At 41.2% G+C, this 72,089-nt stretch overlaps 2 protein-coding genes across 11 annotated transcripts in view; both read left to right on the top strand.

The window, feature by feature from the left end:
• CUNH10orf95 (chromosome unknown C10orf95 homolog) overlaps nt 1–1,490 on the top strand; it is a 25,913-nt gene extending 24,423 nt beyond the window's left edge. Inside the window, exon 2 of the mRNA XM_044437606.1 lies at nt 661–1,490. Within this exon, the coding sequence (XP_044293541.1) occupies nt 725–1,384 (660 nt within the window). The 5' untranslated portion in view covers nt 661–724 and the 3' untranslated portion in view covers nt 1,385–1,490. The remainder of the gene's footprint in view (nt 1–660) is intronic.
• Nucleotides 1,491–21,875: 20,385 nt separating this feature from the next.
• Nucleotides 21,876–61,525, top strand: SLF2 (SMC5-SMC6 complex localization factor 2). 10 transcript variants are annotated; one of them, XM_044437473.1, is made up of 21 exons: nt 21,879–22,120; nt 25,244–25,331; nt 29,334–29,618; nt 33,614–34,227; nt 35,127–35,184; nt 35,873–36,864; nt 38,281–38,336; nt 39,510–39,614; nt 40,525–40,692; nt 41,115–41,217; nt 41,797–41,872; nt 42,823–42,964; nt 43,570–43,675; nt 44,344–44,520; nt 44,954–45,051; nt 45,152–45,236; nt 46,555–46,626; nt 49,135–49,212; nt 50,383–50,469; nt 57,988–58,056; nt 59,628–61,525. In XM_044437473.1, exons 4-21 carry the CDS (start codon nt 33,799–33,801, stop codon nt 59,661–59,663), a joined length of 2,937 nt encoding a protein of 978 aa, XP_044293408.1. In that variant the 5' UTR covers nt 21,879–22,120; nt 25,244–25,331; nt 29,334–29,618; nt 33,614–33,798; the 3' UTR covers nt 59,664–61,525. The 10 variants fall into 10 exon arrangements, 9 of the variants coding, with proteins under 9 accessions (XP_044293347.1, XP_044293338.1, XP_044293408.1 ...); XM_044437455.1 differs by having other exon boundaries at nt 25,244–26,081; XM_044437435.1 differs by lacking the exon at nt 21,879–22,120 and having other exon boundaries at nt 22,129–26,081; nt 29,334–29,377; nt 29,522–29,618.
• Nucleotides 61,526–72,089: the final 10,564 nt, after the last annotated feature.

Genomic DNA, 72,089 nt, shown 5'->3' with positions numbered 1-72,089 from the left:
TTAGCTTTTTGTGAAACCTTTGGTGCAGCCTCTTGGTTTCATACCCTACTGAAACAAAACCTAAACTTGCACAAGTGAAACAAATATTGTTCCCTGCCTCCCTTTTCTTCCCTGGTTTCTGTCTCCTCTCTAAAGCACCATGCACACTGATGGTGCTTATAAAAATTGCAGCTTAAGATCTAAAACTTTCTGCATTTTTTATATGTTGCCTACACATATCCCTTTGCAGCAATAAATTCATTTAGAATTTTGCATTTGAACTAACCTTGATTTCACTGTTGGCATTTTAAAGTTGCTTTAGAAAAATGTATATATGTCTTAATCCAGGTTTTCTCAGTCTTTCAGTGACCTAGGCTTCTGTGTATAGAACTGGGTGTTTTTTTGGATAAATCCTATGCTACTTATTTGGATATGTGAGATGCATTCCTTGGTTTTAAAACTATTGGCACTAGACTTTCATCTGTACTGAGGATGGAGAACATATGGCCCCCCCCATATGTTGCTGGACTCCCATTGTCGCTTACTATGGCTATGTTAACTAAGGAGAATGGAAGCTGTAGTGCAACATAGAGGGCCACATTTTCCCCAACCCTGATCTATATGAACAGGTTTGTGGACTATCCTTGCCTTAGTTCAGCATCTCTTACTTTACCTTCACAGCCTGGTAGAAGCCTAGATGGGATGCTACATGAGGAAATGACACTTGCTTGAGAAGAAACCGTATATGCTCTCTAATACTATGGCTCAATATTATCCAGCCATGATGCAGACATCTCCTTATGCATACCTGTCCCTTGGGTCAAGTCCTATGCCTGAAATGCCACATGCCACCATGTTCCATCCTATCCACTTACACAACTTCTACAGCAGGCCTCTTGCTGTGATTATGGACCACAGCAATGGTTACAATGACAATCCAGCAAATCAAGTGGAGTACCATCACATCCATGGTGCAAGTCCCTACTTCTGTCCTTATCCCTTCTGGCACTTCCCCCAGGTGAGCCCTCTTCCCCTGTACAACCCTTATGCAAACCATCAACTTTATGCAGCATACCAGAGACCAAGCTTTGACGCATGGCCTGAAGGGTTCACCTTGAGAGGAGAGCTTCGTTGGGGTAAGCTTGAGAGGGTTGTGGGACCTAGGAGGGACTTGCCAGAGTTTGTGAAAGATGATCTCAGAAGGGTGTATGGCACCTACCCAAGGACTGATGTTAACATAACCTACAACAATGGGGAATTTATTGTGAAAGGGGACCCACGAATAGGAGAACAAGAATACAGGATAGAGAAGAGAATAATCAGAAAGCAACCCACCCCAACTTCTAGTGAAGCTGAGGACAACAGTGAAAACCGCCGCAAGAAGAAAAAGAAATCAAAGAAATGATGGAGTTGGTTCAAACCATACTGACTGAACAATACTCATGTGTTTACATCCAAGAGAGCCAGCATTAGTGATGCTGCAAACGGCACTATAAGCACAAAACAGAAAATGGGAGGATATTTTTATAACTAGTGGCTGCAGGTTATTGGGGCTTGTGTATTAACTGGTACTGGGGGGAGGGGTGCTTTAAGAAATGTTGCTCATTCTGCCAGCATATAGAACTTTTAGTGATTCTGTGATAGTGGTAGTAGTAGTGTATTTATATCTATATGACTGTAACTGGAATGGTGGCACCCTTTCTTACAATTTAACATTATGTGAATTCTCTCTAATCCCTTTCAATCAGAGATCTCTTTTGACCACCCCAATCCCATGTGTGTGAACAATGGCTTCTTAACTAAATAACCATGGTGTGATTACTGTGAAATCATTTAGAAACTCAAGGAGATTACACAAGGTGTAGACTGAAGATGTTTTCATACATTGTGATTTCAGGTACACACAAGGCTCTCATGGGAAGAGTAGTTTTTAAAAATCAGCAGAAATTAAATTTACTGTGAATCTCACCTTCTGTAATTTAATCTATGTCACTGGTGATTCTTTCCTAAACTGTGGCTAAGACCAGCATTGTAGAGACTCTGTAGGTTGTGCTTGGCCATCAGCTTGTAACCTAATATATACACAAATGATGGGGAATTTTAAATAAAGGAAAACCAGCATATTTTACTGTGTGAATATTTCTTCTTGAGATGCACAGTTCTTGTACATAGAATGGAAATAATTACTTATTCCAGTTCATATTGCATGTGGGACTACATGCTTAGGAGATGGTATTAATTTGCTAGTAATATGTGTTTTCCAGAAGACATAGTATACCAAATGATAGGCATATCTGTTCTGCTGATTGTAAAACTTTCAACAAAACCAGGTAATTCATAAATGGACAAGAAAGCAGAGCCATAATTACAAAGGAGACAAACCACCATTTCATGGTACCTGAGGCAAATCAAAAGATTTGTGTAATGTTTGTTCCCTTGATATTGCTGTGCTTATCTTGATGTTTATGAGTTGTAGGTAGGAACATTCAGACTATACACCTCTGGGGAAAGAGAGATGGGCATCATATATAATTGTTCCTGGTACAAAATGTAGGTAATGATCCCTAAAGCATGAACTCTACTATGGATACCATGATCTATAAAGCTACATGCTTTTCAAGAGATGTTGGCTCGGATTTGGAGTTGCCAGTGTTGATTCTTCTATAGACCCTATACAAGTTAAGCCACTTAAGTGACAATCCTGTTACTTGAGAAAAATTCTCATTAAACTCTGGGACTTAAGGCCTGAATAACTGCACATAGGAATAGGATGTACATCTAAGTTATCATTGCATTTTAGTATCTTGTTTCACTGAACAATGGCAGCTGCCTAGTTCTTGGTTTCCCAGCCTTCCCCAAAATGATGCTCTCCTGATGTTTTGGACTAGAACTCCCAGAATTCCTGTTCATCAGGCGTACAGCCTGGAATTAGTTGTAATCCCAAATGTCTTGTGAGTACTGCTTTACCTATGTGCATACAGACACTATTCTGTGATTACTTACCCAGACCTTCCTGTGTGTATTAACAGGTAGGGTAACTTGTGGGTGAATGGTGATTCAGCACAAATAGGGATGATTTGCTAAAAGCTGCGCTAAAGCAGGATATGCTTTTCCTATAACAGTAACCAAGGTGGTTTACAATCACAGTTATATTCAAAGCAACCATTTTAGTGGTTGGATTAAACAGAGAGAATGAATGAAAAAGAGTTTTATGGCTGGTTCTACATTGAAAGCTGGGTCTGGCCATCCTGTATCCAACTGCCATTCTTTTCACCACACCATGGTAGCTTTCATTTGTTGATTTTTAGAAGCAGAAAATTGGTGAGTGATAAATACATTTCAATGCTTTTGCAACAGCAGCTTCTCAGGTGTTGTGCCTCTTGGGTCCAAGGGCCAAGTTCAATTTGGAGAAGCACATGGGGGGGGCTGCATTCTAATAGTGGGTGGGATCAAAGGCAGAATACCAGGCTATTTAAACTTAAAGTGTGTAGTGCCAGTAACAAGCTTTACTTAGAAGAGGCAGTGCAACCTATTGGAATGGGAGGACAAGCAAAATAATGAAACCACAATATTAGCACTTGGGGGAGAAGAGGGCACCAGGGAAACCTCTGTAGTTTGGGGAACTGAGCTGCTTTTGGCTTATGGTAGAGATACTTAAAATAGAGCCACTGTGGCTGTTGAAGAGCAATCAGTACTCGGCTGCAAGAGCCAGTTGGTAGCAAATGTTCAGCTGGGTGGGTCTGTATAGCAATCAGTCTTGACAGAGGCCCTTGGCAACCCAAGGGAATATGTGTGAGGCTGGACTTTGCAGCTTCCCTGAAGTCTAGTTGCTGTCTAGCTGTAGAACTGAATCCACGGGGCGTTTCAATTGTTCAAAAGCCTATGGAATTCAGTTCTCAGAGCCAAGCAGCCATGTAGGGGTCCTGCTGGTTGGAGTTGCCATCTGTCAGAGAAAGCAAAATACCATTATTACTAGAGAAGCCATGGTTTTAACAGATTGTTAAGTGAGGTATGAGGATAGTAAAGACTTTTTTGTTCAGAGTATAAGAAATATACCCTTGAATATCATTGATTTCTGTAAAACAAACTAGACTCTTCAGTACTTTTAAGAGTATAAGGAAGACCTTCAGCAAACTGTCGCAGCCTATTAGAGGCAGGTTCCCATCCAGAGATCCAGCGACCTTGAAGCAGGAGCCTTCTTGCTTCCCCCTCAGCTAGGGGACAAAAAGGGGGGCTTCTCTTATTTCCCTGCCCCTGGAGGCCTTCCTGCATCATTAAATTGGAGAGCTGGTTGCCTTGGTCTGAGCATCTTATTGTTATATAGTGAAATAGGGCTCTGTAGACTGGGCAGATATTCCCATCCACCCTCTTTTATTTTCCTGCACCATCCATACAAAGAGATGAGAATCTTAATCTTAGAATACACATTTTCTCCTCTGTTATACTTACTGTATAAACTGTTAGAATCTGTCTGCTTCTGTGTTCTATTTTCCTTTCCCTCTTCTCCACTCTGAACAGACATTGTCAACATTCTGTGTTTCATCTGCTCTTAGCCATACTGAAGACTTGCATGGTTTGTTTGTCTTCTGTTCCTTTAGACCCTTTCCCCCCTCTACTAGGACAGAAGTGAGAGCTGCACAAAGGAAACAGTGAAAATCCAGGTTTTAGTATAACTGTAATTTGGGCAACTGTGTTTACTACTATTCCAATAAAATCCAATAAATAAAATACTACTCTTATTTACAAATTAATATATCTTTATGTACCAGGGTTATCACCAGCTATATCAAAACTACTACCTTATTTTTGGATAGCCTCAGTTTGCTAACAGGCACTCAACTTGTTGAATTTATTATTAGTAGAAAGATTAAATGTTGGATTAATTAAATTTAATTCCTGCTTTTGTCTAAAGTACCAGTACTAACCTTTAAAGCCCTGCACAATTTAGGAACAGAGTATCTTTGGGCCTGTTTACTCCATATACATCCATCCCAGAATTAACATCAAAGGCTTCTGTGCCATCGTGAGAGATTCAGTGAGTGATTATGAGGTGCAGGATCTGTATGCACAGTGGTGCCACAGCTCCAGAATGTTTCCCCAGGTGAAATTTGTCAGACCTTCTCTTTTTTCTTTTCTCCAAAATTGAAGGAGTGTTCATTTTGATGGCCTTTTGATCTGTGTAACCTAGTTCTATTGCTGTCAGGTTTAGTCTACAATGTATTTCACTCTTGTTGCTATGTTTGGTAATCCTTCTGATCTTTCCTGATGCAAATTTTTAATACTGCTATAATGGGAAATACATATGCTAAATTGAGATATATACATTTTTCAATGCAATGTTGAATAAAGAGAATAGTATGTTTTGGTAGTGCTGGGGAGCAATGGGACAGTTGCTTATTTTCTTCCCCATGTGAAAACCCAATTGATTTCATAAGAAAATTCAGTACAGCTATTCTGTCCTTCCCTTAACTGAGGTTTTGGGTTAGAAGGTGGAAAAAGTGGTCAGAAAATACAAGAGGGTTACAAGCAGAAGATGACATTTGGAGCCCCTCTAAAATTTCATGAATGAGGCAGGATGATTGCATGATGAGTCTCATCTGGAAGCACCCTAGATTAACCAACATTTTCCCTCGTGGGCTTCACATATTGATCTTCCTTGTTGGGCTGGAGCAATTTTGTTTGATCTCATTTTACTGGAGCCCAGGAAAATAGAATTGGCATAATGCAAAAGAAATCTTTCTTTTTACAACAATAACATAATTCAGATTTTTTTGTCTAATTGATACCCATAAAGATTAGAATAAAATGAATCTAGATGTTTAAAATAGTATCATTCTCTATCCATGTCATAGTTAGACAATACTGCAATAGTTCTATTTGAATAAATATCTAACCCTTATGAAAAGGCTGTACATGCCCTAAACACACACTTACTCTCTCTCCTTGTTGGGAGGCAGTTATTTATACAACTTCCTCAAAGTTCATAATCTTTATTTCATTAAGTCCCCTTGACTCAAATATTGTATCCTTACTTTACAGATAGGTATCCAAGTTTGAAATATTGCCAGTTCCTCTGTGAGTGTGGATTTGAACTCTAATCCAAGTCCAGCTGTTACTTCTCACTGAGTTTTATTTTCATTTCACAATGAGGGAGGATTATATTTAAATCATCCTTAACTGAAGCTTTACAAACTACTTAAAGTTTAATTTTGTCATTCATTTCACCATTCAGCCATTCTTACAGCCATGAAACTTGGCTTTTTCCCCAATTAACCTAACATTTCTGTCTTCCTGAAACTAAAACACAGTTCACCTCTTGTCCTTCCTTTAACTATTCACTGAGAACAATGGACTTCTAATACCCAAACACACCCTTAGTTACCAGTGAAAGAAATCAGGAAAAAGCACACCAAAAATATTAGTAGTTTAAAACAATAATTTGTTGTGCCTGCTTCAGCAGTTCCCCACCGATTATCCTTCTGGGCTCAAGTATGACTTTTGTGAGAGCAAAATAGCAATCTACCCAAATTATGCGCGCTGCTTCAGATCGAGGAATGACTGGCTCCAAAGCAATAACCTGCCAAGTTTTAATTTAAAACATACTATCTGATTCTAAGCGTTCAACATCGAGTCCAAACAAGGACGGCTCTGGAAGGCAGAGCTGTTTACCCTCCACCCCAAGGAGGCATCTCCCATGTTCCAGAGATGGTCTGAAACAGATAATTACTAGCACTGGTATGAAAACAGCACTAACCTGTTAACTCTTGTCTGCAGTAGCTCCAGCTGTTTCTTTCCAGACTGCACAGGAGAGACAGCCAGAGGCGCTTAAATATGACAGGCTACTTACTCACTTCTCTTCCTGGACTGCTGAGGCATGCACATGGTCTGAGCAACTTCCACTGCCCCCCTCCTTTCAACCTTTTGGTTTCCAGGCTTTTCTGAGAAATGAGGAAAGCGTGGGAGGCTAAGTCAAGCATCCCACAGAAGAGTCTGCCAGGATCCAGTTCTCAAGAAACTCCCTGGATCTGTCATTGCAGCTGCCTGTTGTTCTCAAGCAGGGAAGGCAGGCTGAAAGAAAGGTGAGCAGAAGGGCAAGGAGCCACTTCTTCTAGGGATTGCGCTTTCACTTTCCATGGTTGACTGGAACTGAAGGTTCAAGCAAGACTTGCTGGTGGATTCTACAATCTCAGGTTTCTTTCCCCAAACCCTCCCCACAACTTTCAGAGTTTTGCAGCTGGTACAGAACTTTATGGCTGTTAATGCTCTTGTGTTGCCAGGTACGTATTGTAAACATCGACTTCTTGCTAAGCATCCCTTGGGTCCTTCAAACCCTGTTTAGATATCCAAGAAAGGAAAAATCAGAATAGCTCATATCAGGTGTTGCTACTTCTGGTAAATGGCTGAGGTAGGTAAACTCATACATGGTATTACCTATGGCCATGTTAAATCCAGATAGTTTTTTTAAAAAAATATTAGTATTATTTGCATTGCTACATCTACCTGGACTGACAAAACCAGGCCTGACACCAGCACCTCAGAGTAGCTGCCAAAGCTCCAAAACCCCGACAGTCCCCCCTGGTCATTATGCAAAGTGTGGCAGATGGAAGTGTCTGCCTGCTAGCAGTGAGATTGCTCTATGCAGCTGGGCTCTCTTCATTAACTAATTTTCTGCGGAGAGAAATAAGGTGGAAGAAGCAATGTGGGAACAGGGGAGAGGCTACAAGAAGTTGTCGTTGTTTAAACCCCCTGTAAAATTCTGTGAACGGGGCAGCACAATTTGCAATAAAAGCCACATTTGGTTGGACCTGGAGAGTTGCCATCTTAAATTTCGAACAATGTCCCAGTGTGGTGTGGCAGGGCATTGTGATAAATTAAGTGGTTGCCCACCATTACTTGATAAACCCATAGGAGACTTAAAGCTGGAAATGCCCCTAAATAATCCCACACAATAGTTGTGCAATCTGGTCCCTGTACTCCAGACCACTTCACACATTCACATTTTAAAGGATGCATTTGTAAAATTGCATACTTGTTGTAGTATCATCAATGTCCCTGGAATTTTACTGAATTTCAGGATCCTTCCAAAAACTTTGCAAATGTTTGTATTATGTCAAGGTATTCATCACATTCTTAAACTTTTCTACTATTTTCTCTTCTAATTATAATTTTTGACTTATATTTTGACTAAATTATTTGACTTATTTGTATGTTTGTAAGTTAGATGTACAGTATTCAAAGTCTTCCAATCCACTGCTGTTTCACCTGTTCAAAGCTACTCAAGGAGTCCCCTTGTAACGTGATATAAGCCTATGTCTGCCATTGCTAATGTTCATCTGCTACACAAAGTTGCCAGCAGCCTCCATGTTTATCCTCAAAAGTATTTCATTAGACAAGAGTCAGCTTCAGAACTGCTGAGTTGTAGGCTAATCACTTTCTTAACTTTTCCATCTGGACACATGAGGAAGATGCAAATAATTCTACATGAGTAACACTTCTTGAATAGCCTTCCTCAGAAAGTGCAGCAGCTATTGTACAGCAGCTAAAAGGAAAACCAGCCATTTCTTGGAATCTATTTCAGAGGAACCCACAGAAATACCTGAATGGAGGCAGGAGAATTCAATACTGAATAAGCAGATGAACTGGACAAGATAAATGGTTTAGAGATGGAAGTTGTCACTTAATTTCTATTTTGTAATTTTACTGTATTATCTATTTCTGGAAACTGCCTTGTGATATTGATAGAGATCTTACCCAGAGAGCCATTTTGGTTAATGGGTGGGATAGAAATAAATGAATCAAATAAATAAATAATAGTGTATAAAAGTGTGTTAATTACCCTGTCTTTTACTTCTGCTTTATTGATTATGCTCTTTTGCCTTTTACTACAGCTTTTAAACCTATTTAACACAGGTGAAACTTAATAAGGAAAGAAGAGATTGAAAAAGCTTTACCTGCTACATTTTTGCATGTCAGACTATTGTTAAGGGCACAGGCTGCAATCCTAGGCATATTGAATTCTGTTGATATCAATATTTTTGAATAAATATAGTTCAAAGAATGCTATATGCAAGCTAACTATGTTTTAAAGCCCTGAGTATCAAACTGTTGCATAGCCATTGCTGGTGACCACTTACACTGTCACAGCTTTATACTAGGAAGCTGTACTTTGTATTGTAGCAGCTATTAATGAAATTAATATCAATTAAAGGCACATTTATAAAAGTTAGACAGAAAAAATCCCTACAGCTCCCAGCATGCTGACTGGGGCATACTCTTGTGACTTGTTTTGAGGGATTCACACTGCTGCTACGATAGTTACCTTTTGCGAAAAAGGAAATATTCTTGACCCTTGATGAGAGAGGAAGCTGCTCACACGACTTGGTCTTACCGCAACTATTTTGCATTGTACTGGACTGAAGGGGAGGAAAAGGGGTTTTCCACCTCACTTTCTGATGTTACAGTTCTGCACATATTTGGTTTTGGTTTTTAAAAGCAGAAGTATCTTTTCATAAAAACAGCAAATTGTCTTGTAGTAGGATCTTAGACCATGTTATTCTAACATAAGCTTTCTTGAACTTAGAATCATAGAATAGTAGAGTTGGAAGGGGCAGGTCACCAAGCTAAACCATCCTGCTCAGATGGCTGTCCGGTTGCAATGTGAATGAATGCTGCTAGGGTGAGAGAGCCCACAACCTCCTGGAGTAATTGGCTCCATTGCTGAGCTGTTCTAACAGTCAGGAAATTTTTCATGTTATCTAAGTAGAATCTGGCTTCCTTGATCAAATGCGTAGCTACTACTCTGGAAGCTATGTTTTTATATGACAGTGGCCTTTTACCTCAGTTCACAAAGAGATGCTTGATAATTCCCCGATATTCTGAATAACAAAGCTTAACATTTGATCAATCAACAACCAAGCAAGGGTACTGCACTCATAATATCTTGTGGAATAGCACAAGGATTAATACTTTAAGTGCACCCTGCTTGTAAGGGAAAGCCCTACTGATTGTGCTAGCAACCCCCAAACTAGGAAGCTTCTGAGTTGCAGGACATGAGAAACAAGGATAAAGCAGACAGGATGGGAGGAACAGAAAGGACAATCTTTTCCTCCTCATCCTCTAAGATGGACTTTTCATGCTTGTCTCCGAAGGATACTGATGGGGTGGGGGAAGGTTTTCTCCTCCTAATCCCTTGGAATGCCCCTTTTCTTCTTCCTCTTTCCAAGGGTGCTTTTCTCACTTCTGAGAGGCATTGTATTCTGTTCTATCCATGCTGGCCAAGAGAGGGAGGATGGTGGGGTCAGATCTCTCCCTCCCTTCTGACCTTGGTGTTCTCTGAACTTTTTCCATGCTGTCCTATGGCTGCTGGGATACATAAGTCCTAGACCAGCCCTATTTTTTAAAAAAATCTCTTTTGAATTTTGTGCCTTATTTGCTACTTACAAATTAGCTCTTAGCCTGCATCTACCATAGAGTTTGGTATGACTTTCTAAAATGAAAAACAGTCACTGGAGACTGCAACCAGGAATAGCAAAAAGGTTGGTAAGGAGCTGCTTAACCCTCTCCTCTCAGGATGGTTTCCTTTCCATCCTTTTCCCCAGATGTGGTGCTTCTTCACCCACCACAGCAGAAAAGTTACAAGTACCCCTATTTTTTCCCCAAGCTGCTTTTCTTCTTGTGAAAGAGTGATCTGAGGAGCAAAAAGTCCAGTTGTAGGGAGGATTAAGTGCCTCCTTATCTACAGATTTCAGCTTCCAGATGTTGTTTTTCATTATTTAAAAAAGCCAGAGTGGGGGAGTTATACAGAATAATATGTAAGTTGTAGACTTGGCCCAAGATCAAGTTTCCTAAGGCTGAGCTTCTAAAGTAGCAGATGCCTATTATGTATTCCCTCTAGTTAAAAAAGAAAATAGCAGGCTGATAATCCTTAAAGAGCTGATCATCCTGAAATGTATGAACCCCAGTCTAGTGCAAAGGAAGCCACAAGACTGAATAACACATTCCAAGTTATTGTTCTGGCAGGAATTACAAGTAAACTCTTCCACAAGAGTTGTGATGGGGAAAGCAGCACAAGTCATGGCAAAGGTCTCTGGTAGGGTATGGTACTTTGGCCTTAATCCCCATTCCCCCGAATAACAGCCACTTACAGTACAAGGCTGGAGCTTGTCACTGGATGCACAACACAATGGTGCATTCCTTTCAGTGACAATCTGCCCTTTAAAGCAGAACCAAAAATGATTGCAATATAAACATACCTTTGCAACACAGTGATTGATCCCATTTACCAACAGTGTTAGGAGGCTGGAATCTTTACAAGGGGAAGCAAGTTGCAACATGACAGCATACTCTCACCGCCAACTGACTAAATCATCCACCATTTTATCATCATACCCTTTTTATTACTATTGGTTTTCTGAAAAGAACTTGCTTCAGTTGGTGGCAAGTTATCTAGGAAGATCTGATGGTTCAATGCATGGTGCCATGGTTGCTTTTATAGCAAACATTCTCCATTAATACTATGTGTATTTTGTTCTGACAATCATGCAGGCAGGGATATTTCTTCAGCACTGAGATTAATATCGTGTGAATTGGTCTTCCTAAACCTGATCCTAAAACTGGAGAAAGATTTTCTGTGACTTGATGATAACATCATCTCTGCCTATCAGTCCCAGCCAGCATAGGCAATGGTCAAGAATGTTATGAGTGGGTGTCCAAAATATCTGGAGGATACAAGACTGAGGAAGGCTACTTTAGGGTACACTCTCTCCAACCTTTAGTTATTACTAGCATTGGTTTCTATTCTCTCTCTCTCTCTCTCACACACACACACACACACACAGAGAGAGAGAGAGAGAGAGAGAGAGAGAGAGAGAGAGAGAGAGAGAATGCCACCTAAAATTAATCTCCAGCTTTACTAATGTAAAAGCTGTCACATTTCTCTTTATTTCTGCTTTCTACATATAACAAGAGAGGTGATGTTTCACTTATGGTGAGAAAGATATGGATAATACCCGGATTTGATCTTTCTCCCTCCCACATGTCCTATCCCATTTTCCTTTATGCCCAGTGTGAGGAGGCATTTTGGAGATTATGAAAGCTTGCTGCTCACTGCTGTTTAGTCATTTGGATTGGTCCCAATAAAACTATTGGCTTACGTAAGCATTTTAGATTTTTTTTTTCTTATGGGCCCACATGGATATCTTCTCTTTCTCTCTGTAGCATTGAGGTGTCATTGGTAGGTTTTGAGTCAGGCTATTCATGCCCTCTGTAAGGAGCTTGGCTGACGCCCTAATCCTTGTGCTGTTGAATCAGTCTAGAAAGCCTCTGGATCCCAGCTTTAGTCTGTGCCTTGCTGCAACCCAACACAGTCACACTATGATTGGCACCTGTACTTTTCTGCCTTTTTCCAGTTTTGCTGAAGCATCAACTGCAACCCTTCCTGGCAAAGCTGGACCTCACCAGTTATTCATATCCTAATTACCTCCAGGTTAGACTATAATTTGGACTACTAGGGTGGTATATAAATGCAAATAATAAACAATAATAAATAACGTGCTGTCTGTGGCAGTGCCCTTAAAAAGCATTGAGTAATCAAGTGAGGTAAAGAGTTGCTGCCGGGGTAGTACTGCCTGGGTCAGGCATTCAGAACATATGATACTCATCATGTTCAGTTTGCACTGGCTTTTTTATGTCTGTTCTCAGGTAAAAGCATTGGTTTTGATTTTTTAATCCCTCAATGGCCTGAGTCCTCGTAGTGACTTGGCTTTTGTAGGTACTCTAGTTATGTACAGAAGGCTTGGGGCAGTTGCCACCACTGACAGGAAAGCAGCTTAGTCCCCTCAATTTCCAAACACTTTCAGTCCCTTGGGAATAGTAAGTATCAAAGATTCTACAGGGGCTCGCGTGTCAGGCTTTTGTGCTGCCCTCTCCTGTCCTTAGGGAAGCACAGTTTAGGTTATTTATTTTGCATGCAACCTGCTGCCCTCTCCTGTCCTTAGGGAAGCACAGTTTAGGTTACTTATTTTGCATGCAACCTGCTTGTTAAGCCATTTTTGCATGACCAATTAAATAGCACACCCCTAGTGAGTTTCCCCTTTCATTCCCCAAAGCACTCCGTTTGGGTTTGAGCCAAAACATGCTAAAATAATGTTAGTTAAAATCCTTTTATTAATACTACTACCTGCCAAAGATGTTCAAGTATAGCACAATAAACACAAACAAAATAAAAAGAATTTAAGTGATTTATTGGAAGTCAGAAGTGATAGAGTCTTTCTCTATTTCCTTGGAAATGAGTTGCCTTATTGTTAGGGCCTTATCCTTGGTATCCATCAAATTACTTCTTTCTGGAAACAGAAGCTTCAGGTGATATTAGTGCTGAGGTGAATTCCTACAAGTGCAGGTAGTCCTTTAATAACAAAGTCCCAAACTGCTTAGAGCTTAAAATTCAGACACACTTTGAATTGGACCAGAAAATGAATAGGCTACTGATGTAACATCCTCTCATATTACCTAAACCCACATAAATAGCACATTCCAAGTAATCCTCCAAAGAAGAACTCAAATTAATTCTTTCTCTAGTTTTTTTTCCTGAGTTTAAGTAATAATTCACTCTATATTCTCATGTCCCTAGGACAAGCATTCCATCATCATTATAAGCCTTCCTGAAATGCTGCTAAATTTCTCCATTTTGTAGGTGTCAGATGTGCAGAATTCTTGTCATAAACAGATGGCACCATGGTAACATTTGGCCTCATGACCATTTTAGTAAGAAAACTTCAAATTTCAAACCATAGAGTTGGTCCACATACCATGATGATGAATACATACTGGAAACCCCTTGAAAATGTACATCAGGCAGATTATACATTTCAAGAACTGTGATGGCAATGGAGCTAACTGCCTAGGAAGGTTGTGGGCTCTCCCAGTTGGGCAGCCATCTGACAGGGATGCTTTAACTTGGGGTCCTGCATTGAGCAGGAAGTTGGACTCAATGGCCTTATAGGCTCCTTCTAGTATGATTCTATGATCCTGATTCAAAGGCCAAGGAAGAATCTGGAAAAGAAAGTGACTATTTGGTCACTTTCTTTTCCAGCTGTGACAGTAGCAGCATGTCCATGTTCAGACTTACAGCCTGACTAGCATCTTTAGGAATATGTATTCTTCAGTCTAGGATTCCTTTCCTCATAGACTCATAGGTAGTTGTACAACAATATGGTTTCCTTTTGTCATTAGACGAATTGCTCAGTCATTTATGGTCAAGCAAAGTACTTTCTAGCCATCCCTGAAACCCTGCTAAGGTTTTGGAGCCATTATAAGCTGATACAGGTAAGTCTTCTCAAAGTATTGTATTTGTATTTCCACAAAGAACCATTTGAATTCAATGGAGCTTCTTAGTAGAAATAGAAAACCATGCACAGTTGGACAAAAGCTTTAATATCTACTTCTGACTTGCAGGTGCTTATTCCCATTGTGGCATACTCCCTCAGGCATATGCTGCTGGTGGTGTGAATCTCATTCTTATTAGAATCACAATGGTATTATATCCAAATAGCTTAATCAATAGTCTACTTTCAATTCATTTGTAGATTGCAAACTAAGAAACTGAGATATTTCCTTATTTTGTCTAAGTCACTTTGTACACTTTAATAAAGACTTATGGCTGTTGCTTTTGCCGTTACACATACAGCTACTTCTCTGGAACTCATAAACTTTAGAACAGAGTGAGAAGGCTGTATCACAGGGTTTCTATTGAAAACGTACTGACTGGTACGCATACCTACATGCCTGTACTATCCACCCAGGATGCACCAAAAATCCATTGTCTACAGCCAAGCCCTACAATACAACTATATCTGTTCAGACTTGTTAAACAAAGACTCACAGCTTCAGGATTTAAGGTAAGCATTTCATACAGACAGCTACCTGACTTAAAATAGCTAGTCCCTAATACCAGCAAATTATGTAACAGATTCAGAAACCAGGTCTTGAAGCAGCCCCAGATGCCATCTTTGTTCCTATGTCTGCTCTGATAGCATTAGAAAGTTTTTCCCTGATCTACTAGTATTATAGATCTGATAATGCCATCCACAGCATCAACAGCTGATACATCTCATCTTTCAATGTGATATATCCCATCATTTGCCTTATTGCATTCTACACAGAATAGGTCCATTTCTCTGTGAAAGAATGAGGAACATTAGCAACAGCAGTATCTACTGCAAACCCAGTGGAGAACACATTGCATCTGATCATTCTCAATCTGGCCATTTTTGATTGAAGGAACTTCAAAGGCAGATTCTAACTCAAAACCACTGAACTACAATTAATTGAGAGATCCAGCCATGACGCTACAGCTGCATAGTGAATAGCCAGTGTTAATAAGGTAATTATAGCCATCTGTACTTTGTGCATTTTATTTCTCTCTGAATGAAAGATGTTCATTTTCCCCATCGATGATGTATGTGTACCTACTTGCAATTCAAGAAGACATTTCATGTATTTAATGAAGCAAGTTCATTAACTTTTAATGTAACACACAACTCTGTCTAGACTTCAGTGCAGCCACATGAAATACATTTTCCATATATTTGGAAGAACAACATACGGAAAAACAGGCTGCTAGATAAACAAGATGGATTCCACCATATTTGTAGAGAGTTCATGGACCTTTCAATTGTCCAAGGTTTTGTACACAAAAGAAAGAAACTCCAGATGAACAAAGCAAGCCTTACAAAATTTAGTAACAGATTATTTGCTTTCATTCATTACAACATTAATCTGTGTGCCAAGACACACTACTGAACCAAATGCTGACATTAGCTAGGAGTTCTTGCCTTGGTTTTTCTTCGAAAAATGTAGTAATTTAAACCACTGCATAACTGAAGGGCAGTTTTAAGGTGGGGGGAGTTGCCCATCAGACATCTGTCAGCCACTAGTACTACATTGTTGAATCACACAGGAAATCCTGGTTCATGATTCAGAGAGACAATTTATGACCATGGAATTTTGCCTTTATTGCCAAAATAGCCCCTGAGATCCTATTTAACTTCAGCAATTATCAAATAATTTTTATTCTAGCTGAAGTCCTTAGGGACAAAACAGGCAAGATATTTGTCATGTGTTTTGGTCTTGTATGTCTGCATCTTTGTTTTAACAAGTAGCCAGCACAGACCTCCCAAACTGGATTGGAACTATTGCCCCATCAGAGTCCCAGTCTGGCTCCCCTCCCTTTCCTGACGACTATATCAGCTATTTGTTAAAACCAAACAGCCACACAAAACCAAATTATATGTCCAGCTTGGCTCTTAAATTATTTAAAGCAAACAGAAAGATTCCCACAGTGCCTTCCAGATTAACTTTTAAAAAACAAGGCCACGCCTGTCCTCAAATTTACAATCTAAAAAGGTGCAACACAGAAGGAAAAAAGGAAGGGGAAGAAAAACAAGAAAACTTGGGCAACAGTTCTTAGATCTCTGCCTTGTTCTCTTTCCAGCCGATCAAGACAAAAGTCATCTAGCAAGAATTCTTTATTGAGTTGGGCTGGCCAGTTGGGACTGGTTTTACAATACTGAGTGAATAACAAAAAGATGTTTTAACAAGAAGTATCTATTAAGTTGATGATCCTAATTTGTGGACATAGTTCTGGGCCATGTCAGAAGTTGATTCCAAATTGAATCCTCCTCCTCCATTCTCCTCCAAACAAGGGTGGCACCATCCTCAGGGAGGTTCATGCTGCTTGTGTGTCAGACAGTAGGAACACTGGATATTATACTTCATTGGTTCACTCATTTGACCTGAGAACAAACCACTGGGCTGATAAATTTACACCCTTTCCCTCTGATCCTCTCTGTTCTACAGTGGTCATTTTCAGAGCTCATAAACTTGGTATTTCTGCTATTTTGACCTTTCTCTTCTTGTTCAGATTCTGAAAGCTTCACCATGGAATGCTGTATTCTGAAAGTGGACTCAATCCCTACAGACTGTAGAGTGGTTACACTTGAAAACCTCAATGAGTGTTCAATAAATTATAAGCAGCAGGTTTGTATGTGGAATTTATTTTGTTGTGTTATTTTAGCTGGTTTGGAGACAAATTGTATGGTTTCCTTTGGTTCAGGAGTCTTCTCCCAGGAAATTACATTTAATAATATGGCCTTGTGTGTGTGCAAAGAAGCCCTTGGTTAAGTAAGATGGCTTGTTAGGTTTTGATTCTGATTCCTTAACTTATTTATACCCTGGATTTCAGAATATGTTGGCTCCAAAGTAACTTGTACTTAAAAATCTAAGTGAAAATATGATTTTGATAGGGAATATATAGCACGATCCTGTCCTTGGCTGTTACTGATAATGGTCCATTCTAGGTTCATTCCTCCAGAGGAAGATGAGGTAGAAAGAGAGGCAGAGACAGGAGCTAACTGATGGTAAAGATAGCAGTTCTACATGAGGAGGTTTTTTTATATTTGGTCATTGGCAGCTAATAGCATACCAACTCAGCTTCAAATAGTGAACAAGTGTGGTCCAATTATGTCCATATTGTTGATTACAGTAAGGCTAATTTGCAGCAAACAATTTCAGGATTGTAGCCTAGACTAAGCAAATCAAAGATGCATGACTCATCTGGCTGGCATGTATTCCTCTCTTTGTAAGATATATTCTGATATGGTTCAACAATGCCCCCTAGAGCAGTTGGTTAGGTTCAGGTTCAGGCTAGGAACCTGAACAGCCATCAATCTTTCTTTCCCAATTCAAAAACTGGAGCTCTTTTTCTAGTGGCTTAAGGGCACAGTCCCTTAGCCACTGAATACTATCTAGATGGCCATAGGAAAATTCAGAGCCCCAACTCTGACTTAGAAAAAGTACCCTGAGACTAAAGCTTTTGCTTTGAATTTGGAACACCCTCCTTTTACCCTCACAGCCAGCACAGTGCGGCTGCAGCTCCAAAGCCATAAGTGAGACTTCAGACTTAATGCAGATTGGTCAGGGAAGAGAGGAGTGAGGCTCTGCTGGAATATGTGAAGTCCAAATAGTGCTTCAGCCCTTCTTCCTTGCATGCAAGGTTAACAAACTAAATATCATGGAAAACAGCTGTGTGTTTTTGCAGATTAGGGAAGTATGAAAGAAATATTTGCTTTAATGTTGTTCCTGACCTCCATGTGATGCCCAAATTCCTCAGGTTTGGACGGTTACAGGCAGTCACACTGAATTGGTTCTAATTGGCCAAGTTGCTTGAGATTTAGATTTGGCATTGTTAGGAAGGCGGCCTACTCACTAAACAATTTTCTTATTTGGTGGCTAGATATCAGAAATGAAGGCCACACAGTATTAGACAAAACAATCTTCTGCTAAGGGGATGGCTTTTATTTTCTTCAGATTTCCCATAACAGTTTGTTCCCTTCTGGAGAGCTTTTCTCATCTCACCAAAGTCCAAGGAATCACATGTGTACAACAAATGTCTCATATTAAGAAGCCCTCAGAAAGGAACATGTTATACTTTATTAGTTTATTTCTGCATAATTAAATATTTTAAAAACAATGCATGTGAAATGTTTTGATGCTCTAACATAGAAACAGAGCGAGTCAGAAGGGGCCTCCCGGGCCATCTAGTCTGACCTCCGGCACCAGGCAGCTCCGCTCACGACATGCCCACCATGTGCACGTCCAGCCTATCCTTGAACACCTGCACCGATGGGGCCTCAGCCACCTCTCGTGGAAGCCCATTCGGCACCCTCGGGGTCCTAACTGTCAGGAAATGCTTCCTGGCATCCAAATGGAACCTTGGCTCCCTGAGCTTTGCTCCGTTGGAGCGCATCCTGCCTTCCTCTGCAGGGAAGAACAGGTCTCTACCCATCTCCGTGTGACATCCCCTCACATACCTGTATGTTGCCAACATATCCCCTCTGAGTCTCCTCTTCTCCAGGCTGAAGAGACCCAGTTCCCTCAGTCTCGCCTCATATGGCATCCCCTGCAAACCAGGCACCAACCTTGTGGCCCTACGCTGCACTGACTCTAACCTGGCTATATCCTTTCTGTAATGAGGGGCCCAAAACTGAGCACAATACTCCAGTTGTGGGTGCACCAGAGTCATATAGAGTGGTAGTAATACCTCTCTTGATCTAGAAGCCACACTTCTGGCTATGCAACCAAGGGTGGCGTTCGCCCTCTTGACCACCGCATCACACTGCTGACTCATGTTTAGCCTGCAGTCAACCAGCACCCCAAGGTCCCTTTCACAAGTGCTGCTCTCCAGCCACTTGTCCCCTAACCTGTACTTATGACACCTATTCCTATGCCCCAAGTGCAAGACCTTGCACTTACCCACATTGAACGGCATCCTGCTGTCTCCTGTCCACTTCCATAGTCTGTCCAGATCCTTTTGGATCTGGAGTACCTGCTCCTCAGTTGTGGCGCTGCCCCAGTTTTAGGATTGTTTGCGAATATGATCAGCAGATTGTTCACCCCTTCTTCCATGTCATTAATGAAAAGATTAAACAGGATCGGCCCCAGGACAGAAAAATGTCCTCTAAGAATGCTAGTTAACATCTCAGGGGTGAACAATCTGCTGATCATATTCGCAAACAATCCTAAAACTGGGGCAGCGCCACAACTGAGGAGCAGGTACTCCAGATCCAAAAGGAACTGACTAATTTAATTAAGGATATGAAAATATAAATGCTCCCATTGCTAGAGCCTGAAATCTAACAGGAAATATATCCAGACAAGTAAATCTGCAATACAAGTAATGCATGATCTTTAAGTACTTCAAGCTGGAATACAAACACATCCATTCTCTGACCTTAATCCCTATACTGCATTTGCTTCAGTATTTGAACAATTCTATTAATGAAACACGTAGGTTTTCTAAAGCACATTATGGTTTGCAGAGTTTTACACATAATGGAGAGCCAGCGTGGCATAGTGGTTAAGCATATGCAAGGCTTCAGCGAATGGGGTGGCATAGAAATTTTCTAACTAAATAAATAAAAACAGGATTGAGACTCAGGTGATCTTGGTTCTAGTCACTGTTCAGTTATGGTGCTCACTGGGTGACTTTGGGCCTCCTTCCCAACACATTTGCCATCACCTCTCAACCCAGCCTACCTCACAGGGTAGTTGTTGTGGTGATAAGATTGAGAGCAGCAGGAGAATTATGTAAGCCACCTTGAGTTCTTTGTAAGAAAAAAGGTAGGATATCAAGTAAATTAATAAAGTGATTTCAGTGGAACACTTTGAAAAAAATACTGGCCAAAGCCACATTGAAGCATTAAGTGGTATTAATTTTATGTCTTCATCTGTTACCAGTTAGGAGTAGCTTTATTCATGCTAGCAAACATTCTGTTACAATGTAATAGTCAGTGCTCTTTGTGGACAGACAATAATGACACAAGTCTAGGCAGGTTTAGACAGAAAAAATTCCTGAAGCCCTCAATTCTGGCTGAGGAATGCTAGGAGTTATAACACATTTTTCAATCCATACCTGAATAGGATTGTGCCCTACATTGCTGAAAGTTCAGCATAATGTATGATCTATCAGGAAAGAGGACAGGAGGCTTTTGAATTCTTACATTTTCTACTATTTTTCTAACTGCAGTTTGGCTATGGAACATATCTACTTGTTTACAATATAACAATCTCTGGAGGCTTTAAAGAATTTGTAGCATGTAACTCAAAGAATCCTGTTTCAGTGATGAGATATGCTGCAGGTTCAAGGCCAGGGTAAAGGCAGCTAAAAGGAGCAGCTGCTGACTCCTTTGTTTTTCCTCTGGGTGGTACTGCTAGGAAGACTGGGCCTATTGACCCAGAAAGCAGCTGTGGTCCCTTGATACTGTTTCAGGCATAATTCTATCCAAGATAAACATGTCCCACAATTCCCTAGCTGGCTGGCTAGGGAATGCTGGGAGTTGTTGGACTTTTCTCTCTCTTTCTAAACAGGGATAAGACTGCAGACTTATGTCGACCCCATCTGGGTTTTTGGGCAACTGTGCCTCCCCCCTTTCCAAACCTGTATGAAAACGTCTTTTTCCTTACATGTCCTTCCTCCCCTTAAGATCTGCAGCAGAGGCCCTGCTCTGGGAACCCTCCTTGAAGGAGGAGACAGAATATCCAGAGGAGGGCTTTCTCTGCGGTGGTGCCCCAGCTATGGAATGTGCTCCCTAGAGAGGTCTGCCTGGTGCTGACATTATATGCTTTCTGGTGCCAGGTCAAGACCTTTTTATTCACCCAGTATTTTAATGTTTAAAAGATTTTAATTATTTTTTACTTCAATTGTGGGTTATTAGTTTTATTATTGTTTTTGTTCGGGGTATTATGGCATTTTAGATTGTTGTATTGAATTTTGTTTACAAGCTGTCCAGAGACGCATAGGGATTGCACGGGTTAGAAATATCCCCAGTAAATAAATTCTCATCTGTGGTACCTCTGGCACCTGAAAACAGTTTCTCATTATTACACAAATGGGTTGTCAACTATATGGCAATAATAATAACTCCTATTACTAATGGTTATCTTGAAGCTGAAAGGCAGCTGTCGCTCGCAGAAGCGGTTAGTATCAACGCCTTCCCAAGGCATTTGCAATCGACTTGCATTGCCGTCTCCAACGCGTTAGAAAAAGCTCCTCCGCAAGGCGCGCGAGAACCGCCCACCCGGCCAGCCGCGCGCTTTCCTATTAGCCTATCAGGCGCGCCCGCGAGGAGAAGGCAACAAAAATCCTACGTAATGCCTCTCCCGCTTTCTGGAGTCGTGCGGTAAGAACGAGTGACGTAATGAGATCTCTGTATCACTTTAACGGTCTTCTCTCCCTGTAGCCAATCCGAAGGAGCGCTTGGATTCCCTGTTCTGCCCAGAGCGGTTCTGGACGAGAACGCCCACCCCCAAGTTCAACCAATCGGAGCGCTTCCGTAAGAGTCCTACGTCTGTCTTGTCCCATGACCGGCAGCGCCGTGTTATGGAGAACGGAAGGCTCGGAGCGCTCTGTTTGTGTCAGCGCAAGAAGCGAGGCGGCGGTGCTTTCCGCGGACATGACGTATTGCCTCAGCGGCGGCAACGATAGCAGCGGCGGCGGAGACGGCCTTTCCGCGCTCGATTCTCCCGCGAGCTCCCCCGGCCGCCCTTGCAAACCGATAGGCCGGCGGGACAGCACTAAGGATAGCAGGTAGGGGAAGGGAGCGCACCGATTTTCTTGTGACGGGCGCGAGGCCAAGCAGTTCTCCGGCGCTTCCAAAGCTTCCTGTGCTACTCCCGCCGCGTGCGAGTCTGTGGGCGTGCGCGCACCGCTCACTTTTCCTCGCCCCTAAGACAATAGGGTGATAAGAGTTGTGAGGTAAAATGGATCTCAGGTGCCAGGTGACACGCTCCTACGTGTGAATGCTTCTCAATGTAAAGGGTGCAAGGTCTGATGCAGCAGGACCCATGGGTACTAGCTGTTTCCAGCGAGAGTAAAAGAAATCAATTCGCCTTAGTTCCCAAGTGCTTTCTGCCCCTAAGGGCCAACTGACTAAGGATCTCACTGGAGATGCCACTTTCTGGTGGCCCATTGGTGTCTTTAGAGGCAAACAGCTAGCTTGCAGGTTGCATTCAGCATGTTGTGTTGCCATAGCATAGTGTGACCCCAAAATATAGCTTGCCTCTTGTGAGTTTCCTTTCTTTTGCCTCCAAAGCATAGCTGGGGGTTTGATGAAAACAGAGTAAAATATATATTAAGGATTTGGGTAAAAATATAGAATGGGAAAAAGATTGGTAATATTCTGAGCACACATCAACAAGCAATTGTAAGGAAGTGCATCAGTTTTGCTGAATAAGCAATAAACAGTTCAGAACACCAAATTCATGGCAGAGAACAAAGAAAAAAAGACAGTTTGGTTGGAACAGCCCTGCATTAAACTGCCTATGTGGGTCTCCAAAGGCTCTGTATGTCTGTCTGACCCAAAGCAATATTTCAAGCAATGCATTATCTGGAGATGGGGTCATTCTATGCAGTCTAAGGTTGAGGTACAGAACATACAGTTCCTCAACAGGGGAAGACAGAATTAGGGACAGTCTGGTCATGGTGAGTGACAATTGCCCATCGGTCCTTCTAAAAAGATGCTTTTCCTTTTAGAAGGAAGGCAGTCTAAGTTCAGAAATGGTCATCCCATGATATCGGAATTCATGTAAATAGAAGTGTAAACCCAAAGTAGCTATAGCTGAGATAATAGTTTTGAACTGAAGAACAAGGGCGGTAATAATACTGGTATTTTCCTGGGTAACTATTGTAGGTAATTGTGCTTCTTTCAGGAAAGATTTGTGGTGACAATTAGCTACTGCAAATTGGTTTGATAGGGTCCTCTAAAAGGTATCTTGGGGCAGTTTTAGTAAACAGATTTATAAGCTTTTGTGAACTAGAGTCTTTTACAGCAAATGCACAAGAGAGAGATACATGTAGGTTTATATATGGATGTAGAGGAAAAAAGTTGTAGACAACAGGGCCTGGAAGACATAAATTGCAAACAGTGCAGCAAACAATACTGTGCAAGCCTAAAAAGTATGCTATTTTACCATGCTAATAATTCAGAATAGCAGTAATTGGTGAAAACAACTCCCTAGCCTTGCTATGCTACTCTAATACCTGTAATAGAATGGGGGAGAGGCCTTGGCTCTTACTGAGTCCCAAGCAAATATTTGTTGACAAAATCTAGTTTAGTAGTCTCCTTTTGCTGTAGAATTGTTGCTGTTCTTTGGTGTTGCTGATTAACAGGAATGTATTCTATGCGAATACTATATGGACATACTCTGAAATGAAAAGGAAATATTTTGACTTTATTTCCAGGCAGATAGCCATGTTATTCCTTTGCAATAAATCAACAACAGTCTGAAAGATTAACACATTTATTGTGTCACAGTCTATGAAAATTTATGCCGTAGTTAATTCTTGTAGTCTCAACTACAAGAACACTAGTTGTTTATCCTGAAATTAGTTATAGGACAATTCAGTTTCTTAGAATACTCTTCTTCTATCACGGGTCTTGAGTAAAAGAACATCAAAGGGAAACTTCAGTGTAACATTGGTGAAATAGAATTTATCAGCTGAATTGATAATTTTGAGCTTTTGAGGGACTTGATCAAAAGCGTTCTGAGCCTTTTGAGTTATGTGTACTAGATTGCCTGTCTACATGTTTTGTTTGATACTTGGAGACCTCTGAAAGACTGGAGCGGCAGGGCTTCTTTTCAGAAGTTACTGTATATACCAGCATATAAGGTAACTTGTATATAAGACTACATTTTGGTCTGTTTTTCTGGTGTTTGTCATATGTTGGATGTATAAGACGAGCCCCCAATTTTTCCTTTACTATTTCCAGTTTCAAGGGTCCAGTATATGTGGGTTAATCTCTTATATGCCACATTGGCCAGGACGTCTCCAATTATATTGTTTTATATTGTTATTATTTATTTATTGTTGTAAGCTGCCCCGAGGCTTCGGCAAATGGGGCGGCATAGAAGCTTTATTTATTTAGTATGCTGATTTGTCCAACAAGGCTTGTTCCATACATTAAAGATACAGATGTGTTTACAAAAAATTAGAGATCTAAATTTTATGCATTACAGAAATTTAGAGGTCTGACTGATGGCTTGTGGCCACCTGGGGTCCTTTTTGGATGGTATTTTAGCACTAAGTTACTTACTTTAGCATAAAAATGTAAAAACCACATTAGACTTCCTAAAACTGACATGTGGGTCACTAACTTGATAGAATTAAATTGGCCAGTTTTATTCCATTAAAAGCCCTCTTTTTGTACTGATGTTTGTTTTATGTCTAATATTGTTATGGGAAAAAAGAGACTGTAGCTTAATTGCACTTGAAGAGGAGACCAGGTGTATGTGTAAGAAAGCTTTTTAATGGAAACAGGGTTGCTATTTTTTCTTTTTAAAAGTAGTCTTTTGTATTATGTTTGAATCCTGTGCTGGGGGATGTTTATTGATTAATCTCTCAAATTTCTTTCTTTTGAACTCAGAATTTAGAAGGCTCTCCAGTGGCCATTCCCTGAGTTTAACTGTGGAATTGTAATCTATTTTGCATTTATGAAGTACAGACTTAGTTTACCAGCAAAATGTGAGCAGCAGCATGTGTAGAAACAGTAGCATACAGTAACCTTTCTGGAACTGCAAGAGTATCTGTTGTTCAAATAAGTCTTAGCACCAGTTAGAAGTAACACTGCTGTCCCTTCTGTAACAAAGAGAACTCTGTACTCTTGCATAGGGATTACATTGTTTTGTTTTTGTGATTCATCTTGTTTTGGAGGAAGAAAAGCACTGCAGCAAAAGCAGAGTCCTGGCAGAAGCTTTTTTTGAGAGCATTTTGACCTTCCTGGAGCAATCTGGCCCTGAAGGTGAGATGTTTACATAAAGGCAAGGCGCATATCTGCATTCACACCTCTTCCTCGAAAGTGAAACAGATTTTGCAATTGTAAACTGCAAATATTTTGTGAAGCATTATTCTAAAACTGTGAATACTAAAACATCAGATTATCAAAAGCAACCATAACAGATTGATTTTCTTATGTATTGAGTCTCACTTAAAGATCATCTTAGATGTTAGAGTGTAGCTATTATATCACAATGTCTACTATGTAAACAATATGAAGAAGTGTGGACCTGTTTCCTAGAGAATTAAGAGGTAAACTGCAGACAGTGGTCCCAAATGAGACCCTCTAAGTTGTTGATATTCAGGACTAAATTGTTAATAGTACATTTGCCACTAAAATATTACCTGCATCCATCTACAATGTGGAATCAAATATATGTGTTTGAGACTGGTGTAAGGTAAGCATTTAATGGAACCATTGGAAATCCAGTGTTCCCTAAAAATACATTTTATATAGGAAATGCAGTGTTCCCTAAAAATACATTTTATATAATGTGGTCCTATCAATGTTTGTAACTTGATTTGTGCTTTCTATGATTGAAGCATGTTTGGTCTACTCCAGGTTTGAGGAACCTCAGACTGCCCAAGCAAATATATCACACTGAGGTTCCTCAGATGGCTGTGTTCCCATCTCCATCATCCAGTCCGTTTCCCTCAGCACCAATTATCCAGTGGTTTCCTGGCTTTTGTACAGTTCCTCCTCCCCATTTCAAAGGTTAATATGCCTTTCCTATGTTTTATTTGCCAGCAGTAAGAGCTTTAAATCACAATATGTTGGTAGCTACTGGTAGCAAGAACTTAAGGTATTGGTATTAGTATTTTTGGCTCTGCTGCTTTTGCCTTCAGCTTTATTTTCCTCCTATAATACACCCTTCAAAGGTATTTGAATTGAATTCTGACTCATAGTGCCAGCATCCAGAGTTGAAAAGCCAGGGCCAGCATATCCAGGGAAAACTAGACCAACCCTTGTCAACCAGGGTTCTCTGGAAACTGAGAGTTTATTTATTTATTTATTATTTGTTAAAACGTTTTTATGCCGCCCCATTCGCTGAAGCCTCGGGGCGGCTCACAACAAAAGGTCACTGCAAAAGGTCACTGGGGGTTCCATGAGAGTTCTGCAAAAGGTCACTGGGGGTTCCATGAGAGTTCTGCAAAAGGTCACTGGGGGTTCCATGAGAGACTGTGGTATGTCTATAAAATATCAAGTTTTCACATTCATAAATGTGTGTGTTTATAATATAAACATGAGTAATTGCCTGAGGAGCCTTTCCACTTGCACTGATTGCCTAGAAGTGGGTAAGGGCCCAGTGAGAGTTCCCATCCATGAGGGAAGGGGCCAGGGTAATAATCACATCTGCCACAGGCTTGTGGGGAGCAGCATGGAGGTGATTCCATATGCCCAGCAATGGCCCTTATGTCACATCTTCCTTTCATCACACATGATTTGTAGGTAAGAAACAAGCACTAGTTGGTGAGCAGCAGGAAAAGGAAGTGGTGGGCCACCAGCAAAGCCTCCTTGGACAGAGGTGGTCTATCTTTGCAGTGTAGTGGTGAAAGAAGAGGAGGTGGTAGCTGCCTTCATGCCTCACAGGTGGACCCTTCCTACAAGTAGATTAGGCTGGGCTAGAGTGGCCTTTCTCCCCTTAAGCTACGAAGCAGTTCTTATGGGAAGGCGGCATGTTATGTTAATAAAATAAGTAAGAACAACAGTAATATAAATTTTTTGTGGTACTTCTGAGTGTATTGGCATATGTTGAACTGTGGATTAATAATGATAATGTTTTTATAATAATTTTTGTTCAGAGACATGAAAACCATTTCAAGGGTTCCTCTAAGGTAAAAAGGCTGAGAGTGGCTGACCTTGGCAGTTGTTGAAAATCAGACAGTTTCAAGTTTTGTGGAAAACTTTAGTGAGCAGACTTAACATTGGTCAAGTTAAGAGAATAGACCATTTGAGAAGTGTCACATACTGAAGGTAGTTGGTCCATAAGTAACATGCTCCACCTTGAAGTTCTGGAAGGGAGGAAAGGTGTTCATTTTGGAATCAACTTTGTATCACTTTCCCAATGATTGGTATTCCAGATTGGCTTATTTCTTCTGTTATTGGCTTCTGCACTGCTCATCTTTTGTATCAAAAGCCGGCCTTGCTGGACAGCTTTAACATAATAAAGACATTCAGTTAGAAAACCTTTGTCCTGATTTGCTTGGAAGAAGGGGAACACTATCACCTAAGATATCACAGTAGCTGCCCCCTGTCTCAAGTAGACCCTGAAGGTGGAAGGTTACCCTTGGTTGGCTCTATTATCTGGGAATGTTCAATACTATATCTGTGCATTTGACAGCCTTTAGTCCTGTTATGTAACTTAACTGTGAGTTCTGCAAATGGAAAGGACAATAGAATTGAATGGTACCTAACTTTAACTGCGTTCTGATCCTAATTATGAAACTGGTAGAATGACCTACTTTTTTCAGTAGGACTTTCTACAAAATAACAAGATATAGGATTAACAATTTTCTCAGTTATTTGATAAGGTGTACTTTGGATCTTTGGATCTTCTTTTTAAGAACAAGCCTTGTGAACAAGCATTGTGGCGTTTGTTTTCCAAAAGGGGAAAGTATTTACTTCTGTCTCTGGATAGTGATAATTGTTTAAGCCAATTCACTCTTCAATTCAGGGTGTATTGATTATTGCCTCAAATCTCTTACTCCAAATACCTAGTCAAGAAGGATCAGATAAGGGTAAACTTATTCCACAGAGCTTCCATCCCCATTGATTTCATTATTTTGGGGGAAGTGTATGAGGTCTTAGGCCATATTCTGAACAATAATTTTGCCTGGGATGGAAACAATATTTTTAAAAGACAAATACTGTTTCTACTTAATTACCTACCTCCAGTCTCTTAACTGTTCAGACTTTCTGGTAAACTCCAACTGACATATACCTTTGATGTGTGCTTTATTAGAAGAGACAGTAGATTGAAGGAATGAAGATATATAAAAGCATTAAGTTAGTAATTAAATGGAAGAGGCAGACTGAAACTGATAAAAGGGTACAAGAGAGAATGTTGGAAAGGATTTTTCCCAATTGGCATTATTCAATGAAAAGCTGGTCTTTTCCTCTTTAAAGTACTGGATAATAGAAACCATAGGAGGAGTTGCCATGAATTGCTAGCCTAGCTAATGATATTAATTAGCTTCTAATGTAGGATTTGCCAACTGTAGGAACTCCAGAATGGAAAAAAAGCTTATTGTTGGAAGATCCAACAGTGATGTAAAACATGTTCAGTACAGCAATTTCAAATCTTGGCACAAATCCTCAATAGGATTGAGGTGCAAGCTTTGACTGGGCCATTTTGAGGCATTAATGTTCTTGTTTCTAAACTATTCCAGTATTAGTAGCAACAGTGAATACCATCAGAGAGAGTAGTCATGTATGAATGTAGCGAATTATGCTTTGAGTCTGTGGTAGCCTTCTTTCAATCAGGAAACACACCAAGGACAGTGAGAGTCAGGCACACGCATGGCATGGACAGAAGCCATACCTGCAAACCTCAGCTCTTACTAGAGCCTGCTTTTTAAGGTGTAAAGCTAAACTAATGTTTAATTGGAAATTGCCTCCAGTATAGTAAATCTGAGAAACAGTTGGATGAAGTGTGGTTACCGAATGGGGCCTTTGCATGAGCTCACTATAAGAAGCAATGGTTGGATACAGTGAACAGATTTCCTACTTTATCCCTCCACAGTTTACACTTCTAGGTGTCTTTCCAGTGCCAAGTAGACGAGGTATGTGACTTGGAGCAGGTGAAGGCTATGGCAAACTCTGATATATTTGATTTGTGGCATACTTGTCAAACAGATTGGCTGCTCCAGAGCCACCATATTGTTGATACAAAATAATGTATTTCAGACATCTGTCATGTTTAGGCATGGAACATTTTCCATCACTGTTTGTTCTTTCCTCTTACAGAAACCAGTGCATTACTGACTTCTTCAAACCAGTCCTAAAACAAGGTAATTCAGTCTTTTTTATTTTTATTTTTTTTAAAGTTCATGTAAAATTCTTCTTCAGCTTAGAGTCTCAACACACATGGCACTTACCTATGGGGGGAAAAAATCTAGGTTTGTGTAACTTTCAGTTTTTACCCTGTGCTGCAGGTTTGAAGCAGCTGCTCATGCTTCAAGTGCAGTGAGGAATGAAAATATAGAACATAATGCATTGCACCAGGCTTTTTGTTACCAGACAGAGGAAGTGGTAAGCTTCGTAGCTGAAGACAAAATCCCAGAGCATTGTGAGTGAGGCAATATCATGAACAGTTTAGGTGTTGGGCAATCTTTAATGATTCCTAAGTTGTTTGGCAGTCTCACATATGGGTCATCGGGTTCCTAAGAAACTAGTGTTTTTATAAAGAAATAGGATTCAAGTTGGAAGGCTGGCAGTTGGTTATAATTTCCAATTATTCTTAAAAGTTTGGTGACATTGACATTTTCTATATGGGGATTTTTAAGAAAAATACTGATCTAGAATGAGCAACTTATAGCCTCCAGATGTTTATTCACCTGGAATAAGGCTAACAAGAGTTGTAGGTTAAAACATATGGAAAGACAAGATTGTTTACCTCTGCTCTAAGTATTGTGGCCCTGAATTACAATAATGTTTTGAGAAACTGCCTGGCAGCAGCTGTCCAAGGCTCAGAGGAAAAATTGAAGTACAAGGGAGTAGCATAAGAGAGGTGAATTAAAAAGTTGACTTGTACTATCATCTATTAGGCTCTCACAAAGGATGGCATACAAATATCTTAAATAAATAAATATTAGTCCATCCAGCTCAGTTTTATTTATTTATTCATTTATTTTAAATGTCTTATTTATCATCTGATTATTATAAAATCCCAAGATGGTTTCCATAAAAAGCCAAAAATATAAATATATATTAAATCTCTATTACAACCATAAAATAGTTATGAACATTATACTGTCTAGCAGTAGTTCTTTCAAGTATGTGACAAGTCTTTCCTGGCCAGGGATTGAGTCTAGGATGTCTTACGCACAATAGCACTATACTGTGCTACTTCCATTTGTTTTTTGTTTTTAAAATATAAAAACATGAATTTGTACATTTTCTTTTAATGAATGCATATGCAGTGCATATCTATATGAAAATACAATTTTCTTCAAATTATACATAGGCTTCAGCAAAAGTGAACCAGATAGCCAAATAAATATCCCTTTGTATGCAACCCAATCAAACACTGAAAATATTAGGTCCTTAATCTATTGCATTTTAGTAGGAGGGAAATTATTATTATTATTATTATTATTATTATTATTATTATTATTATTATTATAACATTTCTATGCCGCCCCTTGCCGAAACCTCGGGGCGGCTTACAACATGATAAAATACATTGAAATACAATAGTACATAATAAATTACCATTAAATATAACAATACAAAAAATACATTGATTTACAAATACAAAATTAAAATTATCAGTATAAAATAAAAATATGGGAGGAGAAAGAGAAGGAAGAAGAAGTTGCCCAGGCCAGATCATATGTTTTAACAATTGAAATGATGTTTAAATAAAAAGGTCTTTACCTGGCGCCGAAAAACCAGTAACGACGGTGCCAGCCGGACCTCTTTGGGGAGTGAATTCCATAGGTTGGGCGCCACCGCAGAGAAAGCCCTCCTCCGGGTACTTACTCTCCTAATTTCTTTCATGGAGGGTTCCCGGAGAAGGGACTCTCCCGCAGATCTCAAAGGGCGGTCGGGCATATACGGACGTAAGCGCTCGTGCAGGTAGCCAGGACCCAAGCCGTTTAGGGCTTTGTAGGTCATAATCAACACCTTGAATTGGGCCCGGGCTTCAATGGGAAGCCAGTGAAGCTGATGGAGGACTGGAGTCATGTGAGCATAACGCCCCGTCCCCGTCAGCAACCTGGCAGCTCTATTTTGCACCAATTGAAGTGTTCGGACTGTCTTCAGGGGAAGCCCCACGTAAAGCGCGTTACAGAAGTCTAGGCGGGAAGTCACCAGCGCGTGTGTCACCGTCGCCAGGCAGTCGTATTCCAGGTAGGGGCGCAGCTGATTAATCAGCCGAAGCTGAAGGAAGGCGTTCCTCGCTACCGCTGTCACCTGAGCTTCTAAAGAAAGCTCCGGGTCGAGGAGTACACCTAAGCTGCGGACCTTATCCCTAAGAGGGAGTGTTGCACCATTCAGGACCAGGTCAAATCCACCCTCTCCGAAACCCGATCCGCCAACCAACAGGACCTCCGTCTTGTCTGGGTTGAGTTTCAGTTTATTGGCCCTCATCCATTCCCTTACCTTGGCCAAGCACCGGTTCAGCACAGCCACTGCCTCACCTGGATTAGTGGAGAATGAGAGGTAAAGCTGGGTATCATCAGCGTATTGATGATTCCGCAGCCCACACCTCCTGATGACCTCTCCCAGCGGTTTCATATAGATGTTAAATAGCAGAGGGGATAGAATGGAGCCCTGTGGTACCCCATGGCATAGCTGCCATGACGTAGAGACATGGTCCCCCAGCACTACCTTCTGGAATCGACCGTCGAGATAGGAGCGGAACCACTGCAAAGCAGTGCCTCCAACCCCCAATCCCGCAAGTCTATCCAGAAGGATACCATGGTCGATGGTATCGAAAGCCGCCGAGAGGTCCAGAAGAACCAACAGGGATGTACTCCCCCTGTCCTTCTCCCTGCACAGGTCGTCGTACAGGGCGACCAAGGCAGATTCAGTACTGTACCCGGGTCTGAAGCCGGACTGAAAAGGATCCAGATAATCAGTTTCCTCCAAGAGTGCTTGGAGTTGTCCCGCCACCACTCGCTCCAGCACCTTGCCCAGAAACGGGATGTTGGCCACAGGTCTATAGTTAGTGGCCATCTCTGGATCCAGTGATGCTTTCTTCAGGACCGGTCGTATTACCGCCTCCTTTAAAGGGGCAGGCACTCGACCCTCCCTCAGAGAAGCGTTAACCACTTCCAAAATCCAGGTCCCAATCCCGTGCTTGGAGTTATTATCTTTTAAATTATCTTTTAAATTATCTTTTCAGTGTTGAAGTGTTAGTCTCTTAGTTGTCCAAAGTGTACAGAGAATCCATTTATGAATTCATGAATTTCCATGAAGCAAGTAAACAATTTAAAAAGCATATACACCAGTTGTCATCGTCATCATCATCCTAGTTGGATTTCATTATATCCCAACTTGTTTGTGAGGAATCTTAAGGTGGCTTACATTCCTCTATTTTATCCTCAGAACAATAACCCCATGAAGCAAGTTAGGTTGGAAGTGAGTGACTTGTCCAAAGTCACCCACTGAACATCATGCCTGAGAACTAGGATCTTCCAAGTCCCCAGGCCAACACTATAACCACCATATCACTCCAGCTCTCAAGTAGTAAAGAATGTTCCAGTACCAAATTTAATTATATAACACCCACCTTCCTGCAAGAAACAACTGCTGGAAATTGCCAAAAAATATGTTTGAAAGAAATATATCTGCATCGCACCTCCAGCAATTAGCAAATTTCTTATTAAAATAACATTGCAGTGTTGTCAGATTGTGAAATGCATGCATTTCTAGCACTCAGAATGAATTCATGGACTCAGAATTCTTTAATTCTAAGTGAATGATTTTTGCACCTGGCTCCAGTTGATGGACCTTGCATGAAGGCAGAACCAACCAAAACCATACATTCAGTAAGCCTGATGTCCACCCACCACTGATCTAAAAGATTCAGATAAAATGAGCATGAGTCAAAGCAAATCAGACCAAAAGCCTGTTCCCAGCTGCTTGTGGAAAGCCCAAAGCAGGACATGAACATAACAGCACCCCTTCCCTTGTTTGTGTTCCCTAGCAACTGATATTCAGAGGTATGGTGCCCATGATTTTGGAGAGAATGTAAACTCATCATGACTGGTAGTTTTGATAACAACATCCTTCATAACTTCATCTAACCTCCTGTCCAAATTAATGAAATCAATACATTTTGTGGTAGCACAATCAGTGGTTTAACTTCATGCTTTGTGAAGAAGTGCTTTTATTTGCACAGATCCATATATTGAAACAAATTCAAAACTTTTTACAACATTTCAATAGTTCCTTAAAACTAGTTCCTTGTTCCAGAGAGCAAGATTATGCCCAGTATATCTTCTGTTGCCATGGGATTGTAGTAATCATGTGTGATTTTATATTTGTTGACCAAGCTATGACTGTGCTGTTTTCACCAGAATGCAGGAATGGGGAAGCGGATTTTCAAGTCTCATGTTCAGAGCTTCCTAGAAAAACTGTGTCTTCTCCAAAGCCAAATAGAAGAAAGAAGTTGTTGCCAGCATCAAACAGGAGTCCTATAAAAGAGGCTCTTTTAAAGGCTGCTAGGTCAGAGAAAAAAGATTATCCAGATATTGGAATCAATATGACTATGAAGGCCGCTAATCAAAAAGTATTGGTTCAGAAAATTTGCATAGTAGATAGCTCTACTGACTGTCCATTGAAAGATAGTACCTTCACAAAAACCCATGAAATAAATGGAAAATGTCCGGTTCGAACAAGAACACCATTAGTGGAAAATAGTAGAGAACGTAAAATGGAACATACAACTGGTTCAGACTTGAATAAATGGACTTCAATATCAGAAAATGACAGCTTGGAAAAGGAGAGCCACATATCTTGGTGCAAAAAACCCAGGGGTTCTAAGATGCTACAGCCTGATTCAGTTACTACATCATCTCAGGTATTATTAGAAACTGTTGGCAGAGAAAGACAAATGAAGGAGAAAATGCAATCCAAGCAACAATCTTTTGGCTCTGTAAATAAATCTTTAGAAACTAGTCCTTCTAACCAGGTATGTGATAAAGGTAATAAGTACCTAAGATTGGGAGACTTTCTGAAATTCTGAACTTGAAACTTGCCTAGTTTAGATTTTGGGAATAACAGGTCTGGATGTTTGTTTTAGCTAAGGTGTTGCTGCTAGATATAAAGGTTGGCCAACCTTTATATACCAAGGTTGATCTATTCTCTTGAAAGTGGTCTGGAGGTTGGGCATGCAGGATGCCATATAAAGTGATCTCACAGATTGTCAGTTCTTTAACATTTGCACCACCTGGAAATATTTATTTATTACATTTAATATCCCACCATGGAGTACGTGTATTAAAACAGCTGGGTCACTACATTAACAGATTTGGAGGCTCCTCTAGTCTAGCATCCTGTTTCCAGGGGCAGCCAGCCAAATATTTCCTGGAAATTTGCATTTAGTGCATTGAAAGCAATAGTCCTCTGAACTTAGAACTGCTGTTTACCTATCATGGCTACCAGTTGAGGACAGACCAGAAATTTATGTAGTCTCTCCTGTGTTTTAAAGCAATCAAACCTAGTAGCCCTGTACTTGAACATAGCATTACTTGTTCACTACTTTCAAAATTACTTTGGGTTGTGGGATGTTTATCCCAGAGTAACTTGCAGTTTGTTGTTAGCTTAACTTTATGTTTCTTCACCCACAATTAACCTAGCCAGTTCAGGTGTCACAGAGCAACCTCCAGTTGTAGGTTGCATTTTCAAAATGGGAGGTGAAATGTGAATAGGACCAATGACAAGATGTGTGCGAGGTATTTTAACATGCTGTGACTATACTTGACACTATTTACTGTTTCAAATAACGGTGGTAGGTTTAAAGAATATATCCAGAAAGCACTCACATGCTATAAAGCTTTAAATATTTGTTCTGTCTATGCTTGTTTGTAGGACTCCAGCCATCTCTTAAGAAAAAGAGCAAGCTTGGCATCACAGGAATCTTCCTCAGGTACAGATAGAACAGTCAGTTCATTGAACAAACAGCTTACTTCATAGCATTATCCATCTTACTAGCAGCTTCAGTTACAGATAACCTACAGATATGCTTATTTATTTGGAAACAAGTCCCACTATATGCAGTGGAACTTACACCTCTAAGTGTGCATAGAATTACAACAGAAGACTCCTATTTTCTAAAGATATCCAGATGTTTGGGCTTACAGCTCCCACCATCCTTCACCATTGGCTGTGCTAGCTAGTGGGCTAAAACATCTGGAAGGCCACAAGTTTCCTGGCCCTGACTTGGAGGTTGACTAGCCCCAATATTTTATTAATCACTTGTGTAGAGGGTCGTGCTATCTGACCAAACAAACAAATGTCACTAGGTCATCAACACATTCCAGTTCCATTATATGCCATGTGTCAGTCCAAAGAGAAAACTTTGTGTTCTGCCAAAGTGGATATGGAGGTATTGGGAGCTAAGGATGGAGACTCCTCATCAGCTATACTTGTCACAGAAATAGTCCCTTGCAATGTTCTATAATGTTGACTTTCTCTTGAAAGGAAGGAATAACATAATTTTTTCACTGAATACCACTGTCCCTTTAGTGGTTTGCCTTGTGTACAAATTTTAATTGATTTTCATTTTGCAATTGAGTTGCTTTCAGTAGAAGTTTCAAAATTTCTGTTTTCTTTAGGATGTGTCTCTGATAAAAGTATTATGAAGCAAAGCCAGTCCTGCCCATCAGCTCACCTTAACCCCTCAAATACCTCTGGAATATCCAAACATAAAGAATTTTCTGGAAAACGGAAAAGAATCTCTTTGAAAATGGATATGAAAAGTTCACAGAAGCCGACAGAGAAACACAATTTTAGTAGTTCACTGGAAAAGGATAATTCTGACTACGTGAAGGATCAAATGTTATCTAATGTGCAACAAGATGTTATGAATCCATCAAACAAGGACTTGCCTGTTTCAGTAGAATTTCTTGATGTTGAAGAAAATGGAGACAGTGCTTATGACTATATTACAAACACAAATAAGCAGATTCAAACTGCAGATGTCAAAGAGAGTCAGTCACAGAAGTTTTCTCAAGAAGTTGTTGGTTTCAAAACTTTTGGCAATGAATTAATTGCATCTCAAGAAAACCTGTTGATTTCCAAGCAGTCAAAAGAGCTAAGTTCACATATTCAGAGTACTAACTTACTCAAAGCACTGGAAAGGAAGGTTCATAAGAGAGACCCTCCATTTTGTAGGTCTGATAACTCCCCACTTCCCCCAACATCATACAAGAGTTTGTTAAAAGAGAAAGCAGAAGAAACTCGTGAAAATGTCTCTACTGTTCCTTCCCAAAGAAGTGCTGTGTTGCATGTGCCCTCATTGACAGATAATAATATTCGGTCATCAGATGCTTGTGATCCTGTGCCCATCCCTAGATCATCATGCAACTTAAATGAGTTGAATAAGGGAGTTTCCAATCCAAAGACAGATACGTTGAATAGCAAGCTAGGGAGCCTTTCTGTTTGTGAGGATGGGACTTCTGACTCTGATTTGGACAGCAGCGATGATGAACTTATGACATTGGAAGAGATCTTGGCCCAAAGTATCAGGGCATCTGCAAAAAGGTCAGAACAAAGAAGTGATGAGGATGATATGACAGACACCATGATTGCATCACATAATATTGCTGTAAGTGGCTAAAATACCACCTTAGTTTAGAAAGTTAAACTATTGAGGTGCAACCATCTTGGGCCAATAAAGATAGTTTTTCAGTCTGAAGAACAAGCCTTGTGCCTGTGTGCTTGCTTTTCCACCTTTCCTCCCATTATGTACCTGGTTTCAGTACATTTAACCTGGTTTGTTTAAACCCTAGTTTTCTATGCCAAAAAACTAAAGAAAGTGGTGTAATTTGTACTTGCAAAGATATTAAGCAAATGGGGAGGGGAAAGGCAAGGAATGGGCATGCAGGCAAAAAGGGGTTTTTTTAGGTTGATAAAGTAGACTTTATTGGCCTGAGATAATGAATTTGAGTTGCATCACTATATTGCTGTCAAACTGGTGATGGTTTATGAAGATCAATATTACGTGTGGTGATAGAAAATATCCTGGGTTACTGCCAGGGCTGGCAGAGGGGGTTTTCCCCACCCCACTTTCCAAAGAGGCTTTACACTCTTCCTCCTGAAGGTTAGTCTAATTAAGTTGCATGATTGCCTGAAACAGAGTATTGATCCAAGGTAATACATTTCAGAAAATTGTCCAGGTTTTTTCCCCCAGTGCTTCTAGAATTACTTAACAGTATGTCTTGTGTTCATTTAAGTCAAACTGGATTTGGCAACTCAAATGAATACATTGCTGGTCAAGTTTAAAATCAAAATTATGTTTTTCAGGTCACTATTCCTAGGAAGTTCATATATTTATGCCTACAAATCTAATAATTTGTCCCATCTCAACATACTTTAAAGCATTTTAATAAAGATTATTGCAAAAGTTTTGAATTGGCTTTGATCTAACATCTAAATTACAGTAAGGCTGCAGTTCCTAGATACACTTGCATTGGAGTAAGTACCATTGAATTCAGTGGTAGACATATATAGTGTCATTTTTCTAAATCATCATAAGAGAGCATGAGAGCATTAAGGACAGTCCACTGCTCTCTCCTTCAAATCACCTAATCATTACCAGAGTCTGTGGTCTTCTCAACTGCTTTCACTGCAGCTACTCCCACTGGCCTGGTTCAGATAGTCAATGAAGCTTATTTAATTTCTGGTCCATGCAATAATTGGCTTTATTTCCCATCCAGATGCAGCTTGCCAACCTCCTAGAAGGGCAACAGCACTCAAAAAACACATGGCCTGTTGCTGGGTAATTTTAGGATTGATGCCACCCCCAGCCCAGCAAGTCACACTTCCTTTGTTTGGGTGACACAACAAGCCATGGCAGCAACTGTAATTATTTTTTTCAAACGTATTTATGTATTGTAAAAATGTACCCAAGCCAAACCAAAGCCGTGACTTAGTACTTCTAGTCTAGTGGTTGCTAATAGAAAGTTAAAAATGCAGTTATTTTCAAACACTGCCTTTTCTTCTGCTTTCAAAATCTTTTCAGGTCTCTTATATGAATCACATGGAGGATCTTTTGAAGGAGAAGGAGGAGTTCAGAAGGTAATGCACGTCTTTGTTTTCTATCGTCATTAATGCTGTTGAGAATCACCTTCCATAAACATAATGATGAAGGATGTGCAGCCCTAACAGCTAAAAAAAATTATTACTCTCCTCCAGTAATATCTTCCAATTAGAGGTTCCTTAGAGAGCAATAGGATTAGTAAGTTGAAACTCAGTTGACTGTCTTGCTTTCTGCAAAGTCTCTGCCTTAACTTGGGCATAGTCTTTTTAGTAGTTTTACCTGTCAACATTTAAGTTTGCAATACTGTTATATTACTTAGGAAAGATCATAATTGATTTAATCTAGAAGCCTGCTTAATGTAATAGATTTCCTACTGGTCTCTTGATGGGAAGAATAACTATTTGCATTTTACATGAGGTTCTTTGAAGGTCAGTTGTCCTCCACACATGATCTCTCCTTCATCCTCTTTACCATGCTCTCTTTAGCATTGTAGCAGAGCTATCTCAGGGACTGTTCTGCCTTTCAAAGCCAGGACTACTTTGATTTGCTGCTTCCAGTAGGAAAAAAATCAACATTGAATTGGATCTCTTCTAATTTGATGTGAGCCGCCCCGAGGCTTCGGCGAATGGGGCGGCATAAAAAAAGTTTTAATAAATAAATAATAAATAAATAAATAAATAAATAAATAAATTTAAAAGTCTCTTTAAAGCTAGAAATGAATTGCTTTTGCTGCTATCATAGTACTATGTTACTTTTTTGTGACAGTACAGAACTAGTTGATTGCCATTCTCTAAAACAGGTTAATGTGTAATTTAAAATAGATTAGAAGGAGTGTCTAGGATATTCCTCTACATGGTCAAGTTACATGGGTGGTGTCAATGCAATTTGCCATTTACTTTGTTTAGGTAATTACTTTTAATTCCAGGTTGTTGGTTAGGTTGTATCACTGCCCCCAGAAGCATTGCTTATTGTATTGCAGAATGTGTACAGAGAATGCATATGGTGCTTCTGATTCTTCTTGAAATTGCTTTGTAAAAGAGGAAAAAGTATCTGCCAATTAAATTTAGTGATCTGCTTTGTCAGATTCTTGTAGCTGACAGACATATCAGACTAGCCTTTTTGCAAGGGGAAATGTTCAAAAAGCTGCTCTACAGAGTGCTGTTGCAACCAGAAACTAAGACTCTTCTTAAGCACCCTTATCTCAATTGCAGGGCGGATGAACTAGAGCAACAGCTACAGCAACTTGAATGGGGAGCTGAAATAAATTCTCTGCCTGAAAAACAACCTGATGATGGGAAACTATCTGCTGAACAAAGGTTATTAGAAGGAGAACAGTTTCTTTTCTTTTCCATCTGATTATGTTCAATGAAATAATGTTTGACCCCTTTTTCTAAATTTCTGACTATTTCTTTTAATGACATCTGTTTGGATCCATTTTCATTCATACCCTATGTCCTGTATATAGTTGACTCACAACTATGGTGTTAGGTAATGGTGTGGTTCAAACTGGCAGCTGTAATTGAAGCCACCGCTTTTTGGAGATGATTGACCTAAACCAGGGGTGCACAACGATTTCAGCTGTGAAGACCTCAGGTTGGGGATCATACCTGCACACCAATGTGTGCATGCACTCACACACACCACACACTTTGTGGGCAAGGGGACAGTGGCTGCATTCATGACAACACCATATTAAAGTTGTTGTTGAAATGAGGATTATCATGTTGTCTGAGCCTAACCATGTTAATAAACCATGGTTTGTTACCTATGACCAACCCACCATTCACACCCCAACAACAAACCATGGGGTTTCTTCATGTTTGTTCTTGCAACTGGGTTCAGGCAGCATGATAACCCATGTTTAAACAACAACACACACTCAACCAATACTCACCCTTGAGTGTAGGTTTCCATTGTCTGAACCCAGCCAGTACGGCATTGACCACAGAATGTGGCACCAAGGACAACATTCCTTTAGACGACACTGTCACTGCCTCCTAGCTAGCCATTCTTTTCCGCACAACGGCAGCTTGATTAAGCCACAGGAGATTCTTGAAGAGGTGCTTAGGGAAGCATGGAGAAAGGATGAAGGCTGTATGCGACCTATAATCTTATATGTCATTTAGGTGATCATTTGGACAATTAAACTGAGGTGGACAAATGTCTTGAATAACTGTTCCTTAAACTCTTTAGTATATACATTGAAGATATAATTTTGTGTTACAGAGCATTTTTGGAGAGATTTTCAATAATCAGTGATACCATTCCTGACCAGCATCCAGGCGAAAATATATTTCAACTAATACATGCTGGGAAGATCTTCAATCAGCATAACCTTGATTTGAGGAATTCTGGATTTCACCCCCAAAATCCCATTGAAAAATATCTTCTTGGGTAAGAATGCATCTGGCTTATCTGAGACAGTGCTCTAGATTTTCCACTATCTCATAGAACAATCTCTTGGCAAAGACAATGAGACTTGCTGAGTAATAGTTGAGCCCAGCTCTTTCATATGTCCTCCATGGAGGATGCTAAAATGCATTTCAACAGCATTTACTAATACCATTTCTGTCTCCTGGTTTTTGATAGTTTTTACTGTTCACAGCCCAGATTTGTGAATCTCTGAGTGGTATGCAATGTTCACCCTATGAAGAATATAAAGGAATGAGTGTTAAGTCAGTTTTGATCAAGTTAAGTCTCATTCATTTCAATTGGATTTCTGTATGTAGAACTAAGATTGGATACTACCTTCTGAATTTCAAGTTGATGGACAAACTTTGAAAACACTAAGTGATTGTTGGTGATTCTTTTTGCAGATCAGGAATAACGCAGCAGCTATTTGTAATCATTGAAGGGTTACTTAAGTCAGCTTACCATAGTTCTCCTTGTCCTGTCCCCATTTTAAAATGGATGTTTCAGGTAAGATATGTCTTATTTGATGTATTGGAATAGTGGCACGGTTAACCCTGAGTCATACTAGTTGTGAGCTTTAACTGGTTTAGTTTTCTAGAGTGCCTATCTAACCCCACTGTGGTTCCCTAGAACTTGATCTCTTACCAAATCTAAGAAATATGTACAGATTTCCATTTTTGACCAATATTGTTACGTGTTGAATTGTCATATTTTGATAAATAGCTTATCAGAATAATATGAACAAATTATCAGAGGCTAGAATCTTTTTTCTTGAATTATCCTATTGTCTCAGGAAGTTTACATTCTTCTAGTCAGGTACCAAAAGCAGCTTTAGCCAATGTGCTTGTGTAAATTAGTCAATTCCATCTTAAGAGACTAAAAGCAGAGCAGCAGTGGTTACTCTGACTTGAATTGGTGAGCTTTCTATTTATTAGTCTAGTTAGGGTGCTTCAGAACTCTGGTGCATTAAACTATTTCAGTAGTTTTATATATCAATAAAAGATCCTGGATATATGGAAACACTAACTGGATATATAAACAATTCCCTTCAGTTTCCTTAATGTAGCTTTTTCCCCCAAAAAACAGATGATGTCAATTCATCCAGACAGCTCAGTTTCAAGGAAGATTTTGGATGGGTTGATGACTTTAACAGTTGAACATGGTGAGTATTCTAGAGCTTAAATTTAAGAGATGATGTCATCTGTGAAAATTGGAGTTAAAACACTTTAATAATTTTCTCATTTACATTAATCTTCTCAATTCCATCATTGAAATTAGTTTTGTTTAATTAGCTTATTTTTGTTTAATTAGCTTAGACCAGGGGTCCTCAAACTTTTTCCCCAGGGGGCCAGTTGAAAGCTGCTGTTGCTGGGTGCAGGCCGGAAAGGTGGTGCCTGGTGCTGCGCCTGGGCTGGCGAGGGGGTGGAGGCAGCGTGTGCAGGTGCCCGTGCGGCAAGGCGGGGGTGGGCATGTGCCGCGAGGCAGGCGCACGAGGCAGCGGCTTGCTTGCTTGCTTGGAGATCGTTTTCTATGAGTGCGCAACCCGCTGCCTCCCACGTGTGGGGCGAGGTGGGCAGTCACAGGCATGCACATGGGTGCATGACAGGTCCAGACGGGCATGGCGGGCCAGATCCGGCCCCCAGGCCGTAGTTTGAGGACCCATGGCTTAAACAATAGAATTCAATGTTAAGGGCAAGTATTCTAATGCTGAACAAACTTGTATATTTTGGTGTTTTAAATGTCATTTAAGTAATAGATGAGAAACAAATTACTATGAGGCTTTTCACACATACAAACTATGTAAGTTGTTCTGGATCTTTTCTGTAGGAACACGTGTGCACTTATTTTCTGCGTTCTTTTTCAGAGTAATCATGTTGACTGCATATTTGTTCCTCTGAAGGTCACTGTCCTATAAGAGGGTGGGAAAAGAAAGTAGAATTGCTGTGACCCAAAACACGTGCTAGTCTCATACCACATTTATCTCCATTTCTCTTGAGTTTCCACTGGTTACTTGAAGTTAGTTACTTGAAGGCAGAACTTATATCTACCTTATGTTCACATTCTAAATTCTTGTGCTTTGAAGATACATTCTTAAATGCGCTCTCTCTGCAGCTTCAGCTGACAATGACCACCCAAGGCCATGGATCCCATCACTATTTGATATAGCAGCTGTGCTAGTCAACCTGGGTGCTCCCTTCTGTGCATTGTTTCCACTGCAGAATTTTCAACCCAGTTTTACTGAAGATGACATTATGTACGTTTCTAATATAATAGCTCTTTTTTCAGTGTATTTTCCCCAGATTTGTTATAGAGTACCATAGAAACATTTGTTGTTGTGACTTCTCTGGCATTTGAGGTGTGCTACTTCTTGGCCCCTACTCCAGCATAGAGTATATGAAAGTGTCAAGGAGCAGGGCTTGAGTGCTCACTTCCTGTGGCCCATTATGTTTTTACAGGAAGTTTCTTTCTTCTGGCTGACATTAATGTGGGAGTTGAAGTAACCTAACTGAACTGATATCAGTGCAGCTCACATCAGTGATAACCTCCTTTCCCCTAATACATTTGAATCAGGGTTGACTTGCACTGTGTCTTTGGCCAAAATAGCATTGGACTACTACCAAAAACTGGTATAATTTAGTTGACCTAATGTAAAGATTTACGGTTCATTTTATAGTCCTTGTTCTATGACACTGTAATTTCTTCTATCTTGAGACTTTGAGATGCAGACTCATATAATAGGATATTCTGTCTAAACTTTAAAATGGCCTACACATATGACTAAGCAGAACTATCTTAAACAGAACTGGTCTTGTTGTATGGTAATAAAGTAAATGGAAAAGAGGATCCATTTTGCATTAGGTCTGAAATGAGTGAAACGGTGATGAAACAACAAAGTGGAGATATCCTTGGAGATTCAACTCCTTTCTTCCTTCTAATAGACACCAGTCTTTGCAACATGGCTAAGGTGAGGCTACGTCTGGTCTTTCTATTTTGAAAAGTCCTATGTGTTGTGCATAACAGTACTTCTGGCATTTTACATGATTGCTGGTGATAACCAAAATTCTCATATGCAAGTAGTTTGAGATGTATAGCAAAATGTTTGGGTAATGAAATAAATAACTATCAGCAATTTATCTTTTTCGGGTACTTAAAATAGGAAGCACAGTCTGACCCAACATTGAACAATATTGTGCTCCATTGTTTTCAATGTGAAAATAACAGTCCCATGCTTAGTTTACATGAAATCAATGCGGCTTGACATAAGTTATATCTTTCTCAAGGTGTTTATTCTGCTTGTGGTATGGAATCAGATATGTATATATTATCTGGTTATCACAGATAAGATTCCCTGTGAATAGTATTTACTGTGAACAGAATAATAAGCTGGAAGCAACTCTTGATCACCAACACTTTAAAAAATCCCCTCCATCCATTGAATATTCAGATCTACTCTATTAGTGATAAACAGAAGTTGACTTCAAGAAGTTGACTAGGTCTCAATCTTTGACTAAGAAAGAAATGGTGCCAGTTCAGACTGAAGAAAAAAATTGCACTTGCACAATATAGGGTTGAAGTCACTAATATTGCTAAACATCTTCTGACTATTACTTTCCTTTTCTGTCCCTTGTTAAGTTTCTACAACTGTGCATAAGCATATGCCCAGATGGCTACACAGATGAAGATATATTTCTGTTGTTACTGCTGCTATTTAAACTGAGCTTGGAAAAAGAGCTGAAACAATTTCCATTAGTGGACTTGGAGTGCCTTGTTATAAAACTGTTGGAAAACATTAGAGAGTGGGATACAAAGGTAATGTTTATAATTAAGTGTAATCCATGTAAACTGGAATGTCACTGCACCCCTGGAATCAATTAAAAGTCTTTCTTTAACAATGTATTTGGCCATGTTTTGTGGAATTGAAGCTTTGCCAGAACAGAAATTTTAAGTACTAAAGAAATATAGCACTTAAAAATCAAGCCATTTACTGGTAAATTCTAGGTATATTGAATGCATTAATAGGAAATATTATTTGCTGGTAACTATGATAAATAATGATAAATTTTTATCTCCGTAGAAGCATGTATAAGAGTAAACCATTCTGTTCCATAGCATTTTATGAAATGCTCATAAGTTGGAATACCATTTTTAAAGAAAAAACATTGATTCCTTGAAACATTTTATATTTGGCTTTAGCAAATGCACTTGTATTCTACTAACAAATGTTTCCTTTCCTTTTAAAAAGATGGCTGAGTTATGTGTGGCAATAAGCTGCTTGTCCAACCATCATCACAATCTGTTGTGGCTGGTTCAGTTTGTCCCCAATTGGATTACCCGTGGAAGGTAGGCCTTTGTATTAATACACTATGTGCATAATTTCAGAATACCAACAGAAAGCACAAGACTGTAGCATAGCATGTTGACCTGTACTTTACTTTTGCAGACAAGTTAGAAGACATCTTAGCTTGGTAATAATCTCAAAGCTTCTTAAAAACCATGAGAGCATACCCAGTAGCCATGATCAGCAGGTGTAGTATACACTTCTTTATTGAAAAAATTGGCTTCCCAGAATTAAGTCTGTTCACTTAGGGTGCTTCCAGATGGATAGTTCCTAGTGTAATCAATCAAAAAGCATTGTGTCGCTGGCTATTCGTGGTAATGGAAAAGAAGTAGTAGAAAATACAGGAGGGCTACAAATGGAAAGTAACATTGGAACGGTTCATACAAGTCAATAAGTCACAATGGCTTATTAAAAACACTATGTATTTTTACATTTGCTGAGTGTGGCTTCTCATGTCATCCAAAGTTGCCAGCAGTTGTGCTGGCTTTGGACAACATTAGAAGCTGGGATCAAGAAGCCTGAATTGGCTACTTGGAGCCTATGGGCACTGCAACTCACTGTGGTTTAAAGAGTCCACAGTGGACCACAGTGATGATGTGAACTAAGTCATTGTCTGGACACTCCATCAAATTCCACATTTATACAACAAAAGTTTTATCTGGAAGCACTCTTGATTTATTTATCTTCTCATTTCATATTGTAAATCCTAGGACTATAGTTATCGCTATTGTATAATTTATAAATGAAAACACAGTTTGTCCAGGAGCGAAGTGTTTGGTTTCATATCTGAGAGGCACATTTTGGAACCACCAGACAAAACAGAGACTTGGTGGCAAAATGTGTCCATGTGTTCTTCCTTTTCCTCTTCAGAGGAGCCTATCAAAATTCTGAGAGAGTTTTTCAGTGCTCTTGGCTGTTCTTGCTGTTCATCTCCTCATTGCTGCTGCTCTCCTGTTTCTGATCACTATTCTCTAGTCCTCTATTTTCAGTTGCACATTTCTAAATAACTGTATTGTTGTGTGGGAATGTTATTATACCCACACATGTGTGTGTGCGTGTGTGCCGGCACACACACTTCCAGATAAATCCAAAGCCTTATGCATCTAACCTACTTGAATTACAACCCAGAGCTGTCACTCATACTTGACTTTACTTGCTGTTAGTTTTATCTCCTGCTTTCTTGCTGATGCATGCTGTTCTCCATAAAAAGGATTGCTTTTTGGTTCCTTTAATTTAATTGTGATGTAAATTAAATTAAACATGAGAATCTTGAGAATTCTCAGAATCACACTGAAAGCCTCTGAGACAAACAGATTTTTCAGAGGCTGCACAAAGTTTTGTGAGACCCTGATTTCTCTTGGTATACTTAAAATGGTTTAAGATAGTGAGACCCTGTGAGACCAACATTTCTCTTGGTATACTTAAAATGGTTTAAGATAGTGTTGCTAATATTCAGCAAGTAAGCTACTCTTCTCTAATCTATTTTTCTCCCTGGGATTAAATAGATGTCACTTCTGTGTAAGAATCTAGTGAAGATGAAACCTTCAAATCTGTTAAAGAGACTCTCTGAACCCCAGGTAAGGTCAAATACAAGTTCTGAACAAACAAAAAAGTCTATATAATTGTTTTGTTTAATCTTTTTTGATGGTTATTGTGATTATCAATAATGTATTTTATATTTCTTCTATGTACTGTGTTAAGGGTCCCTTTTTGTGAGGTGAGGTGTGAAGGAAAGACTTAAATGTTTTGATATATGTTAAAGGTTCTCTGATTGCTTTAACCACAGCAGATGAGGGAAGGTTTTGTAGGGGAGAGATCATATGGCTTATCCTAGCCAATCAGATGCTGCTGATTATTAGGGAAGAGCTTGGGGCTCAATTCAGTTCCTTTCTTCCATGGATTAGACCCTGCTTAAAACCTGCCCTACTTTTAAGTTCTGTGGATCCAAGATCTAGTAGTCCTACAAGTGAAATTCAGATATTGTATCTTAGCTCTATGCGTCTCTCCTCAAAATATCTCTTACGGCAGTGTCCTCTAAAAAGATCATGTTAATAGAACACTAGCTCTGAATACAGGTAGATAACTAGATTTATGAATGCACAGTTATGAATCTTTCTGCTTCCTGTAGAGCAGTAAAAGGGAAATCTTCTAGTGTCTCCCCCCATTTAACATCTTGTAATATCTAGCCTGCTTTTGGCCACATGATGACAATATGTAGACTCATAGCAGTCTCACTTAGCTCATGGCTAAGAGTGATTCCCAACAGATGGCTCCTAGCAGTACCAGTCAAAATGCATTGCACAGCTATTCCATCTCCACCTAATTAATTTTCTTTAGTCAAAAAGGGGATGGAAGCAGTGGTGAGAAAATACGGAATTGTCATAAAATAGAAGATGCCATCAGGACCCACCTACCATGAAACTCCATAAATAAAACAAAGATTGCATAGAAAACACCTTTTTTGGAAGTACCCCATATTTCCTTTTAATTTATTGAATCAGGACTGCTTTGTGTGGTTTATTTTATGATTGAAAGCTGTGACTTGTTAAACCACTACAAAGAAGAAGCTGATTATTTCTTGCTTACTTTCCAAAGTCATATTAAAGATATGATATATACCCACTTCGTTCCTACCTGGATAGTCAGATCCTGGCCACAGTCACTCATACACTGCTAATATCCAGGTTAGTTCACTGTAACGCATGCTGTGTGGGGCTGCCTTTGAAGATTATTTGGAGACTTCATCTGGCTCAGTATAGGACTGCGCAATTAGTATCTGGACACAGGTGCTGGACTGGGTTGGCACAACATTCCTTCCTCAGTGCTCAGGCCTATGGCAGTCTCAATGGAACTGAAGGAATGGGTGGGATCCCCTCTTGTGTAACCCTGGATCAGGAAGAGGAGAGGCTCCTGCCCAACCCAAATGCTAAGCTGTAGAAGCGTCCAGACAACAGGCTGCACACAGGCACAGAACCCATATGTGTGGATGTTTAATTTTCTGGGCTGAAAATATTAAAATCCCCCTGATTGTTTGAGACTCAAAAAACTGCAGAGAACAAAAATGGATAGTGATTGGAGTGAGGTTGGAAAGACAAGATGGGTTCTGCAACAAAACACAAACAGGTGAACAAGCCATGGTGAGCCTGCTCGCCTCTCAGGCATACCATAGATTTGTTGAGGATGAAAACAGTCCCTCTTGTTTGTTGTCTGACTGTGAGAGAGACGGGCAGCACCAGCAAGTCGTTTTACATTTAAAAATCATCTTTATTGTAGGTGGATGCTAGCAATATATAGTGAGCCTGTCTCCATTCCAGACCACCAGCAAATATGTACATTTAGCTTTTTTGCAATGATTAGTAACAGAAAACATAGCAGGAAACATTCAGTTACTTTTCTAAATACTTATCTTGATCTACACTTCCTTCCCTGTCAAAACATCTTTCTCCAGGCTTATCTTTACAAATTCTGACCTTCTTAACAGAGGTTTATTTTATATTTTTGACCTTCTTGTGCCTCTCTGATACAACCTTAGGTAACTGATCCTTGTTGTTTAGTCATCAGGAAAAAATTATATTCATCAGATTGTTTCACAAACAACCCACCCTGTGTAGTTTATTTGCAGGGTGGAATTAGTGTGATGCAAATGCTGCCACAATCCCTGCAGGGCAAGCTGGCCTCTCTGCATAAAAAAGCATCTTGTTTGTGGAAAAGGGTGGATGAAGTGTCCTGTTTTCATAGACACTTTTGTATATAACTGGCTCATGCTAAAGCAGCTACATGCCCCACATGTCTACTGGGTATGAACCAGCTCTTACTGTGATTTGTGAGTAGTTAAAAGGGCAAGACATAAGACTACAAATGCCATATGTGATCATCTTGCATTGGTACTTATTCTTGAGTTAGGTGGTATTTCAATAACATGTTCAGGTAAATGTTCTGAGATACTTCTAAACTGTGTTTTTTCATAGAGGTTCTACAAGAATTAAACTATGTATCATAAGAAAACTGATTGGTTATCCCACCCATGAATTTGGCTGCTCTCAGTCTATTAAGCTTTGTACTTACAGGTTCTGTTCATTTTCTAGGTGTATTATTTGATCTACGTGCTTCTTCATCTGGTCAGGGAAGCTACCAATGCTGAGGTTATAGACTGCAGTCATAGGGTAAGTGATTGGTTCAAATTCCTAGATGGCATATGACGAAAATTTTGCATGAAAACACATGTGCTATGAAATATACTACATCTTGGAGGCAGTCAACCATTTCTGGTTAGGGTTATATTCTCAGTTTAAAGAAAAGGTTTGTGACTTAGAGATTTTCCGAGATTCAGCTTTCCTTGTGAAGACTTAAGTAGCTTCCATAGTATGAAGTGCCTTCAATAATTCAGAGTGCTGATCCATACCATAAAGCATAGAGGTTGGACTCCCAACTCCCATTCACTGTAGCCAGCATGGTCACTGATCTAGGATTATGAGAAATGCAGTCCAACAACATTTGGGGAGCCACAGATTTCCCACTCCTACCCAAAATTATCCAAATGATTGCGTCTTCCCATAGGAACCTGCTTGCTAAGGTCAGCTGCTGTGGGCTTTTCTGGGTCTTACTGCCTTCACAAGTTAGACAGGTGGCTACTCAAGGAATCGACTTTCCTGCAGTTGGCACCCTCCCTTTGGATCACTCTCCCTAGGTTATTTGGCTTCACTGTTTTTGTCATTTATGCATTATGCAAGAGTATCCTATTTTCCCCAAGTTTTTCATTAACAGTTACTTTGTGGGCTTTGATCCTATCCTTCCTTCCTTCCTTCATATGCTGCTGCACTAGTCATATGGTACCTGGGTGGCTTGCAACATATTAAAATTTAACAATATAAAACAGTTCAAATATAACATTTACTACAAAAACCAATTATAGCAGCAATAAAATAAGTAAATAAATTAACAGGATTAAAACCAAAATAAAAATAGAATTAGTAAATACTAAATAGTTTTATGGAAGTACTTCTTTCATCTGCTACTTCTGTGCCTTGGTTCCAAGCTGGACCCTTTAAATGGCTTTGCTGGATTTTATTTTGAGCTGTCTTGGTAGTCTTCTTATGTTAACTTTTTAGGATGTTTACTCTTAAATTTCAGTTTGTAAGGCACCTTAAGGATGTGTATAAATTGAAGAGTAATTCAATTACAATAGTTTTATAAAATGCTTGGTAAATCAAAGGGTAAAAAGTAGCTAAAATATTTTAAGGGAATATTTCAATTTGAAATGTCATGCCTTTTATGCTTTTTTGTCTGGGAAAAATAACTAAAGTTATGAAATTAACATGTTTCCTTCCATTTAGGCATGGCTGTTGAAACTCTGCAGCAGTTTGGAGAAGCATGTAAAATGCGATATTAGAGAAGATGTCAGGCTATTCTATAGAACTAAGGTGAGTTGCACTGTGTACAAAAGAGTGGTCTGAGGACAGCCAAAGATGTGCTCAGATGGGGTGGGGGTGGCATCTCTTAGTTTAACATCCCTTCTTGGTCTAGACATAAAAGTTCTGTGAGGCTCCTGATTACTGGTTTCAGGAGTCCATCTCATACTTACTTTAAATTACAAAAGTGCACCATAGTTTAGTCCTGCATGTTAATGTGTGAGAATAAATTTAAAACCCTGATGTTAATACACAGGCAGATATGGCAAGATCTGAGCATCTAAGAATGGGAAATACATTTTAATCATTTGCAAAACCCCCCCCCCCCGATTTCTTTCTTTAAAACTGTCACTATTAAATAATGCAGAATGTTTGCATTTTATAAAAATGCACTGAATGAGAAAATCTCCCACCCTTTAGAGTACTGTGCTTTCTGATTAATTTGCTATAGCTGTCCTTCTAATTATTAGCAGGTTCAGAACTGTACTTAGGCATCTATCTGAAAGTAAGGAATAATCATAATAATTTATTCTATTTCAAATGATCAGGTAGTGAGAGCCAAAACTGCATCATTTACTTATAAGAAGCATGTATTGGCAGGCTTGAAGTAACCCTGAAATTTTTAAGTACACAAAAAGGCACTCATGTTGGGGGAAGCAGCCCAGAGCAGCTCAATGAAGACATAAGTATGCTAAATAACCATAAAATATTGAGCGACAGAGGAGTGGGCATAGATACTCATGTGGAAACAATGAATGAATGAATGATGGATGAGGACATGGTTGACTGACTTGCATCTGGGTAGCCAGATGCAAAAGAAGCAAGGCTTTTGCACCTTGAAAAGTTGTGTACAAGAGTGAAATTTTCATGCAACTTAAACTTACTACAATCCCTGTTCCTAAACAGCTATGAAAATCATAGGTGTTGTGGGGCGATTTTACAGACGAGACCAGAGACTGGTTGGAATTACCGAGAGATTTACTTACCTGCCGGCAGGGACCATGCACTCGTGAGAGTGTGGTGCTGAGGAGATCGAAGGCAGGATTTTTATACTCTTTTACACGGACGGCTATGCAGGTGCTTGAATAACAGCGAACAATAGGGGAAATCCACTGAGCTACATTTGCACACATTTTTTATGCTAAAGCAAGCAAGCGTGGGTACAAGGGCATGACGTTATGCTGGAGCATAGCAACAAAGGCTGCTTTGTGGTCAGCCTTGCGTAGCGTGCACATTCGTTGGGGTTCTTGTTCTTACGCGAACAGGACACTCTGATCATGCTTCTTACCTGTGACGAGCCATGCCCTAGCTGCATGTTCGATTGTGAGGGGGGTTACAACATTCCCTACTGGTCTTCTTGGGGAATCGAATCATCGAATCATCGAGCTGCTAGTGGATGGTGCTTGTAACTAGCACCCTGGCCCAGGTGAGACCTGGCATGAAGTGCCAGTATTGTCAATGCGCTGCTGGACAAGGCGGGTAACCCAACGGAGCAGGAGGGGGCCGAAAATAAAGAAAAATAACCCTAAAAGAGGTCCAGCAAGGGAAGACAGCGGACTGGTCAGCCAGGGGGACCAGTTGAAGAGGCGCTGATACCAGTTGGAACCCTCCTGGCGGCGCCTTTCCCGGTCCTCCAGGCAGGCTTTGACTAGGTCTAGACTGTTACGGATGATGCCTGAATGATGTGCATAAAAGCAGCATTTTTCATCCAAGGCAGCACATAAGCTGCACGGGGTGAGGCTGGATCAGCAAGCAAAAAGAGTACCATTCGGGGCTGCCAGGAGGTAGGGGCGTGCTGTGGGGGTCAGGAGTAGCAGCGCATCGTGGATCATCACAGGGCCCGTGACACAGGTCCCTTGACCTGAGGACTCCTCTAATGTTATAGAGGGGTGGAGCCCCCCCACGGGCAGGCGCTCCCGTAATTTTCGGAGTAGAAGATCTTAGCAAGGACAGAAAAGGACACATTTATTCCCACTCCCGTGTAAAAAGGCGGCTGAGGACTCAGGCATAACCAATGTTATGTAATGTTTGGGTTGGTCCCGTTGAGGACTTCAAAAACTGCGGACACTAGTGTAAATGAGCGGCTGGATGAGGGTCGGCTAGCAGCCCGGACCGGAGCACGCTGTGTGTGAGCGTCAGGGATGCGGTGAGTGGGGGTCTGAGGGCGAGGGAGAGCCTGGTTAGGTCCCACCGGGCCCCAGGGTTGTAAGATAACCCGTTTAATACTGCTCCTGCGACAGTCCCCTTTCCAAGGTATCAGTTCCGCATCCATACCCCCAGATCAGGCAGTCCCTTCCAACCGTATGCACCGAGAAGAGGCCTGGGTGAGTCCACCCGGGCGGAAGTAGTTGGCAGAGATCTATGCAGAAGTCCGGGGAGGTATCGTGGGTGTGAGTCAGGACGGTTGCCACTGGCGGGAAGGTCTGCCAATCAGTCTGCAAGGTCCATTCCGTGGTAAGTGCTGGTGTGGATTTGGGAGGGGACAGCCTACTGGGCGGGCGAGAAGAATCAGGAGGGCTGCTGGGAGGAGACCCCTTTTTAACTTGACTCGCAGAGGGTCTCCGGTTTGGTGCACCGTCCATTGTTCCGAGAGGACTGGCGAAGCAGGCTTTATCTGTGTCACGTGGAACCAGTGGGGTTTTTCGGCCAGTCTTACCACTGTAGGAGTGGAGAGGATCACCTGGAAGGGTCCTAGCCACCGGGCACCTAGAGTGACAGGGTGAAAGTTCTTTAGCCAGACCCAATCTCCCGGGTTTTTGCGTGGGGGATGGTCGGCCGCGGGGTCCGGAGCCTCAGTAGTCTTGCCCATGTTGGACCGAACCTGTCGGCGAATATCGTGCCGGACGCGATCGAGGGCCTGCAAGGACTCAAGCAAGTTGTGGTTAGACAACTCGGCGCGCGTCTCCTCCGCCAGGCGTGGGAGCAGAGGGGGTGGTCTTAGGGCCGCCTCTCTGGCAGTTTTGTCAGCAAAATTATTTCCTTCCTCCCAGAGGTCAACAGTCCCCTTTCCCGGTACAACGCCCCGTGGACGTGAGCCGTGGCGAAGGCGTCCCGGCTGTCCGTGTAAATGTTAAGAGTCTTCCCCTTCCCCCACCGGGGGGCTTGCGCTAGGGCGATGAGCTGCTCCCTTTGGGCTGACGTGCCGTGTCCCAGTGACTGGGCCCATATTACCTCAGATCTGGTGACCACCGCTGCTCCCGCATACCAGACTCCGTCCTTGACGAAACTGCTCCCATCTGTAAATAGGCTGTGGTCCGGCGGGCTTAGCGGGACATCGGACAGATCTGGTCAGGTGCCGGTGATAGTGTCGAGGACTTCAGTGCAATCGGGGGCGGGGCCCTCCTGTTCGTCCCCCAGCAGGATGGTGGCCGGATTTAGGACCATCGTCTTGGAGACTTGGAGAAGGTTACCCGGGGAGGGTCCAACAGTAATACCTGATATTGCGTGGCGCGAGCGTTGGAGATCCAGCGATCAGGTGGGCTTCAGAGAAGGGTCTCTACCGTGTGCGCGCCGATGATCTGGAGGTCCTGGTTAGAGCTCCTTCACCAGCAATCGTATTTGGATCCCAGTTGGGTCGTTGGGCTGGGAGGCTCGTTTCCAGAATAACCGGGTCAGTGGTGGGTTGGCCATCTGTGCCAAAAACCTGCTTCCGAGCCTCAAGGTGAATCCGATCGCGCTCCTCGGAAGTAAAAAGTAAAAAGAACTTGCAGGAGTTGCTGGCAGTCATCCCAAGGAGGATGATGGGTGTGTAATCCATAGCAGTCAGCATCCACATGCAGTCGCCCATCCAGCTGCAGGCCGGAGCCTTTCCAGCTTAGTATGGCTGCCAATGCACGCTAGCTGCCACTCAGCTATAAATCGAACTATAAATCAAGCCTTGTGGTTTTTCAGAGAAGGGGGGGGTCTGCTGTTTCCAGTTATAAATCAATCCAACCAATGCAAAAATGCACACAAAATAAATCCTTTGTTGAACTGGTGTTGCACGAACCTGTTGCTTGCCTAGGCTAAAGAGAAATGTGCTTTCTTCTGGACAATGAGAACAGTTTTACACAATTTCTTATTGCAGACATGATACTCTTCCACATAGATGCAAAATGCACCAACCCATTGTTAACACAAACAAACCTGAACTAACACACATTCCATCTAACAATCAATGCTTGCGCATTTAGATGAACATCCTTGGGCATCCTTGGGCTGGCAAATGGGCTCAGTCCCCAACAAACATTAGGCTATTGTAAGGGCATCAATACCAGTAACATCAGTAACAGCAATATCACTATCATTAATATTTGGCACATTGCAAAAGGAAAAAGGAAACAAAACTTTCTGTTGGACACCAAAGGGAAAATTAGCCTCATAGATTTGAAAAGAAACTCTTCCTACTGCATACACATACACAGCCCCAGAGTTTCATCCATTTCCTCCCAATCCTTCAGTTGTAACATAGCAAAATAACAAAATGGTATACTCAGAATTCAGAACTTATACCCACACACATATATAAGACCCAGATCCATGTTGCATAGAAAAATAGAAGTTATTGGAGAGGGAAAACTCTTGATGGCTGACACAAATCACATGCTCACAACAGTTGCTTTTTGGAAGGATTCCCTTCCTAAAAAAAACCCTAGTGACTCATTGAGAGTGCTTGAGGGTCTTTGTTTTAACCCAACCCTTCCCAGGCAGAATTTTTCCAGAGGCAATACAAGCTCTGAACACTCAAATGCCTTACCTCAGTTACACAACTTTTATTTTCAAGACACCAAGATTTCCTTTTAGAGTTTTCTAGAGACTCAAAGACTTTCTTTGAGAACTAGTGCAAGCCCGCCTCCAATCTGTGGCTGGAAGCGGAGCTGCTCAAACTTCCCAAAGTATTTTGAACTCTGCACATGCTCAGAGGCTGTGTGTGTTGCTTCTGCAGTACTCACAAAGTGGTGTTTGTGGTATCTTCCTGCCAGAGCATCCCCCCCTTTTCTTGGCTCTGTGGAATAGCCAAGCCCACAGAGTCAAGAAATCCAAATTTTCCAGCACAAATCCCTCCTGAATTCAGTTGGCCGGACCAAATCCAGAGAAGAGGCTGCAGTTACTGTCTCTTTAACTAATGGGAGTGCTCTTAGCAAGGTAGACTGTTCCTCTCTCTTTTTTTTCTTTTTCTTGTCTTTACTCCAAAAGTTACACATTTCTTCCCATATTTTTTTTTTCAGTAGAAAAAGTGCCAAATCACCATTTACCAAGACTCTTAAAATTCTCTCACATTCCAAGCACCATGCACCCCCTGAATCATTCTCACATGGCATACACACAACATCCAGAATAAAAATCTTTTTGCCTTTCACTCAAACCTCACATTCCAAACAGCTGCAAGTTCAACAGGGGAAGAAAAACCAACTAATTTGGCAGAAATATTTATTAATGGTCAACTGCAATCTGTCTTCCCCTGATTTCACACTCTGCCCTGTTGCATTCCAGCCTGCTACTGCTCAGGCTAATTGCTAAACATGACAATTTAAATTTGCAAAACTTTACCAGCAATATGTTCCCAATATAAAACCCTTTCTTTATCTCACTGGGAATCCTTTTCAGGATTCCTACTGAGTATTCCCAACAGTATACACATTTTTTCCATCTTTCCTCTGCCCATCAGCATCCCCTCCTGGAATTTCAAACACAATTATTTAATCTCACAAAAAAGGAATCTTCCTACCTCGGAGGGCTGTAAGGCAGATGGAAGAGGCAGAAAACTTACATTAAAGACATTAAAACAGTGTTCCCAGTTTCTGACAAGGAAAGGACCTTCATAAAAATGTTTCTATATAACCCCTCTTGCACACAGGGCTTTCACACAGGATAAGCTTATTGAGTATGTCCAGAAAACTGGGTAGGACCTGCATTTGCAAGCCCAATTCAAGGGCCACACATTTCCTTACTTCCCAGTTCTGGCTCATATATAAGGAATGGGGGAAGGAAAAATCCCACACACTCATGCCCTAATCATCACCTTTTTCCCAGCCGGACTCAGGCATGCTTGGGCTCAGGCAAATGACCTCATGAATCTTTCTCAATCAAAGCCAGGTTCACACATTCTCATCTCAGGGGCAAGAACACCCATCCACGCCCTTGCTTTCAACCCTGCCCTGAAGAGGACAGATTGGTGCGGCTGCGTGGGGAGCTTCTATTTCCTGAGGAACCCCCAAACCCACTCTGGGCTATGCTTACCTCCCAGAAAGGGGAACACATTTCAATGCAAACAGACAAGACAGAAAACACAGACAGCAATGATAGAACGGGACATAAACCATACTGAGAACTCCAAGTGTCAGTCCAACAAGACAGACGACAAAACAGACAAGACAGACGACAAAACATCAACAAAACAGACGGGAACAAGACAGACGACAAGACAGACAATCTAAACAGGAACTGAGGCTGGAAGCGACGTCTCGCCTCAGACCGGAAAGTAGCCCTTACGCTGCGTCCAGCAGGCTTTTCTTTCCAATACCAGATCTGCAGATATTCAGAACAGATGGCGGGGAACCGCCGTGCGCACTTACCGGTTACTCCTCTCTCGGCTAGTCAGACGTCCCACCGAACCGGGGTAGAGGCATAAGATGCCTATGGGCTTGTCCCTGGTGTCGGGGGGGAGGCAAGACCGATAGTCTCAACATCTCGCTGGAGCCTCCAAATGTTGTGGGGCGATTTTACAGACGAGACCAGAGACTGGTTGGAATTACCAAGAGATTTATTTACCTGCCGGCAGGGACCATGCACTCGTGAGAGTGTGGTGCTGAGCAGATCGAAGGCAGGATTTTTATACTCTTTTACACGGACGGCTATGCAGGTGCTTGAATAACAGCGAACAATAGGGGAAATCCACTGAGCTACATTTGCACACATTTTTTATGCTAAAGCAAGCAAGCGTGGGTACAAGGGCATGACGTTATGCTAGCGCATAGCAACAAAGGCTGCTTTGTGGTCAGCCTTGCGTAGCGTGCACATTCGTTGGGGTTCTTGTTCTTATGCGAACAGGACACTCTGATCATGCTTCTTACCTGTGACGAGCCATGCCCTAGCTGCATGTTCGATTGTGAGGGGGGTTACAACAATAGGAGCTGTGGTCTCTTTTGTATCTGGTTGTGATACTTACTGGAACACTGAGCACGACCATTCCATACTGCCACATTTTGTCGCAGGTTCCCCTTGTAGTCTCTGATTTGGGTGGGAAATAAATCGAGAGAATTAAAGGCAAAGTTCACTTCACCTTTTCATTCCTAAAGCATCCACATGTTTCTTAGCCACACTAGCTGTACAAGTGTGCATTGCCTGGAGTTACGTTCACTTGAGCAATTAGATTTTCGTCAAGCCACATTTATATTAAATTAGGAAAATTCAGCAGATGCAGTACAATTCTTTTTTCATGTTTACTCAAAACTAAGTCCCACTGTGTTCCGATCCCGTGTGTGTGTGTGTGAGCTGTAGTAATCCTTTTCCTCAATAGATTACTGTCAGTTTGTGTGTTTCTCTTCCTAGGTAAAAGACTTAGTTGCCAGAACATACAGCAAATGGCAGGAAATGATACACAGCTGTCGGCCCACTCAGGTAGTATGTTTAGCTTTTCATGTCATTGTACACTTAGAGAAATATCGCACATATTAACATAAATAGCATTTTACCTGTGGAAACAAAGGTTGTGCAAATGTGTCTTCTCATGCTTATATGATAAGCAACTCCCAATGTGTTGTAAAGATGACATTTATAGGATTTAAAATTTTTAAGCTGAGATGTTACTGGGCTTTTTAATCTTTAATTGTATAAACTGTTATTTATATGTTTTAATTATGTTGTGAGCCGCCCCGAGGCTTCGTTGCGATGGGGGCAGCATAAAAATGTTTTGAATGAATGAATGAATAAATAAATAAAAATAGAGCTGGGTATCATCAGCGTACTGATGATTCTGCAGCCCACACCTCCTAATGGCCTCTCCCAGCGGTTTCATGTAGATGTTAAATAGCAAGGGGGACAAAGAGGACCCCTGCGGAACTGCCATGGCGCAGAGCCATAGTCCCCCAGCACCACCTTCTGAAATCGGCCATTGAGATAGGAGCGGAACCACTGCAAAGCAGTGCCTCCGGCCCCCAATCCCACTAGCCTATCCAGAAGGATACCATGGTTGATGGTATCGAAAGCCGCTGAGAGGTCCAGGAGGACCAACAGGGACGCACTCCCCCTGTCTCTCTCCCTGCACAGGTCATCGTACAGGGCAACCAAGGCAAATTCAGTACCGTACCCAGGTCTGAAGCCACACTGAAATGGGTCCAGATAATCAGTCTCATCCAAGAGTGCTTGGAGTTGTCCTGCCACCACCCGTTCTAAGACCTTGCCCAGAAACGGGATGTTGGCCACCGGTCTATAATTGGTGGCCACCTCTGGATCCAGGGATGCCTTCTTTAGGAATGGCCAGACTGCCGCCTCCTTTAAAGGGGCAGGTACCCGGCCGTCTCTTAAAGAGGCGTTGATCACCTCCAGGATCCAGGTCCCAATCCCATCATTGGCTTTCCTGAGTAGCCAAGATGGGCAAGGGTCTAGTAAGCAGGTGGTAGGACGTACTTGTTTGGGGCTGCCCCCAATGCTTCAGCTTTGCTAAAGCTAAGCTGCTCCGTGTTCTGATTAAAAGATCACTAGGAATCTACATAAGTAGTTTGCTTTTTATTTTTTTTTATCCCATTGCTTTTGTAAAACAAAACAAAAAAAAAAGGTTCCTTTTCTAAAAGTTTCTTTGCTTTCTTTTAAAAGGTATGTGCTTGGTAGGGCTATGAGGCACTTTAAAAATACTGATGTTAGATTTAAATTTAAACTTGAGCATATGTGCCTTTTGGTAATGCAGGAAGTACAAGGTTGGTTAAATGTAAGTTGGTATTTATTGATAGGTGAAAAGGCCATCTTGTATTCTCCTAGAGTTACAAATCAAACTACAATAAATTACCAGCTGCCTACTTAATGAATGGATGGGTTGTGGGTTAACCAAGGCTTTTATTAATTATTCTACCAGTTAAGCTAATTGTAAAGTTTTCCACTGAAGTTCATTTGCCTACAAATTCATTTGTTCCACAACTGCATATCTAAATGTTCTGACACCCCCCCACACATACATCAAAATCTTTTTGTTTTAGGGGAAAATACATGATTTCTGGGTACCAGATTCTTAAAATGGATAATTCAGAATGTGAAAAAGGATGTCAAGACAAAGACAATAAGAGGATGAAGACTACAGGATGGAGGCTCCATGAAGAGGAAATCCTGTAACCCAGGCGTCTCCCAGTTCCCCAACAATTTAACTGAGCAATTCACATAATTAAGACTGCCTTTTAAAAGTGTGTTTGACACTAGAACAGAGCTAATTTCCTATTTGTGAGAAAAGTATCTCCTTTTCTTCAATGCAGTCTGAATTGGATGGTCGGGTTACTTTCTTTTCCATGCTTTTCTAATTCCATGGAACTATTCTTAAACTTCCTTCGTGCTTTTACAGTGAATGTGACTGCTACATTTTCTATCATGCAGCACTTACCACTAATACTGGTTTTGGATATTAAAAAGATACTGCTCTGCTCATATTGCAATAATGCAGTCCATGTGGAGGTAGCTCTCATAAATTAGCACAACTAGTGATGACTTTGAAAAGGATGAACTGTGAAATTGAACTGTTCAGAATGTGAATGAGCTACAGTCCTATATACAGTTGGAAGCAAATTTTATTGACTCCGTTGATTTATTTCTGAGTAAGTATGACAAGTATTGCACCCTTATCTTCATAGACACATTTAATCTCTTGAGCGAACAGGTTAGTAAAACAGACTCACAAACCCCTTTTAGACGTTAACAAGATTCATCATAGTTCATAATGAGCTTTCAGTTATGAAAAAATACAAAATGCAAATCTAAGAGGTCTCTGTCAGGCAATAGTCTGAAAATGTTCATAAATCTAGAAGAATGTATTCTGCTGTGCCTGATCATACCACTATAGACGTATATTTTTTATTTGTATATAAGACAGGTATATGTTCTAATGTTGATTTGAATATTTAATGGGCAAGTCTCAGTCTTTATGTTACTTAATATAACATTCAAGTGGAATAGATGTTTATTAACTAATTTAACCTGTATATTTTATTTTCTGTGCAATTTTATATTGTGACACTTGCACTGGTATAACCTATGAATGAATATAAAATGTTAGAACCCATAGCAGAAATGATGTAGACTTGATTCTAAAGTACTTGATTTTTAAATGAAGACCCTTTTGACACTGTTTAAATCACGTTGTTATCCACTTCAAGGTGAAGTATGAAAAAATAGTTTAATAAAAATACATAGTACCCTGTAGCCACTAGCTAAGGGTCCAGTTCGGCACTGTTAAATCAGTGGGAGCATTGTCTTGGATTCCAGTGTAAGGTAATTTGTACCCTAAAGTGTGTGAAAATATTTCATAGTTACAGTGTTGTTCAGACTTTCTCTGTTTCCAATTTACTACAAGTTGGTTTGGCAATGCTTCATTTCTTACTTTTTAAAGAAGGAAGAATTTTTTATTTTTTTTAAGAAGTGGTTGGGTAGATTTTACCATTCCTACATTCCACAGCCAGTACCCAGAGGACACTGGGCATGCTAGGAGAAAGCCCTTCAGTTTCAACGGAGAGAGGCTTCTTTTTCCTTCTAGCTGCAACACTTTGCACTGCTTTGAAACGATCTCTAGAGGGTCATCTAACCTGAATGAGTATCCTTTCCAGCAAGTCTGGACAAGCCCTGGTGTTGCCTGCATGCACAGCCTCCTGGCTCTTGGCCTATATTTAAAAGCCCCTCTTGTTAAATGGTACCTCTGAATATATTCTTATGTGTAGTTTTAAAAAGTCAAATCGTTTATATAAAAAATACCAAAATTGCCTACTAACTTTAGTGGCAGTTTACTATATCCAGTTGTATTACTTTTTCATTCCTTGGAACTATGCCAGTCTCAGTTTAACCACTTTTTAATGGAATGGATCTAATTGTAAGAATAAACTATACAATAACTGTTTTATGTCTCTAAAATCTATTTTACATGTCTGGGCATCTGCCAGCATAATCCAACAGAACAAATGTAGCACTTCTGATGCCTTTTTTTGGTGGGGGAAAAGGAGAGCCAAGCTGTTAAAATTCTTAGTTGCATCATCTTACAAGATACTATTGGCTGACAAGTAGTAGGATCAGTTCCTTCTAGATGTTTGTCCCAGGATAAGTACAATAACACAGAGCAACACAGCCCTAGGTCTCACAAGCAATGAAAGAGAAAGTGCTACAAAAAATTATTTGGCATACCTTAACTAACCTGTACTGGTTCAAGCTTACTTAAGCAAATATGGAAGTGTTCTGTGAGCTTTCATCATTTTGTTTTTATAGGGGAGAGTACCTAGTTAACAGACTTTCCATCCAATTTGCCTTGGCCCAAGTGAGACAGCAGATGGGGTATAAATGTTTTAAATAAATACATGAATAAATAGATGCCTAGTTTGCTGTTGGACAGGCCTCATTGGGGACACAATCAGCCAACCAGACAAAGCCCTTGCCTTTGCAGCCATCCTCTGAACCTTTCTTTGAGGAGGCAGTCCAAGGAGGGCCTCAGATATTGATCCTGCTGTATGGAACGGTTTCCTGTCCTTTGTGAGGTAGGGGGTAGGAGGGAAGGATTATACAGCATTATCAATATAAATAAAAAGCTGTGCCTTACCCCAAATAGGATGCAGTGTAAATTTAGGTGGGAGACTGGGCTAGGAGAAACAAGGATAAGAAGGAACAAATGTTAGCAAATGCAGACAGACATCAAAGTCTACTAAAAAGATGGGCTTTGCAAAGGAATTGTCGGAAAAGAAGTAGCACCATTGGAGGAAACTGCAGATACGACAAAAAGGAATGTAGAGAGTTCTTTTAAGAAAGCTGTAGCAGACATTTGGGTAGATGAGAATAAGCTCAATGCTGGAGCGGGGGCACATGCCGCCTTTCTGAAGTTCCAAGCAAACGGTTAGCAAGTATTTCATGAAGTAATGAGGCACTGCTGTCAAGGATGCTGTCTGCCTTTGAAGAGGGTGGAAGCGGGGGATAGATGTGCAGTCTTTCTTCTGTGCAGCTATAGTAGAGGACCACTCAGCATGAAAATAAACATACAACATCAAATGATACAATTCAGATTTTAAAATTGACTGAAAAAAGAGAACTTTAGAATGCAATCTTACGCACATTTGAACAGAGAGGCTTTTTTCTGTTGAAGCATGCATAGGATTGTGCCTTTCTTTGAAGTCTTTTAGTTTTGCTTTTTGTCACATATCAGTACTATCAGAGTTACGGACATTGCTGTGTGCTGACTAACCAATATTGGCAAATTCCCACATATGCCAGCTATCATTGTCAGCATGATCAGCTACTAATAGCAAATAGTCCACATTAACTTTGCAGAGCCAGATAAGAGCAAATTTGATTTCTACTTTCAGATGTACATAGTTTCTTCTGTACAGAAATTACAGGCTTTTGATGAAATGGGAGTTGTACCTGTACAAAAAGTGTCAGGTTCTACATGACAACATTCTGAACAGTGCAGAAGTGTCAATGGTTTGCATCCCAGCCACACTTTTTTTTTCAAAATATGTCTGCTTGAGGGGGAAAAAAACTTATTCAAAACTGGGGGTTCTTTTCTTCCTTGCTGAAGATTAAGTGTGTAATTATGAGTGTTCTAGCAGCTCAGCAGAGACTCTGTTATTCCGAACTGCAGAAGCAGCTAAGTCCCATCAAAGCAATTAGCAGTGTCACATGGAGAACAATTAAGGGGATTAGAGGTAGCATCAGATTTTCTATAAATAACTCTGCCTTCCATTTTCCTATATGCTGATGAATTGCTCGATTGTTTAAATTTGATGGCACAACTTGTTTGAATCAGGGAAGATTGCTTTTGCAGTGTCATTATGCAAAGAGTTTTGATTTTTTAAAAATGATACATGCTTACTAGAACTACATCTCATCAAGCAAATCTACCTCTGGCTGCGGATGTCCTGCTGTGGAAAGTTATATATATATGTATGTATATGTGTGTATATATATGTGTGTGTGTGTGTTGTCCAAATATTTAGTCATTAAATGTTGCATATACCACTTTCTGGCCATGTGGATACTGGGCAGTGAATAGTAGGTGATGCCATGCAAAATATTTATGTGACTTGCACATGAAGGGTGCTGAAGGTATGATGAAGATAAGACTCCTATGGAATTGCTGCTCCATTCTTGTGAAGCACTGTGAGTACTGACTCAGCTGACTTGATCTGTAAAACCCTACAGCTGGAAATGCCATAACTCTCCAAGAAGCTATTTGCCATATGCCTTGTAATTTGTCGAGCAGTGACATTGCTGGGTTGGGCACCACCAGATGGTGCTATTGCTCACGTCTTGCACTTTCCTTCCTCTGATGTGCAAGGAGGAATCCAGGTTTTAATATGATTCAGTGTTTCCTCTTAATGGAAAAGAGGAAGACTTTAGGCAGTGGGTGAATCTTCATCTCAGTCCATAATTTCAGTAATATTTGAGGTAAGCTCTGTCTCCAGACACCAGGTACTTTTGCTATTATTATCTTGATTTGGAATAAGGTGCCATGGTAGCTAGAAGAATTATCTATAGTTTATTCCTGCTAGTAATAGTGGGTTGCATAGAAGCCATGGTTAACATGGTGTAGTTTGGGATGGTTGGCAGGATATTTCATTGGAACCTTGAGGTCTGCCAACTGGAGATCAGAGAATGGGATTTAGAATTGAGGAGCATGGTGTCTCTGAGCACATGCCAATCACAGGAATTCGTTTTCATTATCAGAACTGGAGCTTATGCAGAAACCCTTTCAGAACTGTTTTCCCTTAATTTCCCTTCATATCTTTTATTTTAGCTGTCCAGCTTAGGAGGAACAAAGGACTTTTTGCTCAACCACTAGGAATAGGAACTGCTTGCTGAACCTGGCAAGGTTCATCTGCATGGTCTATCAAATCATCTGCAGGTCTATCAGCAGATCCTGTTATCCGTACATTGCCCACATCCCACTGCAGAGAAACAGCAGGCAATGCAAATTGTAAGAAAGCATCCATTTTTTTAAAAGGATTGTTTCCCCAGACAGACAAAAGAAAGGAGGGACATGTTTTGCAGGCAAAAAGTTCCACAGTTAATCACTAGGCTCTCCAGTCAAAAGAACAACATAGCAAGAGATAACAATTCCCTCTGCCTAATGCCAGGATCTGGACTGCTATGGTACCAAGAACAGAAATGCTAGCATTTTTGCAGGATAGGTCCCAGGCACTTCTGGATCTTTCAGCCTCCTGATGAGTTCCAGCTGGGAGTCCTGGGGGTAGGGATATATAAGCTCTTCCCGCCATAACTAGCTTTTTGTTTCTGCCTCAGCAGTCCCCTTGGTGGTTTTCCTGTTTTCACTGGTCCCCTGCTGTGGAAAGGTAGAAAACCACTGCTCCCAAAATAGCATTTGCCCTTTTTGCAGCTGCATTGTATTGTAGACTCATATTTAGCCTGTTGTCCACAGTAACTCCAAGGTCTTTTTCAGTTCTGTTGAGCCATATATTCCCCATCTTGCACTGATGTATTTGGTTTCATTTTCCTAAGTGGATGGCTTGGCATTTGTCCCTGCCGAATCTCATTTTTAGCTTTCAGCCCAGTGTTCAAGCTTATCAAGATTGTCCTGGATCTTCATTCTGTCTTCCAGGGTGTTCACTGTTCCACCCAGTTTTGGGTGATGATGATGCTAGGCTAACTGGACTGGTACAGAGTTAGGATCCTGTCATTGGGCCAAACACTGTGGGTCCTATAACTTTGGAGCCAGAGTCTAATTCAGAGTTCTTCATGGTCTCTGTTCATCACACATATAGGGGGTGCTGCGCCTGCGCAGTGCCTATGTTCAGGAAGATTCTTCTAGCTAAGCCTAGAAATGTTGGCAGGAGCCCCACACCCTTCCGCATTAATATATATAGGTGGGCTCCCACCATTTCCTTAGTTCGCTTTTGACCACCATTTGCAGTGCCTTGGGATCTCTGGTGCTTCTACTTCCTCAGACTTTCTCCTCCTATTTCCATCTCAAAAACCTGTTTTTCATCACCTTTCCCCCTCATTTACAAGTTTTCCCCACTTTTTCACATTTCCTTCCCTTCACTCGCTCCCCAATTGGGAGGATTTAGAATCCTCTCAATTTAGAATCCAGTCTGATTGTAGGACACTTGAAACCTCGTGTCAGCATCTGGACTGCACTGGGGAATCATCTAGTGGCTGGAACTACTTCAGTATTTGCTGGATCCACCCCAAGCCTTGCTGGAGCTCTCAGCTTCCTGATGAGTGCCAGCTGGGAGTCCTAGGGTGAGCAAGCTCTTCCCTCCAGAACTTTGCCTCAGCAACGCAGGTTCCAGTTTGCTGTAGTACCTGCATCTTGCCTGACCCAGATCCTGCCTCATTGTCTCACTTAAGCAATGCAGATCTTCTTGCTAGCTGTGGTGCAGCTCCTGCACTTTCCTTGACCCTTGCTGCATCTGGTTCCTGCCAGAACCAGCTGTGTCCTGCCACCTCAGTAACGCAGGGCTTCCTATGGGCTGTGGTCTGATGCAGTTCCTGTGCCATCCCTGATCTGGTTCCTGTTGTGCATTGCTGCACCTTCTTTGCTGAGTTGCTGCTTTAGCAAGGCAAGTATTCCTGCTACCTGTGGTTCAGCTTCTGCATTGTCCTGTCTTGCCTTCCTGCATCATGATGCAGTGCTGTGCCCTGCCTTGCTGTATCCTGCTATGCCTTGCTATCATGCCTTGCCCTGCTTTGCCGTCTTGCTACCTCGCCTTGCTTGTCACACTTTTGTTCTTCCTGAACACTGCCTGGTTAGCTTGCCTCTGCTCCCTGCATCCTGTGCTATTGTCTTCTTGGTTCTTAACCCTTGTCTTGTGCATGACTGTGCCCTTGTCTTGCTTTTTATGTACTTCTGTTTCCTGATCTTGGCTTGTTCTGTGACTATGACTTTGTACTGGAATTAACTATTGAATTTTGGACAGTGTTTTGACTTTGCCCTGCCTTAAATGCTGTTGCCTTGGTCTCAGTCTTGATTCCTGCCACCCATGTCCCAGGCCCTTGCACCTGGGGATTCACCTCTGCTCAACTTCCCATCTGATTGCACATTAAAAGAAAGTGGTATTTCCTATCAGCTTCAGCTGCAAGGTGTGACCTTGAATTATTGTGGGATTGTGGGAACCATGTATGAGGGAGGCAGCAGGGAGAGGGCTTGAGGTGTCTTCCAGGTTAGGGCACCAACTAAAGAGGGCAGAATGGAGATGTCCTCTTAGATGCTGTGCTTGTTTACAGACCAGATTCCCTGTCATGGAGATTGTCAGAAAAGGAGCATTAGCCATCCATCCCTTGCATTTAAGCTGTGGCAGAGATTGAAGAACCTTTTCTAGGAAAGCCTTAACGGCTCAAAATACTTCTTTGCCTGGGCTTTTCATCAATCTTACTCTCCTGCCTATTATGAATCCTGTAGCACTGAGTAACCTGACTTGAAATCTATTGCCTGACTTGAACTCAGCCTTTAACTTTCTGTGGATTCTAACCTTAGACCTTTTTATTGAGTAAAGCAAGGTAACAATAGCCTCTGCCTCTACTATTTCATTTACTGGAATCAATAAATATTGTAAGCTGTTTCATGAGCTCTGGAAAGCTAGTCTGTTTGGCCTGATCTGCTGCAATAAAGAGTTTATCTGTTATTTGTTTACTGTATCAAGTTGCCAGAAAATTGGGCCTCCTACTATGGAGGCAGAGTCCTACTATGAGTAATTTTGAAGGAAAGCAAATTTTGGTAGGAAATGAAGCAGGGGTAAGCAAATCTGGAGCTGTTAATATTCTCAAATACTACAAGAATCTTGTTTTCTTTCGCTTGTGCTCTGGTAATTGCTAGACGTACTGTTATTGCTAGACTTTCTGGTCATTTCAGGTTTTTTATTGTCAATACATGTGAAAAAATACATGAGCTGCACTACTTCAAAGGATACTCCTGCAGTACTTCATATTTTCTCTTTTAGATCAGACTTTGTGGATGCAGGCCAGTACTGGGAGCCAGTGTGATATAATGTTTAGAATGTTGAACTTAGGAGATGCAAGCTCACTGGGTAATTTTGAGCCAATGACTGACTCTCAGCCTACTCTATCTTACAGGGTTGTTGTGAGAATAAAATGGCAAGGAACACTATGTAAGCTGCCTTGGCTCCTTGCAAGAGGGGAAAAATGTACTGTATTTTTCTGACTATAAGACACGCCCATTTATAGGATGCCCCCCCCAATTTTCCTACCGATCTCCAGTGAGCAAGCTGCTGCTGCCCACGTGCACAACGTCCACACATCCGCAGCTGCCCAGTCGCACCGCTTCGCCACCACCCCCCGCCCACACATGCCACTTTTCTACCCCCCCCCCCCCCCCCCCCCACCCCATAGCCCCCCGAACCCTCTGGGTCCAAAACCCCCCCCCCCCCGGAGCATGCCCACAGTTCTCCTCTTGGCCCCCCATGTATAAGACGCACCTCCATTTTTAGGTAAATATTTTTAAGAAAAAGTAGCATCTTATACATGGAAAAATACGGTAAGAATGAATGAAATTTCATGAAAGCCATCTTGTGAGTAAAGGATGCACAACCTCAGGCCTGGGGCCAAAATCCCCTCTGGAGTCCCAGTCCAGCCCTTTGTGGTTCCTCAGATTGCTCACCTCTTTTCTACCTAAATGTTAATCATTTGGTGGTTTCCTGTTAGGAAGAGCTTTACACTGGTGTTTTTGGCTCCACCCTTGTGCCTTTGACTCTGCCCACAACTGGCACGTGAATTCCTGAGAGCTCCTCTGAAATGAAGTTTGGCCCTCAAGCTGAAAGAGGTTGGATACCTGAGGACCAGTCTCCATCACTAGAGGAAGCAGAAAACACTGAAGTTTTCAGTAGCTGATGCACTCCTAAAGCAAGCATTATATTGTGCTTTCCTAAACACATTCTCCTAATTCCTACTGGGGGCCAATAAAACTCACTCAGATTCCACATTTCTGCTTCCGTATCTAATCCTTTTAAACAACCATATACTTGATGGCTACTTTTCACTGAAAAGCCCCTTTTAATTACCTGCTTTGGTGAAGAAGGAAGAAGCTCTGCAACAAAGCCAGCTCATGCTCTTCTAAATCCTTGACATCCTATAAATATGAAGCACCCAGTAACTGAGCTAGGTTCTGACTCCACACTTGATAGCTGCTAATTATTTCATTATAGTGTGAGTAGATAATGTACTTGCAGCCATGGAAGCTTGACCTCTTCAGCAGAGCTACATGAATGAGCAAGACCCACTCTTGGTTAAGTGTGTTTTCACGCTGGAGGATTCAACTGGCTGGCTTTCAAAGGGTTTCCTGCTGAGACACTGGAGCTTGTATTTGCTAGACTATTCACTTTTTCTTCTGAATTGTCTTCTGCATCCATAATATTGGGACATTCATACATGAAACTCACAAAGCAAGAGAGATTTAAATGGGTCAAATAGGACAGTCATCTAAGTGGGATGGTATAATTGAGTGTCCTGCATTAGCAGGGAGTTGGACCTGATGGCCTTCTGGTCCCTTCTAACTCTACTATTCTATGATTCTATGAATCGAGCAGGGGCACATAACTGGCAGCCCCCAAAAGTCTTTCATGCAGCCATCATAGCATCATTGTCTTGACCCCTCCACCTCCCCTGAATTCCCCCATCTGTATTCCCCACTTCCCAGAGCTTCTGGTACAGATCACCTCTCCAAGTGTTAGCTGTGCAGAAAAACAATTTGTATCGAGATTGTTGGTGTGTGCACATGTGTATGCATATGTGTGTGTCCCCAACACCCAAGCCAGCATCACATGTCACCCTTGGAGTTGAAAAGGTTGTGCATCACTTTTGCATATGAAGTTCAGCCAAAGATGTTGCCCAGTAAAACTATAGCCATAGATTTGAAATCTTTGTCATAGATGGATAGACTGTGTTAAGCCCTGTATAACCTTTTTGCTTTCTGTAATTCCTGCAATCCATCAGTATCTTGCCCGCACTCCCCGCCGCTGCCCCAGCTCAGCATTTTTATATGAGACACACACCTGAGCTTTTATTGCTTGTTTTATGTTATGCACGAATCAGTGCAGAAAAAAATTCAGACAGAAAATTGAATGCAATGCAAACTTTATACTTGAGTGCCGTACTAAATAGGACCAATATTCACTTTGTCCAGGATTTATTAGAAGGATCCTTCAGTGAACCACAACTAAGCTCCCAACCTCTCCTGGTTTGGGTTTTATAACACACAGTTTACAAGGAGGGTGGTTTTTCCCAGCAGTGATATACTTCCTCCCCTCCCCTCCCAGCTTAGCGTGTTCTGTTTCAATTTTTGAAGTCTCATCACATACCGCCTTCAAAAGATAAGAACACTTGCACTCCAAATGTCATGGTCAGTTGTATGTCCTCCTTTCCTTACAGAGATATGGATGAAGTGCCACCTGATTGTTTCTTCAAAATGGAAGGATAAAATAGCTGGATATATAAAAGAAGTGTGCACACAAGGAGTTTATGATGCTTGTCTTTGTAACAGAGGCAGAGAATCTGCACTTTGCTTGCTTAATAACAATTGCATCATCCTATATTTCCCCCTCCACTGTGGCACTTGATGATATTAAAAGTGTCCTATTTTCCTGGGCACATTAATATGCAGTGTAGCCATGGCTGTGTAAGAGATGTCACCTCAGTTCAATCAGCAAATGAGAAGATCAGGGAAGAAACCAGCCATCCTCTCCATTGGTTTGGACAATCATAAGCTGTAAAGGAGATGGATTCATCCCAGAGAAAACATTAATAAATATGCCTGGCTACACAAGATTCTGCTCTTCTTTATATGTGGGAACAATTGCCTTCTGTCCCTGACAACACTTCACAATCAGGCGCAGAGGAAGCTTGAACAATAGAATTCTAAGGTATTGTGTAGATGGAAAGAAAGGAAGGACGGAAGATTGACATGTTGAGGGCTTTCTTGGACTGGGGAAACAGACCCTGGCCATCCTTCCCAAACCATTGCCTTTGTGCACCTAAGTTCCACGCTGCAGGTGGATTACGCTGGAAAGAAACACTTGAGTTTTGCCTTCAGCAGGAGGAAGGGAACCATTGTATCGAACTGTTTGGCTATACAAGGCTATTATGGACGTCACGGTGTCAGGCCAGCATCCAGGATAGGGGTGGTCACAGAGCCCACACCACAGCAAGAGCCCCCTGACAAGAGGTCTGTGGGCTGGATCTCAGGTTTCACCGGTACAGCCTGCTCGTTCACCTTTCTCTTGCTCTGGCCCAAGCAATGGTGGTGCGAGGAGGAGGAGCATGAGATGTCACTACCTATTGCTCACCGGCTCTTTGCTTGTCAAGCAAGCAAGGGGGAGGAACACTGAGGATGAAGATGGGGAACAAGAGCAGCTGGTGGCAACGACACTGAGAAGGCGGCCCTCCAGAACCTGGACTGGCACTGCATGACATACAGGTAGGTGTGTGTTGTGTTGTGTGTGGGTGTGGGTGTGTGGTTTAAAGCATTGTTTATAGTTGGTATCCTCCTCTTGTTCTTGTAGTTCACAGAATAGTAGAGTTGGAAGGGCTCTAGAAGGCCTTTGGGTCCAACCCCCTGGCTAGTGCAGGACATCAGATTGGACAATGGCACACAGATGTCTGTCCAGTTGAAACTTGAATGCCTTTAGTATGGGAGAACCCACAGCCTCCTAGGTAATTGGTTCCATTGTTGTACTGCTGTAACAGTGAGCAAATTTTTTCCTGATATCTAGTCTGAATCTAGTTTCTTGCAACTTAAGTCCATTATTCTGTGCCCTGCAATTTGGAATGATCAAGAAGAGATCCTGTCCTTCCCCTTTGTGACAGCCTTTCAAGTACTTGTAGGGCGCTATCATATCTCCTCTCAGTCTTCTCCTCCTGAGGTTGCACATGCCCAGTTCTCTCAATCTCTCCTCACAGGGCTTTCTTTCTAGACCCTGGATCATTCTCATTGCCCTCCTCTGAACTTGTCCCAGCTTTTCTGCTGGAATATATATAGTTATATATTATAACTATTGTAAAATATCTAGGCTGGGAAATTAATTATATGTTATATAAGGGGTGGGGAGTTGCTGTGGCACTCAGCTGATTCCCATTCCGGCTATTCATGCGGGGGGGGGGTGGCACAGGGGACTTTGCTGTGATGTGCATCTGCCAACCATCTGCTGCCGCCACCGCCATCACCCAGTGGGTTCTCTCCCATCTCTCATTTGCATGTGCGAGGAGCTCCATTCTGGTATGTGTGAAAGGGTCAGGAAGGGAGGATCACTCAGACAGCACGGCTGCTTTCTGCAATGCTGCCCAGTGGATTCTTGCCCCTATCACTGGCTTGATCACACACGAGGAGCTTTCCTTGTGAGCAGGAGGAGCAGCATGGGGGAATTTATTGTGTATTTTATTTTATGCTGTGAGCCGCCCCGAGGCTTTGGCAAGGGGCGGCATAGAAATGTTTTAATAAATAAAAAAATATA

The sequence above is a fragment of the Varanus komodoensis genome, unplaced genomic scaffold (genome assembly GCF_004798865.1).
Source record: "Varanus komodoensis strain SLA01 unplaced genomic scaffold, ASM479886v1 scaffold1, whole genome shotgun sequence".
NCBI classification, from domain to species: Eukaryota; Metazoa; Chordata; class Lepidosauria; order Squamata; family Varanidae; genus Varanus; species Varanus komodoensis.
This window is presented reverse-complemented; position numbering and strand designations above follow the sequence as displayed.

Coding starts and splice junctions, on each gene's coding strand:
- SLF2 (XM_044437403.1), top strand. CDS start 21,894: ATGACCGGCAGCGCCGTGTTATGGAGAACGGAAGGCTCGGAGCGCTCT. Junction 49,213..50,382: donor TTATAGACTGCAGTCATAGG/GTAAGTGATTGG, acceptor CCTTCCATTTAG/GCATGGCTGTTGAAACTCTG. Junction 50,470..57,987: donor GGCTATTCTATAGAACTAAG/GTGAGTTGCACT, acceptor TTCTCTTCCTAG/GTAAAAGACTTAGTTGCCAG.